The sequence below is a fragment of the Salmo salar genome, chromosome 10 (assembly GCF_965601325.2).
Source record: "Salmo salar chromosome 10, fSalSal1, whole genome shotgun sequence".
NCBI lineage: Eukaryota > Metazoa > Chordata > Actinopteri > Salmoniformes > Salmonidae > Salmo > Salmo salar.
The window spans coordinates 65,785,657-65,857,745 of record NC_138300.1 but is presented as its reverse complement, the minus strand read 5'-3'; the positions used below and the strand labels follow the sequence as shown (position 1 = coordinate 65,857,745).

The 72,089-nt window shown below is 40.8% G+C and overlaps 1 protein-coding gene across 2 annotated transcripts; it reads right to left on the bottom strand.

Moving 5' to 3' along the window:
* Positions 1-48,247: 48,247 nt before the first annotated feature.
* Positions 48,248-71,050, bottom strand: th (tyrosine hydroxylase). 2 transcript variants are annotated; one of them, XM_014123840.3, is made up of 13 exons: positions 70,815-71,050; positions 70,124-70,327; positions 66,816-66,990; positions 66,266-66,354; positions 65,833-65,900; positions 62,294-62,344; positions 60,142-60,287; positions 59,018-59,153; positions 54,231-54,300; positions 53,943-53,999; positions 53,597-53,692; positions 52,605-52,738; positions 48,248-50,563 (listed from the first exon to the last, which is right to left on the bottom strand). In XM_014123840.3, the coding sequence occupies exons 1-13, from the start codon at positions 70,899-70,901 to the stop codon at positions 50,404-50,406; spliced, it is 1,473 nt and encodes a 490-aa protein (XP_013979315.2). In that variant the 5' UTR covers positions 70,902-71,050; the 3' UTR covers positions 48,248-50,403. The 2 variants fall into 2 exon arrangements, with proteins under 2 accessions (XP_013979315.2, XP_013979316.2); XM_014123841.3 differs by lacking the exon at positions 52,605-52,738.
* Between the last annotated feature and the right edge of the window lie 1,039 nt (positions 71,051-72,089).

The following is a 72,089-nucleotide window of genomic DNA, read 5'->3' as shown; positions in this document are numbered from 1 at the left end:
GCAGTCTACAAATGTTTTGTAATTATGTTCCGGCCCCCCGACCATCCGCTCTAGAAAAAAATTAGTCCCACAGCTGAGTCTAGTTGATGTTCCCTGATACATTGGCTGGCATTTCCCCTTTGGGGGGAATGAATTATCTTATTTAGCCTACTAATGCATTATCGGGTTTTACTGTCATCCATAGCTGTCTTTTACATTAAGTGGTCATTTTCTCCGGCTTCTCCCCAGCTAGTGATCTAATAGTGGTGGAATTATCGTTGTTGGTTTATCCTAGATTTATAAGGGCACAAGGCAAGACCCAGATACAGATATGGGAAGCAGATGGTTTGAGTCTTTGATATTTATTAATCAATCCAAAAGGGGTAGGCAAGAGAATGGTGGTGGACAGGCAAAAGGTAAAAACCAGAGTCCAGGAGGTACAGAGTGGCAGGCAGGCTCGAGGTCAGGCAGGTGGGTACGGAGACCAGAAAACAGGTAAGGGTCAAAACCGTGAGGACTAGCTAAGGGAGAATAGAAGTAGGAGTACGGGAAAACACGCTGGTTGACTTGAAAGACATACAAGACGAACTGGCACAGAAAGACAGGAAACACAGGGATAAATACACCAGGGAAAATAAGCGACACCTGGAGGGGGTGGAGACAATCACAAGAACAGGTGAAACAGATCAGGGTGTGACAAGATTGCCCCGTACAGGGTAAATATGCATTCTTATAGTTATCTATGACTTAGTTATGTCATCTTACATTCTCGCCATATTGATAATAAGCATAAGGTTAAGCAATATCTCAGGACTATATTTTAGGATAGCAGTAAGCAAGTTTACCCACGTTATCATTCATGCTTGTACATAGTGCGTATGCAAAGCATCTTATACCCTGATGTGGTTGTCTCTGCTATGCCAAGAGTGTGCAAAGCTGTCATCAAGGCAAAGGGTGGCAACTTTGAAGAATCTTAAAGATGAAATATATTTTGATTTGTAGTTACTACATGATTCCATATGTGTTATTTCATAGTTTTGATGTCTTCACTATTTTTCTACAATGTAGAAAATAGTACAAATAAAGAAAACCCTGGAATGAGTAGGTGTGTCCAAACTTTCTACTCGTACTGTATATTATTTTATACCCCAAAGCATCTTTTTGTAGGCTTTACTGTTCAATAGGAAGTAACTAAACGTGGCAACATTCTAAAATGTTGTCACGCCCTGGCCATAGAGAGGTTTTTGTTCTCTTTTTTGGTTAGGCCAGGGTGTGACTAGGGTGGGCCTTCTATGTTCCGTTTTCTGTGTTTTGTGTATTTCTTTGTTTTGGCCGGGTATGGCTCTCAATCAGGGACAGCTGTCTATCGTTGTTTCTGATTGGGAGCCATACTTAGGCAGCCTGTTTTCCTTTGGGTTTTGTGGGTGGTTACTTTCTGTTTAGTTGATGTTCCTGACAGAACTGTTTGGCTGTCGTTTGTTTTCTTGTTTTGTTTTAAGTGTTCTATTAAAAGTTTATGATGAGCACACAACACGCTGCGCCTTGTCCTATGTCATCATAATACCTAAATGCTTTTTATTTAGTTTATTCTACTGATCTGTGTATTTGTATATGTGTTTGTATGTACAGTATACTGAACAAAAATATGAACACAACATGCAACAATTTCAATGATTTTACTGAGTTACAGCTCATATAAGGAAATCAGTCAATTGAAATTAATTCATTAAGCTCTAATTTATGGATTTCACATGACTGCGAAGGGGCATAGGCCCACCCACTTGGAAGCCAGGCCGACCCACTGGGGAGCCAGGCCCAGCCAATCGAATGTAGTTTTTTCCCCACAAAAGAGTTTTATTACAGACAGAAAATGCTCCTCAGTTTCATCAGCTGTCCGGATGGCTGGTCTCAGATGATCCCGCTGGTGAAGAAGCTGAATGTGGAGGTCCTGGGCTGTCGTGGTTACACGTGGTCTGCGGTTGTGAGGCAGGTTGGATGTACTACCCAATTCTCTAAAATGCTGTTGGAGGCAGCTTATGGTAAAGAAATTAACATTCAATTCTATCGCAACAGCTATGGTGGACATTCCTGCACTTGAGACATCTGTGGCATTTTGTTGTGTGACTAAACTGCACATTTTAGAGTGGCCTTTTATTGTCCCCAGCACAAGGTGCTCCTGTGTAATGATCATGCCTTTTAATCAGCTTCTTGATATGCCACATCTGTCAGGTGGATGGATTATCTTGGCAAAGGAGAAATGCTCACTTACAGGGATGTAAACAAATGTGTGCACAACATTTGAGAGAAATAAGCTTTTTGTGCATTTGGAACATTTTTTGGGGTCTTTTATTTCAGCTCATGAAACATTACATGCTGTGTTTATATTCTTCTACAGTATATATAGTAACAATTGTTGGTTCCATTCATGTTTTTATTACCACTACGTACCGCCCTCACACAGGTGTGGGCAATTGTAATTATCAACTGGGCACCTGCATACAGTGCATTTGGAAAGTATTCAGACCCCCTTGTCTTTTTCCAGCCTTATTCTAAAATAGATCTTTTTTAAATCCTCATCAATCTAATGAGGAGTGTCGCTGCACAGCTGTTTTTAGGTCTGTCCAGAGATGTTTGATCGGGTTCAAGTCTGGGCTCTGGCTGGACCACTCAAGGACATTCAGAGACTTGACCCAAAGCCACACCTGTGTTGTCTTGGCTGTGTGCTTAGGGTCGTTGTCCTGTTGGAAGGTGAACTTTCACCCCAGTCTGAGGTTCTGAGCACTCTGGAGCAGGTTTTCATCAAGGATCTCTCTGTACTTTGCTCCATTCATCTTTCCCTCAAACGTGACTAGTCTCCCAGTCCCTGCCGCTGAAAAACATCCCCACAGCATGCTGCTGCCACCACTATGCTTCACCATAGGGATGGTGCCAGGTTTCCTTCAGACGTGATGCTTGGCATTCAGGCCAACGAGTTCAATCTTGGTTTCATCAGACCAGAGAATCTTGTTTTTCATGGTCTGAGTGTGCCTTTTGGCAAACTGCAAGCGGGCTGTCATTTGCCTTTTATTGAGGAGTGGCTAAGGTCTGGCCACTACCATAAAGGCCTGATTGATGGAGTGCTGCAGAGATGATTGTCTTTCTGGAAGGTTCTCCCATTTCCACAGAGGAACTCTGGAGCTCTGTCAGAGTGACCATCGGGTTCTTGGTCACCTTCCAAACCAAGGCCCTTCTCCCCCGATTGCTCAGTTTGGCCGGGCGGCCAGCTCTAGGAAGAGTCTTGGTGGTTCCAAACTTCTTCCATTTGAGAATGATGGAGGCCACTGTGTTCTTGGGGACCTTCAATGATGCATACTTTTTTTGGTACCCTTCCCCAGATCTGTGCCTCGACACAATCCTGTCTCGGAGCTCTACGGAGAATTACTTCGACCTTATGGATTGATTTTTGCTCTGAAATGCGCTGTTTTTGCTCGGTCATTATTGGGTTTTGTGTGTAGATTGATGAGGGGAAAAAACGATTAAATACATTTTAGAATAAGGCTGTAACGTAACAAAATGTTGAAAAACTCAAAGGGTCTGAATACCTTCCGAATGCGCTGTAGCTACAGGTGGTTGGCTGAGTCATATTTCTTAAGGTTGCTTGTTAGATAAGGATGCATTTTAATGTAGACCCACCAGATGATTACTCATTTAGTTTCAGCGAGAACACCCGGCGGTGTCTCCATGGTGGCTGGGTACATACTGCTTACGGTTGCTAGTTAGATATGTAGAATATTCCCATATAACAGATGACAGCTCATCTTGCTTCAAGCGAGGGTACCCAGCGGTTTGAGAAATATAAGACATACAGCTCATGCTACACATGGTTAATATTCACACATAGTATACAGTCTGGTAGGATGATTTTAGCGGGCCTATTTAATTAAGGGAAAGGGGATACCTCGTCAGTTGCACAACTGAATGCATTCAACTGAGATTTGTCTTCCGCATTTATCCCAACCTCTCTGAATCAGAGAGGGGCAGGGGCTGCCGTAATCAACATCATTGGGACCCGGGGAGCAGGTGTTGTTGGGCGTTACTCAAGGGCAGAACCACAGATTTTTTCACCTTTGCCGCTAAGGGATTTGAACCAGCGACCTTTCGATTACTGGCCCAACAATCTTCATTGACACGTACCAACACACGGTTGTGATCATTCTATAGTGGTCCCTGCAGCATACCCTCAAACCGGTGTGATTAGAATGCTTATTTAGAACGTCCCGTTACGATTGACGAAACAGTCAAGAGTTTGAGCTGACCAACACGGCTTTTTCACAGAAACATTTTGCAAAAACACAGTCCTTACAACATTATTTACATTTACATTTACATTTAAGTCATTTAGCAGACGCTCTTATCCAGAGCGACTTACAAATTGGTGCATTCACCTTATGATATCCAGTGGAACAACCACTTTACAATAGTGCATCTAAATCTTTTAGGGGGGGGGGGGGGTTAGAAGAATTACTTGATCCTATCCTAGGTATTCCTTAGAGGTGGGGTTTCAGGTGTCTCCGGAAGGTGGTGATTGACTCCGCTGTCCTGGCGTCGTGAGGGAGCTTGTTCCACCATTGGGGTGCCAGAGCAGCGAACAGTTTTGACTGGGCTGAGCAGGAACTGTGCTTCCTCAGAGGTAGGGGGGCCAGCAGGCCAGAGGTGGATGAACACAGTGCCCTTGTTTGGGTGCAGGGCCTGATCAGAGCCTGAAGGTATGGAGGTGCCGTTCCCTTCACAGCTCCGTAGGCAATCACCATGGTCTTGTAGCGGATGCGAGCTTCAACTGGAAGCCAGTGGAGAGAGCGGAGGAGCGGGGTGACGTGAGAGAACTTGGGAAGGTTGAACACCAGACGGGCTGCGGCGTTCTGGATGAGTTGTAGGGGTTTAATGGCACAGGCAGGGAGCCCAGCCAACAGCGAGTTGCAGTAATCCAGACGGGAGATGACAAGTGCCTGGATTAGGACCTGCGCCGCTTCCTGTGTGAGGCAGGGTCGTACTCTGCGAATGTTGTAGAGCATGAACCTACAGGATCGGGTCACCGCCTTGATGTTAGTGGAGAACGACAGGGTGTTGTCCAGGATCAAGCCAAGGTTCTTAGCACTCTGGGAGGAGGACACAAGGGAGTTGTCAACCGTGATGGCGAGATCATGGAACGGGCAGTCCTTCCCCGGGAGGAAGAGCAGCTCCGTCTTGCCGAGGTTCAGCTTGAGCTGGTGATCCGTCATCCACACTAAGAAGCTGTAGCATTAGCAATGTCTTTCAGAAGGAGACAACTCAGGAATGCGGAAATTATAGAGGTTTTTGTAAATTCGAACAGTATGAATGTCAGTAATCAGATTCTGACAGTGACAGTGAGAAGCTGCCCCCAACCATTGATAACCCTGAATCTGAGGACCCCTTGCCTACTGACGAAGTCCCAGGGCCCTTTGAAGATGCTGTTGGTGATGGAGGCAGACCCACAGTGGATAAAGTACAGGAGGTTTGTGGTAGCTGGAAGGCCGCCAGTCATTTTATCCCTCCTGGCCCTGCTGTTTGCTTTGATGAGTCCCAGTCTGGAGTGCAAAGCCCCTTCCCATTTCCCTCTGAGGCAGAGTGCTTCAAGCTGTTTCTGACAAAGGAGCTGGTGGGAGACATAGTGGAAGAGACCAATTGCTATGCCTTGGAGCTATAGGAGAAGAAAGAGTCAGGAGTGAGGGGGAAACTCGCTAAATGGGTGACAACCACAATTAGTGAAATGTATACCTTCCTGGTTAGAGTCCTTCTCAGGTGAATAGTGAAGAACTCCCTAAGAGAATACTGGAGCACAGATCCTATGTTTGCAACTCCCTTCTTTGCCACCCTCTTTTCCCAAGACTGCTTCCTAGTTCTGCTTCGATGCCAGCATTTCATCAACAACGCTACTGCCAACCTAAATGGCCCATTTACCTTTTTTTTAAACATTTTTATTACCAGCATAACATCAGCATTTGGTCGGGTCTATGTGCCATACAAAGACCTATGCATTGATGAATCCCTGATGCTATGGAAGTTTAAGCATGGCGTTCCATCAATATATTCTCTCCAAAAAGCACAGGTTTGGGTTCAAGTTATTTTATTTGCGTAAAGACAGGATTTGTCCAGGACATTATAGTTTACACAGGGTCCACCACTGACATCCAACATTATGAGGGGCTTGGGGTGTCCGGGTCTGTGGTGATGACCATGCTGGCTCCTCATCTAGGAAAGAGAAACTTAGTATGTGGACAATTGGTACAAAAGTCCCACACTCTTCCAGCATCTGCTCTCCAATAGCACAGGGACCTGTGGCACAATCAGGTCGAACAGGAAGGGGATGCCGGCATTCAGAAGCAGGAAGATGCAGAGGGGGAGGTTAAGTTCAAGGAGAATGGTCAACAGCTGGCAGTAAAGGGCACGACAAATGAGACATCCATGTCCTCTCCACTGTCCATACAGCAATTCATGTCGGCCACAGGGAAGGTTGACCACCTGACGGAAAAGGGAAACATCAAACCACACTGTGTGCTTGACTATAACGTCAAAATGGGGGCAGTGGATAAGGCAGACATGATAAACAGCTTTGTGGAATGCATTCAGAAAACTACCAAGTGGTATAATAAGATATTTTTCTATCTGATTGACACTGCTGTCCTCAATGGCCACATAGTTCACCGCCAACTAGCTGGTGAGATGATTACTGAACAATATTTTTTTGGTAATTGGACATACAGTTCACATACAAATCACGTAAAGTTGCATTATGCAATTATAGTGACAATATCACACCCACCTACTCCCTGTCACGTAAGTGTGTAGAAACAGACCAAGGCGCAGCGTGGGTATCGTTCCACATCTTTTATTTGAATGTGAAACTTTGCAAGACACAATAAACTATAAACAAAACACAAACCGTGACGGAGGTGCAACATGCACTAACTCAAAAATAATCTCCCACAAACACAAGTGGGAAAAACAACTACTTAAATATGATCCCCAATTAGAGACAACGATGACCAGCTGCCTCTAATTGGGAATCATACAAAAAAAACAACATAGAAAAAAGAAACTAGAACACAACATAGAAAAAAATAACTAGATAAAACCCCCCAGTCAGGCCCTGACCTACTCTACCATAGAAAATAACAGCACTCTATGGTCAGGACGTGACACCCTCATCATCCTCTCCTCTCCCTCATCCTCCCCACTCCCTCATAGGTAAAGTAATTACCTACCAAAAGTAGAGAAAAACTCACGAGAGAGCTGCTGGAGGAGCACCACACCCCTCAGTGTCGATCCACTGGGGGTCGTCCTGCTGCAGACAATTCCCTATGCCTCACTGTACAACATTTTCCCTGTGAAGTCCCTCAAACTTCTTCCAAGGCAGTCACACGCAGAGGCACTGCAAAGTCTGCCTTACTGGAACCAGGAGAAGGAACCAAAGGAGGTTGACAAAGTATATGTGTTTAGCTTGTGACACACTCCTGTGTGTTTCACCATGCTTTGGGGAGTACCAAACGCTCAAGCACCACTGAGCACATCTGCAGAAATTACTGACTGACTGACTTGACAGGTGACCTTCCATGATGTTATGCCTTTAGCTGTTGTTCAATCACTGCATGAATATTGAAATATGGATTATGCATATTCATAAGTTGTCAGTATTTTCTTGCAGTTTTTCTTCCTCGAGTAAAGCAAGTTTTTGTTCAACCACCGCCAATATTTCACTAAAATAGATGACTATTACATATAGGCCTATATGTTTTCTTGCTGTGTTTTCATCCAGTAAAACTGTTCAGGAGTGTACATTCAAACAGTATGTTGCTAGCATACAAAAGCTGGCGTCAATCTTCAGCTCGAAAGATGTGTAACGTCTGCTTCCAACTCACATCCTCAAACACGTAGATCCCCTGAACGCAACTCACTCTCCAGATCCCAATCACCTGAATTCTGATCACCTGTTCACACACCTGTATGTTATTATCACACACTATTTAGTTCAGTTCTTTGCACCCCATCACTGTGAGGTATTGTTTGTTTTGTGACACATCTTTCAGAGCGCTGGTTTTCTCGTGATTTACTCCTCCCGTGTATGATAGTTTTTGCCTGCCTCACTAACGACGCCATTTGTCTATTCCCTGCCTGTACTTTAGCCTATCGGATTTCCTGTTATCTAGCTATTGCCTGATCTCCTGGACTACGTTACTAGCCTTTTCCCTGCCTGTACTGTTGCTTTTTTGGACCCCCTGTGTATGACCTTCTGCCTGTCCCTGGTCCCAGCTACCTGCCTCCTCCTGTGGTCCTTTACAATAAACACCTGCTGCGCCCTGCGCTTGAAACCAGCTCTCTGTCTCCCATCGTGTTCACTACAAGAGGTCCAGTTCCAGTTATGATATTGGCAAATACTGTTTGTGTGTTTGGTTTCTGAAAGTACAGAATAAAGAGGAATTATTAATAATTAGAATACAATCAGGATATAGCAATAAAACAGTATTACAAAGAACATAACACTGCTATAACAATAATAAATTGCATTGACAAAATGAAAGCTCTACAAGGGGACAGGGCAGGGCAAAGCAGAGCTATGCTAAACAGGTCAAATGAAAACACACAGACCATGGTCATAAGGCCAGGGCAGCTTCAAAAGACAACACAAGCTGACACCATTAGCATTATTTTACAGAGCTACATTAACCTCTTACATCTAGACGTTCCGCTAGCGGAACACCTGCTCCAATATCCAATGATAGGCATGGCGCGAATTACAAATTCCTCTAAAATACAAAAACTTCAATTTTTCAAACATATGACTATTTCACAGCATTTTAAAGACAAGACTCTCCTTTATCTAACCACACTGTCCGATTTCAAAAAGGCTTTACAGCGAAAGCAAAACATTAGATTATGTCAGCAGAGTACCCAGCCAGAAATAATCAGACACCCATTTTTCAAGCTAGCATATAATGTCACAAAAAACAAAACCACAGCTAAATGCAGCACTAACCTTTGATGATCTTCATCAGATGACACACCTAGGACATTATGTTATACAATACATGCATGTTTTGTTCAATCAAGTTCATATTTATATCAAAAACCAGCTTTTTACATTAGCATGTGACGTTCAGAACTGGCATACCCCCCGGTGAATTTACTAAATTACTCACGATAAACGTTCACAAAAAACATAACAATTATTTTAAGAATTATAGATACAGAACTCCTTTGTGCAATCGAGGTGTCCGATTTTAAAATAGCTTTTCGGTGAAAGCACATTTTGCAATATTCTCAGTAGATAGCCCAGCCATCACGGCTAGCTATTTAGACACCCAGCAAATTTAGCACTCATCAAAGTCAGATTTACTATAAGAAAAATGTTATTACCTTTGCTGTCTTTGTCAGAATGCACTCCCAGGACTGCTACTTCAATAACAAATGTTGGTTTGGTTCTAAATGATCCATAGTTATATCCAAACAGCGGCGTTTTGTTCGTGCGTTCAAGACACTATCCGAAGTGTAAATAAGGGTCACGAGCATGGCGCATTTCGTGACAAAAGATTTCTAAATATTCCATTACCGTACTTCGAAGCATGTCAACCGCTGTTTAAAATCAATTTTTATGCCATTTTTCTCATAAAAAAGCGATAATATTCTGACCGGGAATCTGCGTTTAGGTAAACAGACAAAAGAAAACAAAGCATGGGGTCGACGCGGGCACGAGCCTGAGTCTCACAGTACTGTAACCAGCCACTATCCAAACACGCTACTTTTTTTCAGCCAGAGTCTGCAAAGCCACGATTCAGCTTTTTGCCGCCTTCTGAGAGCCCATGGGAGCCGTAGGAAGTGTCACGTAACAGCAGAGATCCTCTGTAATGGATAGAGATAATCAAGAAGGGCAAGAAATTGTCCGACCGGGAATCTGCGTTTAGGTAAACAGACGAAAGAAAATAAAGCATGGGGTCGACTCGGGCACGCGCCTAAGCCCATAGTACTCTGATCGGCCACTTGCCAAAAGCGATAATGTGTTTCAGCCAGAGGCTGCCTCGATATCGTTCAGCTTTTTCCCGGGCTCTGAGAGCCTATGGGAGCCGTAGGAAGTGTCATGTTATAGCAAAGATCCTCAGTCTTCAATAAAAAGAGCCAAGATGAAACACAACTTGTCTGACAGGCCACTTCCTGCATGGAATCTTCTCAGGTTTTGGCCTGCCAAATGAGTTCTGTTATACTCACAGACACCATTCAAACAGTTTTAGAAACTTTGGAGTGTTTTCTATCCAAAGCTAATAATTATATGCATATTCTAGTTTCTGGGCAGGAGTAATAATCAGATTAAATCGGGTACGTTTTTTATCCGGCTGTGAAAATACTGCCCCCTAGCCATAACAGGTTAATACAATAATGTAGCTAGCTACATAACCCTTCTGGTGTTATACTCAGTTGTGCTTATGTCCGCGGTTATAAGGAATACACACAAATATATTATGCTCCATACATACAGTGAGCTACAGTAGAAACGACATAACACGACATACAGAAACTATTAGGATAACCTAGTAAGGCACTTACTTTGATAGAAACACACACATGTCCAGAGTTATCATGTAGTAATGAAAACAACAATGAAGGCAGTTGTGACCTCTATCTGACCAGCTGGTCATAATTCTGACCACTATATTATGTACTACATTATGTAGCCTACTGGTCATAGTAAGACCTCATCATAACCTGGTAATGACCACCTGACTACAGCTTGTTACCTACACTCTTAGAAAAAAGGGTTCCAGTTAGAAGCCCTTTTGGTTTCCGTGTAGAGCCCTCTGTGGAAAGGGTCCTACATAGAACCCAAAAGGGATCTACCTGAAACCAAAGGGGTTCTTCAAAGGGTTTTCCTATGGGGACAGCCCGAATAGCCCTTTTAGGTTCTAGATAGCACCTTTTTTCTAAGAGTGTACTGTAAAAAGTATTGCAGAGGATAAAGCTTGATATTGAATATGTTGTTCATTACATTTCTATTGGATTCCATAGTCCCCAATTAAAGTTAATCTGCAACATATTCTTACATTTAAAATAGATCAAGCAATGGTAAAAACAAATGTAAATCACAATCTGCATATAGTAATTGTTTCATAATGCATACAACTACTGGGAGTATATAAAGGCCCAATGTTTTATTTGATTCATGATTAATAAGAGTGTTGTGATGGGGTAGATCCTCATCAACGACCACTGAGCACAGAAGGCGATCTGGAGAGTAGTGGCCCTCCTAAAGAGTCATGTGATGGGTCAGATCTGCAGTGAAGAGAATCATACCATTACAATTTTATCAATTTGAGATTTTAAGCAAACTAGAAAAGGACATTCTTGAAGAAACGTTGTGGACTCAGCTGGCTAAAAGTATTTCCATGGTACTAATTGAAGAATTATGTGGCAGTTATATCTTAGAGTCTTAAAAAAAAAAAACTCATATACACTACATGACCAAAAGTATGTGGACATGCCTTAAAATTTGTGGATTTGGGTATTTCAGCCATACCTGTTGTTGACAGGTGTATAAAATCGAGCACACAGCCATGCAATCTCCATAGACAAACATTGGCAGTGGAATGGGGGCGGCAGGTAGCCTAGTGGTTAGAGCATTGGGTTAGTATCCGAAGTGTTGCCGGATCGAATACCCGAGCTGACAAGGTACAAATCTGTCGTCCTGCCCCTGAACATGGCAGTTAACTTCTATGGGCTATGTGGGACGCCACCGTCCCACCTGCGGGACACACTATTCAACAGCCAGTGAAAAATCAGAGTGCCAAATTCGAAAACAACAAAATGTCATAATTCAAATTTCTCAAACATACGACTATTTTACACCATTTTAAAGATAAACATCTCCTTAATCCAACCACATTGTCCGATTTCAAAAAGGCTTTACAGCGAAAGCATAAAGTTAGATTATGTTAGGACAGTACATAGACAAAAAAATTACACAGCCATTTTCAATGCAAGGACAAGCGTCATCAAAAGCAGAAAACCAGCTAAAATTATGCACTAACCTTTGACAATCTTCATCAGATGACACTCCTAGGACATTATATTAGACAATACATGCATTTTTTGTTCTATCAAGTTCATATTTATATCCAAGAACCCCATTTTACATTGGCGCGTGATGTTCAAAAAATGTATTTCCCCCAAAACTTCCCGTGAATCAGCACAATTTACAAAAATACTCATTATAAACATTGATAAAATATTAAACTGTTATTCAAAGAATTATAGATTAACATCTCCTGAATGCAACCGCGTTGACAGATTTCAAAATAACTTTACTGGGAAAGCACACTTTGCAATAACCTGAGTACTGCGCTCAGAAAAACAACATCAGGCAATTACAGATACCCGCCATTTTAGAGTCATCTAAATGCATAAATAGCATTAGAAATATTCACTTACCTTTAATAAATCTTCATCAGAAGGCACTTCCAGGAATCCCAGGTCCACAATAAATGTTGTTTTGTTCAATAAAGTTCATAATTTATGTCCAAATAACTCCATGTTGTTCGCGCGTTCAGTAAGCTACTCAAAATGTAGGACGCGCAAGGAAAAAGTCACAATGAAAAGTCAAAAAAGTTATATTTACGTTCGTTCAAACATGTCAAACGTTGTATAGCATCAATCTTTAGGGCCATTTTAACCTGTTGGGGCTAGGGGGCAGTATTTGCACGGCCGGATAAAAATGTACCCGATTTAAACTGGTTACTACTCTTGCCCAGAAACGAGAATATGCATATAATTAGTAGATTTGGATAGAAAACTCTAAAGTTTCTAAAACTGTTTGAATGGTGTCTGAGTATAACAGAACTCATATGGCAGGCCAAAACCTGAGAAGATTCCATACTGGAAGTGCCCTGTCTGACAATTTGTTGTCCTTCTGTTGCATCTCTATCGAAAATACAGCATCTGTGCTGTAACGTGACAATTTCTAAGGCTCCCATTGACTCTCTAAAGCCGCCAGAAAGTGGAATGGGGTGTCTGCTGTCTCTGGGCAAAGTACAACAGCTCTGTTTGTGAGTGGTCAGCCTGGGGACAGTGAGACGCGCGTTCACGAGAATTCTCAATTTTTCTCTTTCAGCCTTTGAATGAATACAACGTTGCCTGGTTGGAATATTATCGCTATTTTACGAGAGAAATAGCATAAAAATTGATTTTAAACAGCGTTTGACATGCTTCTAAGTACGATAATGGAATATTTTTACATTTTTTGTCACGAAATGCGCTCGCGCGTCACCCTTCGGATAATAACCTGAACGCACGAACAAAACGGAGCTATTTGAACAACATTTGTTATTGAAGTAGAAGTCCTGGGAGTGCATTCTGACGAAGAACAGCAAAGGTAATCCAATTTTTCTAATGGTAATTCTGAGTTTAGTGAGTTCCAAACTTGGTGGGTGTCAAAATAGCTAGCCGTGATGGCCGAGCTATGTACTCAGAATATTGCAAAATGTGCTTTCGCCCAAGAGCTATTTTAAAATCTGACACCGCGATTGCATAAAGGAGTTCTGTATCTATAATTCTTTAACCTCTCTAGGGAAGGTGGGACGATTCGTCCCACCTACGTAACAGCCAGTGGAATCCTGTGGCGCGTTATTCAAATACCTTTGAAATGCTATTACTTCAATTTTTCAAACATATGACTATTTTACACCATTTTAAAGACAAGACTCTCGTTAATCTAACCACACTGTCCGATTTCAAAAATACTTTACAATGAAAGCAAAACATTAGATTATGTCAGCAGACTACCCAGCCAGAAATAATCAGACACCCATTTTTCAAGCTAGCATATAATGTCACATAAACCCAAACCACAGCTAAATGCAGCACTAACCTTTGATGATCTTCATCAGATGACACACCTAGGACATTATGTTATACAATACATGCATGTTTTGTTCAATCAAGTTCATATTTATATCAAAAAACAGCTTTTTACATTAGCATGTGACGTTCAGAACTAGCATACCCCCTGCAAACTTCCGGTGAATTTACTAAATTACTCACGATAAACGTTCACATATTAAACGGTCACACAATATTCCAATGTCTTGAAAAACGTTTTGGAACACAGGTCCCTTCTCACGTGAAAGCACGCAATGAACGCATGTGATTTTCTGAGTCACCTACTTCCCAGCCTTCTCGTTCGGTCTGTGTTTACCGCAAAAGCCTCAAACAACTTTCTAAAGACTGTTGACATCTAGTGGAAGCCTTAGGAAGTGCAAAATGAACCCTAACTCACTGTGTGTTAGAAAGGCAAGGACTTGAAAAAACTACAGTCACCAGATTTTCATTTCCTGGTTGTATTTTTCTCAGGTTTTTGCCTGCCAAATGACTTCTGTTATACTCACAGACATCATTCAAACAGTTTTGGAAACTTTAGAGTGTTTTCTATCCAAATCTAATAATAATAATCTAATAATAATCTAATAATTTGCAAATATCTGACTCTGGACTCGAGTATTAGGCCGTTTACTCTGGGCACGCTTTTCATCCAAAAGTGAAAATACTGCCCCCTAGCCCAAACAGGTTTTAACCCACTATTCCCCGGTAGGCTGTCATTGTAAATAAGAATTTGTTCTTAACTGACTTGCCTAGTTAAATAAAATAAAAAAATCAGCATTTTGTACACAACTTACTGTCAATGATTATGGATTTAAGGAGGGGTGGTTCTGCTCTCTCCATTCCCTGGGATGTGGTAGAATAGGTCACTGGTAACTGAGTGGGTGGCCAAGCACTGCAGTAGTGGAACTGTAAAGACAGAGGCGAATCATGATTAACCATTACCTAAGGTCTTCACTAAGTTAGACTTAGAAAGTACATTGACTATGTTGCCCCTCAGCAATCTGACAGTCAGGCAGACTGACCAAGAGATATAGAGAGAGCTAGACGGCAAAGCATATGGTATTTCCATTTCTTAGTCAGCAGCCTGGATAACTTCTGTACTCCTTCCCGTTGTTCCCTCCTCCATCCTCCCACCCAATCTAGAAGATTCCTGCAAAAATGGAGAATCAAGAATTGAAAGGCAGTTGAGAGGTATAACATTAGAATGTATGTTGAGGGGGAGCAGGGATAGGCAAAATGTATTGTCAATTACAAATGACACAAAAATACAGTGGCGTTAAGTAAAAATACTTTAAAGTACTACTTAAGTAGTTTTTGGGGCTATCTGTACTTTACTGTTTATATTTTTGACAACTTTTACTTCTCTATTGCTAAGGAAAATAATTTACATTTTACTACATAAATTTTCCCTTACACCCAAAAGTACTACTTACATTTTGAATGCTTAGCAGGACAGGAAAATTCACGTACTTATCAAGCCGTAACGGGCGTCGTAAGGATTAGACTAAGGTGCAGCGGGAACTTGTATACTCATCTTTATTAAATCAAAAGAAGGAAAAACAAACAAATCACGTATACAAAACAACGAAGAACAATAAACAGTCCTGTCATGTACACAGACACAAAACAGGAAACAACTACCCACAAATCCAATTACAAAAACACTCCTATACATAGGACCTTCAATGAGAGGCAACGAGGAACAGCTGCCTCCAATTGAAGGTCAATCCAATGAACTAAACATAGAAATAGATAGACAAGACTGAACATAGAAATACACTAACAGAACATAACTGAAGACCTGATGCTTGGAGCTGGCTTAGGAAGTGCCAGACTAGGGACACGCACCACAGGGCTAGTGCGAGGAGCAGGACGAGCTGGACTGGGCTGACGCACTGGAGGCCTGGTGCGTGGGGCTGGTAGTGGAGACGCCAGACTGGAGACACGCACCCCAAGGCTAGTGTGAGGAGCGGGAACAGGACATCCTGGACTGGGCTGAGGCACTGGAGGCCTGGTGCGTGGTGCTGGCTTAGGAGACGCCAGACTGGAGACACGCACCTCATGGCTAGTGCGGGGAGAGGGAACAGGATACACTGGGCCGTGAATGCGCACTGGCGGTCTCGAGCGCAGGACTGGCACCACCCTTACTGGCTGGGTGCCTGCTTCCCCCCGGCAAATGTGGGATGCTGGCACCGAGCATACCGGCCTGTGGATGCTTGGCCTCGACGCCGTGCGCATCACCCCATAGCACGGGGCCTGACCAGTACCACGCTGCCTCTGGTAAGCATGGGGAGTTGGCTTAGGGCTCAAACCTGGCCCAGCCAAACTACCCGTGTGCCCCCCCAGCCTTCCTCCATGGTCCCTCTCCGGCTAGGATCTCCTCCCAGGTCCACAACTCCCGATAGCTCCTCTCCAGCTCCTTACCCCGCTGCTTGGTCCGTTGGTGGTGGGTAGTTCTGTAACGGGCGTCGTAATGATTAGACCAAGGTGCAGCGGGAACGTGTATAGGCTACCTCTGGCGAGCACATGGAGGGCTGTGCGGCCCCCCAAAGAAATGCCACCCCACACCATGACTGACCCACTGCCAAACCGGTCATGCTGGAGGATGTTGCAGGCAGCAGAACGTTCTCCACGGCGTCTCCAGACTCTGTTGTTTAAGTGTTCCCTATATATATATATATATATATATATATATATATATATATATATATGTATGTGTATGTACTATATATATATATATATATATATATAGTACATACACATACATACATACACATACATATACATATACATATAGTACATACACATACATACATACATGCACATATAAATACATACATACATACATACATACATACATACATACATACATACATACATACATACATACATACATACATACATACATACATACATACATACATACATACATACATATAAATACACCTACAGTGGGGAGAACAAGTATTTGATACACTGCCGATTTTGCAGGTTTTCCTACTTACAAAGCATGTAGAGGTCTGTAATTTTATTAGGAAATGAAAGAAGTTCAAGATGACGGTCAATCACCCTCGGTCTGGGGCTCCATGCAAGATCTCACCTCGTGGGGCATCAATGATCATGAGGAAGGTGAGGGATCAACCCAGAACTACACAGCAGGACCTAGTCAATGACCTGAAGAGAGCTGGGACCACAGTCTCAAAGAAAACCATTAGTAACACACTACGCCGTCATGGATTAAAATCCTGCAGCGCACATAAGGTCCCCCTGCTCAAGCCAGCGCATGTCCAGGCCTGTCTGAAGTTTGCCAATGACCATCTGGATGATCCAGAGGAGGAATGGGAGAAGGTCATGTGGTCTGATGAGACAAAAATAGAGCTTTTTGGTCTCAACTCTACTCGCCATGTTTGGAGGAAGAAGAACCCCAAGAAAACCATCCCAACCGTGAAGCATGGAGGTGGAAACATCATTCTTTGGGGATGCTTTTCTGCAAAGGGGACAGGACGACTGCATCGTATTGAGGGGAGGATGGATGGGGCCATGTATCGCGAGATCTTGGTCAACAACCTCCTTCCCTCAGTAAGAGCATTGAAGATGGGTCATGGCTGGGTCTTCCAGGAGTGGCTCCGTAAGAAGCATCTCAAGGTCCTGGAGTGGCCTAGCCAGTCTCCAGACCTGAACCCAATAGAACATCTTTGGAGGGAGCTGTAAGTCCGTATTGCCCAGCGACAGTCCCGAAACCTGAAGGATCTGGAGAAGGTCTGTATGGAGGAGTGGGCCAAAATCCCTGCTGCAGTGTGTGCAAACCTGGTCAAGAACTACAGGAAACGGATGATCTCTGTAATTGCAAACAAAGGTTTCTGTACCAAATATTAAGATCTGCTTTTCTGATGTATCAAATACTTATGTCATGCAATAAAATGCAATTTAATTTCTTAAAAATCATACAATGTGATTTTCTGGGTTTTTGTTTTAGATTCCGTCTCTCACAGTTGAAGTGTACCTATGATAAAAATTACAGACCTCTACATGCTTTGTAAGTAGGAAACACTGCCGATTTTGCAGGTTATCAAATACTTGTTCTCCCCACTGTATATACATATCTATTTTCCTTTATTACCCTCCACCCCTCTTCCAATTGGAGCAAACCAGTGAACATCAACGCTTAGGCCTGTATGGCAGTATTTTCACAGCCGGATAAAAAATTTACCCGATTTAATCTGATTATTACTCCTGCCCAGAAACTAGAATATGCATATAATTATTAGCTTTGGATAGAAAACACTCCAAAGTTTCTAAAATTGTTTGAATGGTGTCTGTGAGTATAACAGAACTCATTTGGCAGGCCAAAACCTGAGAAGATTCTGTACAGGAAGTACCCTGTCTGACCATTTCTTGGCCTTCTTTGCCATCTCTATCCATTACAAAGGATCTCTGCTGTTACGTGACACTTCCTACGGCTCACATGGTCTCTCAGAAGGCGGCAAAAAGCTGAATCGTGGCTTTGCAGGCTCTGGTCGAAACAAAGTAGCGCGTTTGGGTAGTGGCTGGTTACAGTACTGTGAGACTCAGGCTCGTGCCCGCGTCGACAGAATGCTTTGTTTTCTTTCCTCTGTTTACCTAAATGCAGATTCCCGGTCGGAATATTATCGCTTTTTTACGAGAAAAATTGCATAAAAATTGATTTTAAACAGCGGTTGACATGCTTCGAAGTACGGTAATGGAATATTTAGAAATCTTTTGTCACGAATTGCGCCATGCTCGTAACCCTTATTTACACTTCGGATAGTGTCTAGAACGCACGCACAAAACGCCGCTATTTGGATATAACGATGGATTATTTTGGACCAAACCAACATTTGTTATTGAAGTAGCAGTCCTGGGAGTGCATTCTGACGAAGACAACAAAGGTAATCAAACTTTTGTAATAGTAAATCGGAGTTTGGTCAGGGCTAAACTTGGTCGGTGTCTAAATGGCTAGCCGTGATGGCTGGGCTATCTACTGAGAATATTGCAAAATGTGCTTTCACCGAAAAGCTATTTTAAAATCGGACATATCGAGTGCATAGAGGAGTTCTGTATCTATAATTCTTAAAATAATTGTTATGTTTTTTGTGAACGTTTATCGCGAGTAATTTTGTAAATTCACCGAACTAGCATGCTAGTTCTGAACGTCACATGCTAATGTAAAAAGCTGTTTTTTGATATAAATATGAACTTGATTGAACAAAACATGCATGCATTGTATAACATAATGTCCTAGGTGTGTCATCTGATGATGATCATCAAAGGTTAGTGCTGCATTTAGCTGTGGTTTTGTTTTTTGTGACATTATATGCTAGCTTGAAAAATGGGTGTCTGATTATTTCTGGCTGGGTACTCTGCTGACATAATGTAATGTTTTGCTTTCGCTGTAAAGCCTTTTTGAAATCGGACAGTGTGGTTAGATTAACGAGAGTCTTGTCTTTAAAATGCTGTGAAATAGTCATATGTTTGAAAAATGGAAGTTTTCGGATTATATCCATCATTGGATATTGGAGCAGGTGTTCCGCTAGCGGAACGTCTAGATGTAAGAGGTTTTAAGGACACAGTCTATTTTACAATAGTTCTATTTTGTTTGTTTTTAGTCCTGTTCTTCCTCTACCCTCAACCTCTCCCATCTATTTCTGATGTCCATCCGGTTTGATTTATATTTGCCATATCTTTCAAACTGTGCTCTTTCACCAAAGGTCTTAACCTATATATGTTTCACGGACACAGTATGTTTAACATCACACGTAATTTCCGGACTATAAGCCGCTACTTTTTTCCCACGCTTTGAACCTCGCGGCTTAAACAATGACGAGGCTAATATATGGATTTTTCCCGCTTTCAAAAAACCCCCCCCAAAAAAAACACATTATGTGACGTGCTCAGTTTTTTGGCGGCATGAAGCTTTCATTAAAAAAGTTCATCTAAAAAATTCTGGGACATTGTAAAGTCCATGGAGAATAAGAACACCTCCTCCCAACTGCCCACTGCACTGAGGATAGGAAACTCGGTCACCACCGATAAGCCCACTATAATTGAGAATTTCAATAAGCATTTTTCTACGGCTGGCCATGCTTTCCACCTAACTACCCCTACTGCATTCAACAGCACTGCATCCCCCACAGCTACTCGCCCAAGCCTCCCCCATTTCTCCTTCTCCCAAATCCATTCAGCTGATGTTCTGAAAGAGCTGCAAAATCTGGACCCCTACAAATCAGCTGGGCTTGACAATCTGGACCCTTTCTTTCTAAAATTATCTGCCGAAATTATTGCAACCCCTATTACTAGCCTGTTCAACCTCTCTTTCGTGTCGTCTGAGATTCCCATAGATTGGAAAGCAGCTGCTGTCATCCCCCTCTTCAAAGGAGGTGACACTCTTGACCCTAATTGCTACAGACCTATATCCATCCTACCCTGCCTTTCTAAGGTCTTTGAAAGCCAAGTCAACAAACAGATTACCAACCATTTCGAATCCCACCGCACCCTCTCCGCTATGCAATCTGGTTTCAGAGCTGGTCATGGGTGCACCTCAGCCACGCTCAAGGTCCTAAACGACATCGTAACCGCCATCGATAAGAAACAATACTGTGCTGCCGTATTCATTGACCTGGCCAAAGCTTTTGACTCTGTTAATCACCACATCCTCATCGGCAGACTCAGTAGCCTTGGTTTCTCAAACGATTGCGTCGCCTGGTTCACCAACTACTTCTCTGATAGAGTTCAGTGTGTCAAATCGGAGGGCCTGCTGTCCGGACCTCTGGCAGTCTCTATGGGGGTACCACAGGGTTCAATTCTTGGGCCAACTCTTTTCTCTGTATACATCAATGATGTCACTCTTGCTGCTGGTGAATCTCTTATCCCCCTCTTCGCAGACGACACTATTCTGTATACTTCTGGCCCTTCTTTGGACACTGTGTTAACAACCCTCCAGACGAGCTTCAATGCCATACAACTCTCCTTCCGTGGTCTCCAACTGCTCCTAAATACAAGTAAAACTAAATGCATGCTCTTCAACCGATCGCTGCCTGCACCTGCCCGCCTGTCCAGCATCACTTCTCTGGACGGTTCTGACTTAGAATTTGTGGACAACTACAAATACCTAGGTGTCTGGTTAGACTGTAAACTATCCTTCCAGACTCACATCAATCATCTCCAATCCAAAGTTAAATCTAGAATTGGCTTCCTATTCCACAACAAAGCATCCTTCACTCATGCTGCCAAACATACCCTCGTAAAACTGACCATCCTACCAATCCTCGACTTCGGTGATGTCATTTACAAAATAGCCTCCAATACCCTACTCAACAAGCTGGATGCAGTCTATCACAGTGCCATCCGTTTTGTCACCAAAGCCCCATATACTACCCACCACTGCGACCTGTACGCTCTCGTTGGCTGGCCTTCGCTTCATAATCGTCGCCAAACACATTGGCTCCAGTTCATCTACAAGACCCTGCTAGGTAAAGTCCCCCCTTATCTCCGCTCACTGGTCACCATAGCAGCACCCACCTGTAGCACGCGCTCCAGCAGGTATATCTCTCTGGTCACCCCTAAAGCCAACTCCTCCTTTGGTCGTCTCTCCTTCCAGTTCTCTGCTGCCAATGACTGGAACGAACTACAAAAATCTCTGAAACTGGAAACACATATCTCCCTCACTAGCTTTAAGCACCAGCTATCAGAGCAGCTCCCAGATCACTGCACCTGTACATAGCCCATCTATAATTTAGCCCGAACTACTACCTCTTCCCCTACTGTATTTATTTATTTTATTTATTATTTTGCTCCTTTGCACCATATTATTTGTATTTTAACTTTGAACTTTCTTCAAATTACAAATCTACCATTCCAGTGTTTTACTTGCTATACTTTATTTACTTTGCCACCATGGCCTTTTTTGCCTTTACCTCCCTTATCTCACATCATTTGCTCACATTGTATACAGTCTTATTTTTTGTATTTTTTTCTACTGTATCATTGATCGTATGTTGTTTTACTCCATGTGTAACTCTGTGTTTTTGTATGTTGTCGAACTGCTTTGCTTTATCTTGGCCAGGTCACAATTGTAAATGAGAACTTGTTCTCAACTTGCCTACCTGGTTAAATAAAGGTTAAATAAATAAATAAATAAAAATTAGACCAATGAAATTGCCAAACGGGTTAAGGTCAAACAACGTTTTTGTTTACTGCTTAGATTAAATCGAGCGCGCTCAAACTTCCCATCATTCTGATTACGGTAGTCATTTTGTCACCCTCATCATGGCAAAGACACGGAGAAATGCATATGATGCAGCTTTCAAGCTGAAGGCGATTGATCTGGCTGTTGGAAAAGGAAATAGACCTGCTGCACGGGAGCTTGGTCTGGAGCAATGACTTTCTTGGTAGGCTACTGTTTACTGCTAATTTTTTATTTTTGTTACAAGCCATGTTTTGTTAAAGCCTATTTATTTTTGTTACAAGCCATGTTTCATTAAAGCCTATTTATTTTTGTTACAAGCCGTGTTTCGTTAAAGCCTATTTATTTTTGTTACAAGCCGTGTTTCGTTAAATCCTGTGTAAAGTTCATTTGTTTCAATGTACCGGTAGGCACCTGCGGCTTATAGACATGTGCGGCTTATTTATGTTCAAAATACTATTTTTTTAAATTCAGTGGGTGCGGCTCATATTCAGGTGCGCTCAATAGTCCGGAAATTATGGTAGTTATCTTGTTGTTATTAGTCCCAACCTTCAGCTCCATTCAACCCCTCGCATCTATCTCTTAACACCATCCCTACTGGATTTCTATTTGCCTTATATTTTTCACCTGTGTTGTGATGTTTCACAAAAGTTCTGAACCTTTCTATTCTCATTATTTCTACAGATTGTCAATTGAAAATAATTTTTTTTGCAAAAAGTATTATTGTATTATTGATCGATTTCAGATCACCCTGTAGTGCTATCTGCAGGGTTAGCTCCAAGTAAATATTGCAATTCTTCAGCCATTCCTTGACCTGTGACCAAAAAACAAGCTTCTTCTGGACAGTACCAAAACAAAATGATCTAATGATTCTTCATCTTCGCAGCAAAATCTGCAGGCCTGGTGTCACGTATACTCCCTCTCCGGCCTTTAGGTCATCAGGCTGCTGATTATCCTGCACACCTGTCACCATCGTCTCGCACACCAGCGCCTCATGGCACTAACCTGGACTCCATCACCTCCTTGATTATCTTCCCTATATCTGTCACTCCCCTTGGTTCTTTCCTTAGGTGCTATTGACTCAGTTCTCATGTCGGTGCGTTGGTTGTGTTTCGTGTTCATTGGTTCTTTTATTTATTAAAACACTCACTGCCTGAACTTTCTTTCCGACTCTCAGCGCACTCATTACACCTGGGAAGGTTGGATCCCCCATTTAAATAACATTCTATTGGTTGCAAGAATTTTGTACAATTTAAATTAAAAAATGATACGTTTTGAATCCAGCATCGTTTTGCGTATCAGTTCATAAACCATGTGCCATGGAATTGGTATGTCAAAAATCTCCTCCCAACTGTTTTGCAATCTATATGACACGGCTGTCCATTTTTTTGGTCCTTAAATGAAACTGATACTTTTTTATTTATCACAATTTTCTTTATCCAATTTTGGTCTTTAATGCAGGGCCGACAGTCAAGTTCCTTACTTTCTCCCTCTTCCATTTTTGTGGTAATGCTGCAATTAGTTGGTTGTAATTTTGGTTAGAGCAGAAATTTCCGTATGTTTTCGTTAGTTGCATGTGTGAAAACTCCACCAGTCCTATTTATGATATGATATCAAGATTATATCAATTTTTTATTTATTTTTTAAAAAATTTTAGCATTTGAGTTTAACGACAATATTTTGTATTATTTGTTCTGTCTTTTCTGGTGGATTAAATTGAAATTGCAACCAACTTTCTATGACTTGTTTTAAAAATAGCAATATTTGTGAGAGGATTTCCTTTTCAAATAACTGAAAGTGAGAGGTAATCTGAATAACATAGGGTGAGACATTCTTACTAATTTGCTAGAGAACCAGTTCAGATTTAAGTTTAACTTTTGTTTGACTGACGCCTTAGTGAGAGGTCTAAAGCATTAATATTTAATTTCTGCCCTCTGAATTCATATTCATTATATAAATAGGCCCGTTAAATTTTGTCTGCCTTGCCGTTCCAAATAAAATGGATTTTTTTTTTCTCATATCATTTCAAAAACTGTTCCCTAGGTGTAAGCAAGACCATAAGTAAATAGGTAAACTGGGATATTACTAAAGAGTTAATCAGGGTGATTTTCCACAAATAAAAAGGTATTTACCTTCCCATGGTAGCAAGATCTTATGTATTTTTGCTAACTTTCTATTAAAATGTATTTGAGTGAGATAATTTATTTATTTCTGGATATTTATACTGGGTATGTCCACATCTCCATCATACCATTTTATTGGTAAACTACACGGTAATATAAAAGTTATCTTTTTTAATGATCCAATACATTATATAGTACATATATAATATAATTTGATTGTAATCCAGAGAGGTTAGAAAAATTATCTAGATCCTCAATGAGGCTGTGGAGGGATCCAAGTTGTATATTTAAAAGAAAACATGAATCATCAGCGTACAATGACACCTTTTTTTTAAGCCCTGGATTTCTAATCACTTGATATTATTGTTGGACCTGATTTTAATAGCTAACATTTCAATGGCCATAATAAATAAATATGCCGATAGAGGACAATCTTGTTTTACTCTTCTTGACAGTTTAACACTTTCTGAGAAGTAGCTATTATTTTCTATTTTACACCTAGGGTTACTATACATGATTTTAAGAGATTTTGCCTTTACCTCCCTTATCTCACCTCATTTGCTCACTTTGTATATAGACTTATTTTTCTACTATATTATTGACTGAATGTTTGTTTTACTCCATGTGTAACTCTGGTGTTGTTGTATGTGTCAAACTGCTTTGCTTTATCTTGGCCAGGTCGCAGTTGTAAATGAGAACTTGTTCTCAACTTGCCTACCTGGTTAATTAAAGGTGAAATAAATAAAATAAACCATTTTTTTGAAGATGTGTTATCTTGCTAGTTATCATTTCTTCTAATGCCGTCTTATCCATTTATAAAATACTATAAATGGAAAATTGAATTTTAATTATTTTACAACATTCCCTATCTTGAAAGGTACAGTGTAGTTGTACTTTATTTATCAATTGTTTTATTTTATTGCTTTTCTATATATACTTTTTTACTATTACAATCCCTACCATGTTTTTTTTACATTTTATTTTAGTAGGCAAGTCAGTTAAAACCTCTTACGTACATCTAGACGTTCCGCTAGTGGAACACCACTCCAATATCCAATGATAAGGCGTGGCGCGAAATACAAACTCCTCGAAAATCCGAAAACTTCAATTTTTCAAACATATGACTATTTTACAGCATTTTAAAGACAAGACTCTCCTTTATCTAACCACACTGTCCGATTTCAAAAAGGCTTTACAACGAAAGCAAAACATTAGATTATGTCAGGAGAGTACCCAGCCAGAAATAATCAGACACCCATTTTTCAAGCTAGCATATAATGTCACAAAAAACAAAACCACAGCTAAATGCAGCACTAACCTTTGATGATCTTCATCAGATGACACTCCTAGGACATTATGTTATACAATACATGCATGTTTTGTTCAATCAAGTTCATATTTATATAAAAAAACAGCTTTTTACATTAGCATGTGACGTTCAGAACTAGCATTCCCACCGAACACTTCTGGTGAATTTACTAAATTACTCACGATAAACGTTCACAAAAAACATAACAATTATTTTAAGAATTATAGATACAGAACTCCTTTATGCAATCGCGGTGTCCGATTTTAAAATAGCTTTTCGGTGAAAGCACATTTTGCAAAATTCTGAGTAGATAGCTCGCCATCACAGGCTAGCTATTTTGACACCCACCAAGTATGGTACTCACCAAACTCAGATTTACTATAAGAAAAACTGGATTACCTTTGCTGTTCTTCGTCAGAATGCACTCCCAGGACTTCTACTTCAACAACAAATGTTGGTTTGGTTCCAAATAATCCATAGTTATATCCAAATAGCGGCGTTTTGTTCGTGCGTTCACGACACTATCCGAAGGGTGACGAAGGGTGACGCGCGGACGCATATCGTGACAAAACATTTCAAAATATTCCATTACCGTACTTCGAAGCATATCAAACGCTGTTTAAAATCAATTTTTATGCGATTTGTCTCGTAAAAAAGCGATAATATTCCGATCGGGAGACGTCCTTTCCGTTCAAAGACTCAAAATCGAAAATGGACTCTTCATGTGCATGCGCGCGCCCGTCTCATTGTTCTCAGATCGACCACTTACCAAATGCGCTACTGTTTTTCAGCCATGGCCTGCAAAGTCATCATTCAACGTTCTGGCGCCTTCTGAGAGCCTATGGGAGCCTTAGAAAATGTCACGTTACAGCAGAGATCCTTTGTTTTGGATAGAGATGACAAAGAAGGCCAAGAAATGGTCAGACAGGGTACTTCCTGTACAGAATCTTCTCAGGTTTTGGCCTGCCATTTGAGTTCTGTTATTCTCACAGACACCATTCAAATAGTTTTAGAAACTTTGGAGTGTTTGCTATCCAAAGCTACTAATTATATGCATATTCTAGTTTCTGGGCAGGAGTAATAACCAGATTAAATCGGGTACGTTTTTTATCCGGCCATGAAAATACTGCCCCCTATCCATAACAAGTTAACCTGTTGGGTCTAGGGGGCAGCATTTGCACGTCTGGATAAAAAAAATGTACCCGATTTAATCTGGTTACTAATCCTACCCAGTAACTAGAATATGCATATACTTATTATATATGGATAGAAAACACTCTAAAGTTTCCAAAACTGTTTGAATGGTGTCTGTGAGTATAACAGAACTCATTTGGCAGGCAAAACCCTGAGACATTTTCTGACAGGAAGTGGATACCTGATGTGGTTGTATTGAGTTTAAACCTCTCCCATTGAAAAACACAGGGGTTTAGGAATATTTTGGCACTTCCTATTGCTTCCACTAGATGTCACCAGCCTTTACAAAGTGTTTTGAGTCTTCTGGAGGGAGATCTGACCGAACAAGAGCCATGGAACGGTGATGTCCCATTAGACACCTGGCGCGCTACTTCATGTTGGGTACCCTCGTTCCAATACGTTATAAAAGGCTATGCATTCGTCCACCTTGAATATTATTCATGTTCTGGTTAAAAAAGGCCCTAATGATTTATGCTATACAACGTTTGACATGTTTGAACGAACGGAAATATATTTTTTCCCCTCGTTCATGACGAGAAGTCCGGCTGGCTTACATCATGTGCTAACGAGACGGAGATTTTTGGACATAAATGATGAGCTTTTTTGAACAAAACTACATTCGTTATGGACCAGTGATACCTGGAAGTGACATCTGATGAAGAGAATCAAAGGTAATGGATTATTTACATAGTATTTTCGATTTTAGATCTCCCCAACATGACGTCTAGTCTGTATCGCAACGCGTATTTTTCTGGGCACAGTGCTCAGATTATTGCAAAGTGTGATTTCCCAGTAAGGTTATTTTTAAATCTGGCAAGTTGATTGCGTTCAAAAGATGTAAATCTATAATTCTTTAAATGACAATATAATATTTTACCAATGTTTTCTAATTTTAATTATTTAATTTCTGACGCTGACTTGACTGCCGGTTATTGGAGGGAAACGATTTCCTCAACATCAATGCCATAGTAAAACGCTGTTTTTGTATATAAATATGAACTTGATAGAACTAAAAATGCATGCATTGTCTAACATAATGTCCTAGGAGTGTCATCTGATGGAGATTGTAAAAGGTTAGTGTATCATTTTAGCTGGTTTTATGGTTTTGGTGACCCTGTCTTTGACTTGACAAAACATTACACACAACTCTTGTAAATGTACTGTCCTAACATACTCTAAATTTATGCTTTCGCCGTAAAACCTTTTTGAAATCGTAAAACGTGGTTAGATTAAGGAGATGTTTATCTTTCAAATGGTGTAACATAGTTGTATTTTTGAAAAATTTGAATTTTGACATTTATTTGGATTCAAATTTGCCGCTCTTGAAATGCACCTGCTGTTGATGGAGTGCACCACAGGTGGCACGCTAGCGTCCCACCTAGCCCCAAGAGGTTAAGAACAAATTCTTATTTTCAATCACCTTCTCTTTCTTGGATACCCGTAAGTACTTGATTTTCTCTCATAGATCTAGTCTGTATGTCTAGTAAGGCTTCTCTCAGAAAGACATTCTCACTTCTAAGTTCATTAATGTCCATTTCTATCTTATTGACTATTCCTTTTAGCTGGTTTGTTTCTTTCTCCATTATCCATTATCGCAGCATCACTCATTTCAAGGCTCGCCTTCAACTCCTTTATATCCTTACTGACTAATTCAAGTATGCCCAGTTTGACTTCAACAGATCACTTTCCACACTTACCAGTCCCAGTGGTGAAAAGCATAAATCGTTTGTATCCGTCGTGGAGTCCTGTTTTTTCTTTTGGAGATTGATTCTCCAGGTTTACTCTCCGTCATGTTTGAGTGTTGCTTGATTTCGTAATATTTGTTGATACATTTCTCTAGCCTTATAATTTGTTTTGTGTCATTATCCAGATTGAATGTTGTTATCCATGAGTATATGGAGTGCTAATATTTAGTCTAACTTACTGATATTGAATATTATGTTTTTATCTTGAGGTGATTTGCATCACTGTGTTTTGTACGCCATCTTTAGCATGACACAATGTTGACATGATAACAATTATTTTAATAACTTATTGTGATCATAATCATCATCTACCCCCTCTCTCTTTCTCTCTCTCTCACACACACACACACACACACATAGTTAGCATGACAACATTGACAAGTTATTGTGATCATCTCTCTCTCGCTCACACACGTAAAGAACACATACACACATTTGCTATCAATAACTAAACAGATATGAAAATGTCAAAATGTTAGGTAGTAGGTGGTTACAACCAACAGGTAAAAATTAAATGTTAGCCAGAGAGCTAATGTTAGCTAGCTACCTAGCTAGCAATTTTTTTCCTTGAAAGTCTTCTCCCCAACAAACCGCCGCTTTACTTACAAAGGTAAACAAGAATGCAGGTGAACATGGACTACCACTTAGCAGTCAAATCTTTCCAATGTTCTTTGTGTACATTTCGAGAAACTGTCATCACCAAGCGCGCTGTCCCAACTGCCATATGGAATAGAAACTGGCTACTCTTTATTTGACTGATGTAGCTGGCAAGGTAACTGCCGTTTGACTTAACAGAAAAAAAGTATTTGTTCCCAGTGCTGAACTAATAGTGTAACTGCCATTTAACATTAGCTACAGTAATGTTTCATCTTCTCTCGACTGAAATTCTGTCTGAAAAGAATGAACTAGCTAGCTAGTAGCTAACAAAGCCAGTTCAGCTCTAGCCTCTAGCTATCTGTCATGTAGCAGTATCTAACAGCTGTTGAGTGTATGGAAATGTTTTGTAGCCTTTTTGTTCCATTTCAACAGAAGTCAGTTTACTTGGCTAGTTTTAGTCAGTTGATGTACTATTAGAGCTAGCCAAATGTTGGCTAACATTCGCTAGCTAGCTCACAAACTTTTGTTATTACTTAATTTCACATGGGCAAGAAGAGAGAAATAGTAGCTAGCTCGATATATACAGCATGTTTTATATTTATCTGCAAAATGGCGATTAGTTAGCTAACGTTAGCTAGTTACTGTAGATCAATAAATCAGATTCTGCACGTGCCATAAAAATAGCAATCAGTAGCTAGCTAGTTATCATGAATTTAGTTAGCTAATCATTCAGGACCACACATCTGAGACGGCACAGGAGGTATTTGTTTACTCAAAGAGATAGAAACAACACGGATGAGCACATGTAACAGTATATCCTTCCTTCCCTCTCCTCGCCCCAACCTGGGCTTGAACCAGGGACCCTCTGAGCACATCATACCCCACGAAGCATCGTTACCCATCACGCCACAAAAGCCACGGCCCTTGCCGAGCAAGGAGAACAACTACTTAAGGTCGCAGAGCGAGTGACGTCACCGATTGAAACGCTATTAGCGCGCACCACCGCTAACTAGCTAGCCATTTCATATCGGTTACACACAGATGAACAGAATTTGCATGAATTAATGTACTATCTACAGAACTGCATTAATACATCTCAAAAGAGCTAGAACTAGGTGTTGGAATCAAAAATATTTTACAATTGTTTTGTTTTTGAACAGAACCATTACTAGGCAGACATTGGAAATAGTTTCTGAGTGACAGTGAGGACAAAACACGGTTCCCCCAACTCGCGGGCCGAAGTTGGCCCGTGAGTGGTTTTATTTGGCCCCCCAAAGTTTTCTGAGCAAGAACTTTTATTTATTTATTTTTTAACATAAAAGACTTGAAAAAAAACAGGAAATCAGGTCCAAGTGATTTTTATTTAAGAAATCTGTTCAAATATTCCCATGCATAATAGAGACACGTGATCGTATACAAATGTACAGTGCATTCAGAAAGTATTCAGACCCCTTGACTTTTTCAACATTTTGTGTTACAGCCTTATTCTAAAATTGATTAAATAAATTTAAAAACTCTTCAATCTACGCACAATACCCCATCATGACAAAGCAGAAAAAGGTTTTTAGTCATTTTTGCAACAAAAAAAAAATAAATACAAAAAAAAATATATATATATATATCTTATTGTGAGGCCATGTACTAAACAACCAAAGATTTCAAAGCTAAAGGCTGGTTTATACTACGGGTGTGCTAGTAAATTCATCTGGAGTGGCAGAGTGTGCTCAGAGTGCGCTCTGCGTGTTCTTAAACTCAGAGCAATGTCAGATTGTCTGTTCATAAATTCAGAGCGTTGCGCACACTGGACGCTCTGGCTAAGGAGGGTTGATCAGAGCATTCTTACCTAACAACAGCGGTCAAGCACCCAAGCTAACTGGCTAACGTACTGTAGCTACTTCCAGAAACAAATGAGAGAACACCCCACTCTGACCATTTTACTCTCCTTAGCAGAGCTGGTTAGGCTGTTTTCATGTTATCCAGAGCGTTGGTGACTGCAACTGTGCTGTAGGAAACAATTTAATTACGCTTTTTGCCAACGTTTACTGACACCGGCCATATTCAACAGGTGTTGAGCGTTCATAAATCCGTCAGTCATTCTGTGCTCTGGAACACTCAGACATGAGTGCTCTGAAATTGGAGTAGATAGCCAGAGCGAATTTACCAACTACGTTTATCGACAGTTGTCGCAGTGACATCATGAACATTCTATTGAAATGATTACTTGCATAGTGGAGTCTTTTGTTTAGACATGTAGCTAGCTAGCTTAACAATGAACCATAATTCCAACTCACAACGTTACTACCCTGAATGAATCTGCAGGAAGCTAACCAACCAGGTTAGCTAACATTGGCTATAACTAGCAATGCAAATTACTCTGGGATACGAATAATTTAACTGTCAGAGCATACATGTAACATTAGCTAGCGAGTTAGCTAGCTAATAGTACACTTTAACTTGAAATGAAAACAATTTTCTGACAAAATTAGAAATGTGTAATCTGAAAATGTAGCTAGCTAGACTATCTCACCTGTATACATGGATGAATGCTTCTTCCACTCTGTCACGGATGCCATGGTTTCCCTTAGTTTGAAGATGTAATCCGGAGACAGGTGTTTTATACAACAGTGTATTCTCTTTTCGACTACCTCTGCATATTTGCAATCAAATGCCAGAATTTTCTACATCTCCTTAGCTATCATACTCTTATTCCACTGATTTTAAAACTCGGCCCTCCAGAATCTACTACGTGATTATTTTTTTTTAAACAGTGTTTGAAAGAATTACCTACAGATACTGACCAGCTCATATTATAGATGGAAGCGCACTACATGTCAGACCAATCCGAACTCATCTATCAGCATGTCCAGCCCACTCATTATCTGGGAAGGTTGCTGGATTTTTCTGTGGCTAAACCAACTAGGCTCGTAATATAACAATTTTATTCGAATTTACAGATGGCATACAAGTTTGTTATTAAGTCACATGAAAGTTCACATGTTCCAGAAGGCATTTCTGGCAAAAAACACATTTTGATTCAGTCTCATTTCTTTCAGTAAAACTCATTTTGACACAGGAACTATGACTGCCCTGAGCTCAGATTTTGCTCTTGTCTAGCCATACCTAGTTCACTGATTAATCTGGTATTGTGATACCATATTGGAGTGATCCAATATAGTGCTACATAATGAAGAATAAGTATGTAACCACGGTTATGTGAGCTATTGGATCACTCGAATCCTCTTGTCGGTGATCTATGGCGGCTCGAAAAGGACACGAGGTGGGCGTAGTGCGGCGGCAGCTATTTAAGGGGGTCAGCGGCAGCAAAAGCCCGGTACACGGGACTAATCTGAAATTCTTACTCAGAATGTACCATGCCTATCTGAAGGATACCATTTTGGAGTGATCCAATATAATTCTACTTTACGTTGCTATAAATGTGATCATACTTGAGTATTTCTATTCACAAATATGAGTGAAATGCTCGCACTGTGGAGCCCTGACCAAGTTGTGGGTGTTAATTTAGTGCCCTGTATTATTATTATTATTATTATTATTATTATTATTATTGTTATTAGTCATTACAGTTGTCATTGTCGGAGTGGACATGTGTTTTGCAGAACTCACAACGAATGCTACACTAGTGAGAATCACATTTTGTTTATTTCATTCCATTTATGAGTTTAATCAATGTATTCATCATCTTTTGTTTGAAACGCTCCTGTCAATGTTGAGTAAGGATGCATACCGGATTATGCATATAGAAGACTAGTCTACATGGCCTGCGTGCAAATGTAGGCATAGGATCTGATAGTATTTCTGATTGTCTTAACTCACCACCACTAATAAACTGTGGAGCTTCTCAAAGTAATGTTTTCTTCACCTCAAACAGCAAGCAAACAAAGTCTGTTTTTAGAATCAATTGAGGTGATTCCTCAAAAGTATTTGAACAATATTTCCAGCTCTTTCCCTTTTGATAACCACTCGGCCTGAAACATTTTAATGTAACACTCTGATCCAGTGGATGTAACACACTTTAATGTAACACACTTTAATGTAACACGCTGATCCATACCTGATTACTTCTTAGCCCTTGCACAAATAGACCACAGCTTTGTCTGTCCCGAGCTCACTGGCATAGGAAACTCTGAGGGCACAGAATATTTAAAGTATTTATAGTCAAGTTTCTGGTAGTGATGCCTCTAGCACTGCGATGCAGTGTCTTTAGAATGCTGCGCCACTCGTGAGGCCCCACTGACTTCAGGAGCATAACTGAAGGCCAGCAGCAGCGGGAGGAGGGTCAGGAACAGGTTTTCTTCTTCTGGTTAAGCTATCTTGATCTCTGGCTCCAACAAGTCATTTGTGTGTCTTAATTATTTAATCAAACAGCCTGATTAAAGCATCAGACAAGTTCAGTACATATAGCCTAGTTTATTAAAACACATAAGTTGTGTCTAAATATGGAAAAATACACGTGAAAAAATGTTGACTAATCGATAGGTTGAAAGAAAAGAGTACTCTTGGGAGGACCCCCAGACCCACCGCCAGGTTCTGTCCCCCCCACTTCTAAAACCAAAGTTGAGCCCCTGAATTGTATACAGTTGAAGTCGGAAGTTTACATACACCATAGCCAAATACATTTCAACTCAGTTTTTCACAATTCCTGACCTTTAATCCAAGTAAAAATTCCCTGTCTTAGGTCAGTTAGGATCACCACTTTATTTTAAGAATGTGAAATGTCAGAATAGTAGAGAAAATTATTTATTTCAGCTTTTATTTCTTTCATCACATTCCCAGTGGGTCAGAAGTTTACATACACTCAATTAGTATTTGGTAGCATTGCCTTTAAATTGTTTAACTTGGGTCAAACGTCATTTTGGGTAACCTTCCACAAGCTTCCCACAATAAGTTGGGTGAATTTTGGCCCATTCCTCCTGACAGACCTGGTGTAACTGAGTCAGGGTTGTAGGCCTTGCTCGCACACACTTTTTCAGTTCTGCCCACACATTTTCTATAGGATTGAGGTCAGGGCTTTGTGATGGCCACTCCATCCAATACCTTGACTTTGTTGTCCTTAACCCATTTTGCCACGACTTTGGAAGTATGCTTGGGGTCATTGTCCATTTGGAAGACCCATTTGCAAACAAGCTTTAACTTCCTGACTGATGTCTTGAGATGTTTCTTCAATATATCCACATAATTTTCCTCCCTCATGATGCCATCTATTTTGTGAAGTACACCAGTCCCTCCTACAGCAAAGCACCCCCACAACATGATGCTACCACCCCCGTGCTCCACGGTTGGGATGGTGTTCTTCGGCTTGCAAGCCTCCCCCTTTTTCCTCCAAACATAACGATGGTCATTATGGCCAAACAGCTCTATTTTTGTTTCATCAGACCAGAGGACATTTCTCCAAAAAGTACAATCTTTGTCCCCATGTGCTGTTGCAAACCATAGTCTGGCTTTTCTATGGCGGTTTTGGAGCAGTGTCTTCTTCCTTGCTGAGCGGCCTTTCAGGTTATATCGATATAGGACTCGTTTTACTGTGGATATAGATACTTTTGTACCTGTTTCATCTAGCATCTTCACAAGGTCCTTTGCTGTTGTTCTGGGATATATTTGCACTTTACACACCAAAATACGTTCATCTCTAGGAGACAGAACACGTGTCCTTCTTGAGCGGTATGAAGGCTGCGTGGTCCCATGATGTTTATACTTGTGTACTTACTATTGTTTGTACAGATGAACGTGGTACCTTCAGGCATTTGGAAATTGCTCCCAAGGATGAACCAGACTTGTGGAGCTCTACAATTTTTTTTCTGAGATCTTGGCTGATTTCTTTGGATTTTTCCATGATGTCAAGCAAAGAGGCACTGAGTTTAAAGGTAGGCCTTGAAATACATCCACAGGTACACCTCCAATTGACTCAAATGATGTCAATTAGCCTATCAGAACTTATAAATCTGGAATTTTCCAAGCTGTTTAAATGCACAGTCAACTTAGTGTATGTAAACTTCTGACCCACTGGAATTGTGATACAATGAATTATAAGTGAAATAATCTGTCTGTAAACAATTGTTGGAAGAATTACTTGTGTCATGCACAACGTAGATGTCCTAACCGACATGCGGAAACTTTAGTTTGTTAACAAGAAATTTGTGGAGTGGTTGAAAAATGAGTTTTAATGACTCCAACCAAAGTGTATGTAAACTTCCGACTTCAACTGTATCTTAACATGAATGGACTAATTGTAAGTTGGTCTGGATATGAGCGTCTTCTAAATGACCAATAAAAGTACTTTAAAATGGAGATAGCCCACAATGTCACGGCCCTTGCCATCCCAGAAGACAGCCATTACAAGGATATAAGGTACCCTATTTTCCTGTATGTATGGTGAGAATTAACAGTAAAGGAGAGGGGGAGGGAGAAGCAGAGGAGCAGCAGATACAGTATGGAAAGTTTTTTTGCGTAAAATAACACATGATCCGAATGTAAGGTTTAGTGCATGGGAAAAGGTGTGCTGGGGCACAGGTCTTGCAGCCACTCTGTAAAGATAAGGACATAACATCCACAAGTTGCAAGAATGCCTCAGAGATAACAAGACAGTGAGTGCAATAAGTGTGAGGAAACAACCCCATGTACATTACATTTACATTTACGTCATTTAGCAGACGCTCTTATCCAGAGCGACTTACAAATTGGTACATTCACCTTATGATATCCAGTGGAACAACCACATTACAATAGTGCATCTAAATCCTTTAGGGGGGGGGGGGGGTTAGAAGGATTACTTTATGCTATCCTAGGTATTCCTTGAAGAGGTGGGGTTTCAGGTGTCTCCGGAAGGTGGTGATTGACTCCGCTGTCCTGGCGTCATGAGGGAGCTTGTTCCACCATTGGGGTGCCAGAGCAGCGAACAGTTTTGACTGGGCTGAGCGGGAACTGTGCTTCCTCAGAGGTAGGGAGGCGAGCAGGCCAGAGGTGGATGAACGCAGTGCCCTTGTTCGGGTGTAGGGCCTGATCAGAGCCTGAAGGTACGGAGGTGCCGTTCCCCTCACAGCTCCGTAGGCAAGCACCATGGTCTTGTAGCGGATGTGAGCTTCAACTGGAAGCCGGTGGAGAGAGCGGAGGAGCGGGGTGACGTGAGAGACGGGCTGCGGCGTTCTGGATGAGTTGTAGGGGTTTAATGCCACAGGCAGGGAGCCCTGCCAACAGCGAGTTGCAGTAATCCAGACGGGAGATGACAAGTGCCTGGATTAGGACCTGCGCCGCTTCCTGTGTGAGGCAGGGTCGTACTCTGCGAATGTTGTAGAGCATGAACCTACAGGATCGGGTCACCGCCTTGATGTTAGTGGAGAACGACAGGGTGTTGTCCAGGGGCACGCCAAGGTTCTTAGCACTCTGGGAGGAGGACACAATGGAGTTGTCAACCGTGATGGCGAGATCATGGAACGGGCAGTCCTTCCCCGGGAGGAAGAGCAGCTCCATCTTGCTGAGGTTCAGCTTGAGGTGGTGATCCGTCATCCACACTGATATGTCTGCCAGACATGCAGAGATGCGATTCGCCACCTGGTTATCAGAAGGGGGAAAGGAGAAGATGAATTGTGTGTCGTCTGCATAGCAATGATAGGAGAGACCATGTGAGGATATGACAGAGCCAAGTGACTTGGTGTATAGCGAGAATAGGAGAGGGCCTAGAACAGAGCCCTGGGGGACACCAGTGGTGAGAGCACGTGGTGCGGAGACAGATTCTCGCCACGCCACCTGGTAGGAGCGACCTGTCAGGTAGGACGCAATCCAAGCGTGGGCCGCGCCGGAGATGCCCAACTCGGAGAGGGTGGAGAGGAGGATCTGATGGTTCACAGTATCAAAGGCAGCAGATAGGTCTAGAAGGATGAGAGCAGAGGAGAGAGAGTTAGCTTTAGCAGTGCGGAGAGCCTCCGTGACACAGAGAAGAGCAGTCTCAGTTGAATGACCAGTCTTGAAGCCTGACTGATTTGGATCAAGAAGGTCATTCTGAGAGAGATAGCAGGAGAGCTGGCCAAGGACGGCACGTTCAAGAGTTTTGGAGAGAAAAGAAAGAAGGGATACTGGTCTGTAGTTGTTGACATCGGAGGGATCGAGTGTGGGTTTTTTCAGAAGGGGTGCAACTCTCGCTCTCTTGAAGACGGAAGGGACGTAGCCAGCGGTCAAGGATGAGTTGATGAGCGAGGTGAGGTAAGGGAGAAGGTCTCCGGAAATGGTCTGGAGAAGAGAGGAGGGGGATAGGGTCAAGCGGGCAGGTTGTTGGGCGGCCGGCCGTCACAAGACGCGAGATTTCATCTGGAGAGAGAGGGGAGAAAGAGGTCAAAGCACAGGGTAGGGCAGTGTGAACAGGACCAGCGGTGTCGATTGACTTAGCAAACGAGGATCGGATGTCGTCGACCTTCTTTTCAAAATGGTTGACGAAGTCATCCGCAGAGAGGGAGGAGGGGGGGGAGGGGGAGGAGGATTCAGGAGGGAAGAGAAGGTGGCAAAGAGCTTCCTAGGGTTAGAGGCAGATGCTTGGAATTTAGAGTGGTAGAAAGTGGCTTTAGCAGCAGAAAAAGAAGAGGAAAATGTAGAGAGGAGGGAGTGAAAAGATGCCAGGTCCGCAGGGAGGCGAGTTTTCCTCCATTTCTGCTCGGCTGCCCGGAGCCTTGTTCTGTGAGCTCGCAATGAGTCGTCGAGCCACGGAGCAGGAGGGGAGGACCGAGCCGGCCTGGAGGATAGGGGACATAGAGAGTCAAAGGATGCAGAAAGGTAGGAGAGGAGGGTTGAGGAGGCAGAATCAGGAGATAGGTTGGAGAAGGTTTGAGCAGAGGGAAGAGATGATAGGATGGAAGAGGAGAGCGTAGCGGGAGAGAGAGAGCGAAGGTTGGGACGGCGCAATACCATCCGAGTAGGGGCAGAGTGAGAAGTGTTGGATGAGAGCGAGAGGGAAAAGGATACAAGGCAGTGGTCGGAGACTTGGAGGGGAGTTGCAATGAGATTAGTGGAAGAGCAGCATCTAGTAAAGATGAGGTCAAGCGTATTACCTGCCTTGTGAGTAGGGGGGGGAAGGTGAGAGGGTGAGGTCAAAAGAGGAGAGGAGTGGGAAGAAGGAGGCAGAGAGGAATGAGTCAAAGGTAGACGTGGGGAGGTTAAAGTCACCCAGAACTGTGAGAGGTGAGCCATCCTCAGGAAAGGAACTTATCAAGGCGTCAAGCTCATTGATGAACTCTCCAAGGGAACCTGGAGGGCGATAAATGATAAGGATGTTAACCTCTATGGGCTAGGTGGGACGCTTGCACCTACTCAACAGCCAGTGTAATCCCGTGGCGCATTATTCAAATACCTCAAAAATGCAAAAACTTCAATTTTTCAAACATATGACTATTTTAAACCATTTTAAAGACAAGACTCTCGTTAATCTAACCACACTGTCCGATTTCAAAAAGGCTTTACAACGAAAACAAAACATTAGATTATGTCAGCAGAGTACCCAGCCAGAAATAATCAGACACCCATTTTTCAAGCTAGCATATAATGTCACATAAACCCAAACCACAGCTAAATGTAGCACTAACCTTTGATGATCTTCATCAGATGACAACCCTAGGACATTATGTTATACAATACATGCATGTTTTGTTCAATCAAGTTCATATTTATATCAAAAACCAGCTTTTTACATTAGCATGTGACTAGCATGTGACTAGCATTCCCACCGAACACTGCCGGTGAATTTACTAAATTACTCACGATAAACGTTCACAAAAAGCATAACAATTATTTTAAGAATTATAGATACAGAACTCCTCTATGCACTCGATATGTCCGATTTTAAAATAGCTTTTTGGTGAAAGCACATTTTGCAATATTCTCAGTAGACAGCCCGGCATCACAGGGCCAGCTATTTAGACACCCAGCAAGTTTAGCACTCACCAAAGTCAGATTTACTATAAGAAAAATGTTATTACCTTTGATATCTTCGTCAGAATGCACTCCCAGGACTTGTACTTCAATAAGAAATGTTGGTTTGGTCCCAAATAATCCATTGTTATATCCAAATAGCGGTGTTTTGTTCGTGCGTTCAAGACACTATCCGAAAGGGTAAATAAGGGTGACGAGCATGGCGCAATTCGTGACAAAAAAATTCTAAATATTCCATTACCGTACTTCGAAGCATGTCAACCGCTGTTTAAAATCAATTTTTATGCAATTTTTCTCATAAAAAAGCGATAATATTCCGACCGGGAATCTGCGTTTAGGTAAACAGACGAAAGAAAATAAAGCATGGGGTCGACTCGGGCACGCGCCTAAGCCCATAGTACTCTGATCGGCCACTTGCCAAAAGCGATAATGTGTTTCAGCCAGAGGCTGCCTCGATATCGTTCAGCTTTTTCCCGGGCTCTGAGAGCCTATGGGAGCCGTAGGAAGTGTCATGTTATAGCAAAGATCCTCAGTCTTCAATAAAAAGAGCCAAGATGAAACACAACTTGTCTGACAGGCCACTTCCTGCATGGAATCTTCTCAGGTTTTGGCCTGCCATATGAGTTCTGTTATACTCACAGACACCATTCAAACAGTTTTAGAAACTTTAGAGTGTTTTCTATCCAAAGCCAATAATTATATGCATATTCTAGTTACTGGGCAGGAGTAGTAACCAGATTAAATCGGGTACGTTTTTTATCCGGCCGTGTCAATACTGCCCCCTAGCCCTAACAGGGTTAAGCTTGAAACGGCTGGTAACTGTGACAGCATGGAATTCAAAGGAGGCGATAGACAGATGGGTCAGGGGAGAAAGAGAGAATGTCCACTTGGGAGAGATGAGGATCCCAGTGCCACCACCCCGCTGACCAGAAGCTCTCGGGGTGTGCGAGAACACGTGGGCAGACGAGGAGAGAGCAGTAGGAGTAGCAGTGTTATCTGTAGTAATCCATGTTTCCGTCAGCACCAAGAAGTCGAGGGACTGGAGGGTAGCATAGGCTGAGATGAACTCTGCCTTGTTGGCCGCAGACCGGCAGTTCCAGAGGCTGCCAGAGACCTGGAACTCCACATGGGTCGTGCGCGCTGGGACCACCAGGTTAGAGTGGCAGAGGCCACGCGGTGTTAAGCGTTTGTATGGCCTGTGCAGAGGGGAGAGAACAGGGATAGACAGACACATAGTTGATAGGCTACAGAAGAGGCTACGCTAATGCAAAGGAGATTGGAATGACAAGTGGACTACACGTCTCGAATGTTCAGAAAGTTAGCTTACGTTGCAAAAATCTTTTGACTAAAATGATAAAAATTATATAGTACTGCTGGCTGGTGAAGTAAGCTAGCTAGCAGTGACTGCGTTGTTGACTTTGTTTGAAAGTGTAGCTGGCTAGGTAACCTCGATAGTTTCAGTGCTACACCTTATCATGATACAAAGTCAGCTATGTAGCTAGCTAACATAACACTAATCAAGACGTTCCTTTGTAATGTATTTAGTTTCTACAATGCTGCTCGTCAGTAATAGTTGGCTAGGTTTGGAAATGGCGTCGCGGGGGACGAAAATAGCTGGCCAGCTAACCTCGATAATTACTCTAAACTACACAATTATCAAACTATGACAAACTATGACAAAGACAACTTATTGACTAAAATGACTAAAGTGATACAGTACTGCTGGCTGGTAAAGTAGGCTAGCTGGCAGTGGCCGCGTTGTTGACTTTGTTTGAAAGTGTAGCTGGCCAGGTAACCTCGATAGCTTCAGTGCTACACCTTACAAGGCAACTATGTAGCTAGCTAACACAAGCTAACCTGGCTAGCTAACCTCGATAATTACTCTAAACTACACAATTATCTTAGATACAGAGACAGCAAAGACAACTATGTAGCTAGCTAACACTACACTAATCAAATCGTTCCGTTGTAATGTATTAGTTTCTACAGTGCTGCTAGTTGTTAGAAGTTGGCTAGTTCGCTAGCAGTTGTTGATTAAGTAGGAGAACGGTGGCGCGGCGGACGAAGATAGCTGGCAAGCTAACCTCGATAATTACTCTAAACTACACAATTATCTTTGATACAAAGACAGCTAACTAGCTAGCTAAAAAATTGCTCAGATCAAACAAATCAAACCGTTGTAATGTAGTGAGATGTAATATTACCTGCGGAGCGGAATGCAGCACGACCACTCGCACCAAACCCGGAAGCAAAAAAGGTAGAAATGTAGATAACCATTTACTTTACAGCCTTGTCTTTAGCAGGCAGTTACTTTGAAATTACTTGTTGAAATGGTAATTATCTAATAACTGCATATTAATTCCAAGTTAGAACATTGACATAGCGTACGCTTTGTACCATTTGGTACCAGGTAGTTAGCAATGGCGTTGAATTATTTGAAGTAAGTGCAAGAATGTATCTATTGCTACCACATAGTGTCTTAGTAAATACCACCAAGCTGTAAAATGAAGCGTGACCAGGCCTTCTGCTGTCATTGGCCCACGGCAAGGCAACCTGCAGGAGGTCAGGGTGACCAGGCCTTTTGCTGTAGTTTAAGGTGCTGTGTTCAGGTCACAGCCTCTCCTGGAGGTGTGGATTCAAATCCCACTTTTGACATTACTTTAGCGGCTTGTCATCTCAACGGAGTTTCCATGGCAAACTTGCTCCTAGCTCCACCGAAGAGGGGAAATCGCCTCAGCACAGCCAGCTGCAAGAGAGTTAGTTGTGTCCAAGGGGTTAAGACAATGGACTAGAACTCTATTGGGATCTACTTGTGCAGGTTTGAATCCTGCTGACTACAGCTCTATGTTTTATCAGCCCGTTTGGAAGCTGTCTTTCCCGTAGTCGTCGAACTCCAAACAAAATGCTTCACTCCTAACAAAAGGTAGACAGCCTCCTTGTCAGGGAATCTACTCATACCGGCTGTATTTCTGCATTTTGAAAGTTGTATATCTTGAAAACTTCATTACCTGACATGCAAAACATTTTCTGACTATATCATCAATGGACTAATGAAACAAATACCAAAAGATAGATTTTTCTTCAATATCAAATCATTTCTGAGTAACAATTAAGTGCTGTACTGTGATTGTTTTCAATTAAAATGATCAAAAAGAAACCAAAATAGCACTTTGTCAAGAAATAATTTTGCTAGTACTGTCTGGGAGTGGTCTGAGTGGAGAGGGTAAACTGAAAATGTGCTGTTATTGACAGAGAGGTTTGGAACTCTCTTATAAGTCTATTAACTAATGTGTCACCATGGAAGGCCAAAACTCTATCCCACCAAAACAGGATGAAATGTCAGGTGGTCTTTTCAATCGTCATACACTAAAAGGGTATTATCATCATTTTCTCAATTACATAGGATTATTCCAACCTCATAGTGTGTAAATATATATAAAACACAGGTAATCATGTTTTTGACTGCACTGGGCCTTTAATTGTGTCTAAAGTTGTTTGGCATGCGATTATACTACATATACACTGAGTGTACAAAACATTAGAAACACCTGCTCGTTCCATGACATAGACTGACCAGGTGAATCCAGGTGAAAGCTATGATCCCTTATTGATGTCACTTGTTAAATCCACTTCAATCAGTGTAGATGAAGGAGAGGAGACAGGTTAAAGAGGGATTTTTAAGCCTTGAGACAATTGAGACATGGATTGTGTATGTGTGCCATTCAGAGGCTGAATGGGCAAGACAAAGGATTTAAGTGCCTTTGAAAGGGTTACGGTAGGTATTAGGTTCCAGGCGCATCGGTTTGAGTGTGCCACGAACTGCAACGCTGCTGGGTTTTTCACGCTCAATAAGTTTCCTGTGTGTATCAATAACGGTCCACCACCCAAAGGACATCCAGACAACTTAACACAATTGTGGGAAGCATTGGAGTCAACATGGGCCAGCATTCCTGTGGAATGCTTTCGACAACTTGTAGAGTCAATGCCCCGACGAAAAAGGGGGAGGAGGGTTGCAACTCAATATTAAAGCAAATTTCCTGCAATTCTACACATATTGCCATGGGACAGAGAGAAACATCTGCAGTTTTATGATAACTTTAGCAGTATATGCAAACATTTGGTGACCCAGAAAGAAAAGAAAAGTGATAGCAAACAATTGATTGACAGAATAAGTTTTCCTCTTGCCACTACACTGCATCTGACTAGGTAAACAACTTCATTTGCAGTTAATGTGGACTGAAGCACTGGGACTCGGACTCCAGCCATAGGGACTCGTGACACAACTTGTGACTCGACCATTGACTACTTGGACTCGGACTGAAGCACAGGGGACTTAGTCTCAGATATCCCCTACCTTGGAGCTACGTAAGCCTATAAGCAACGGCACAATGTCTGGGGGAGAATGTCAGCTTTTCTCTGACATTTTGAAAGAGGACGAAAAAATGTTACGTGGAGGTCTCTCAACTTTCCCAACAAATCATGAGTTTGGGTAGGCGGGGCTGAAAATGCAGGCAGGAATTGTGCTCCAAACTTACGCTTGAACGTACAGATGTCTTACAATTTCGCATTCAAAGATGGCGGAAGAAAGCCGTCTGGCTCATGGACTACAGCCCACTGGGCATTCTACATCAATTCAATGTCTATTCCACGTTGGTTTAACATAATTTCATTGAGATGACGTGGAAACAACGTCGATTCAACCAGTTTGTGCCCAGTGGGAGGGGACTTCGGACTCTGACTCAAGGTTTAATGACTTGACTCTATCACTGTATAGTATCAGCAATTCTCATTAGGATGAGACAGACTGGTCTCATTGATTTATTAACAGATATTACTGAAACTGAGAATGTTTTGTTTTCTACAATTATATTTATTATATTAAATATAAGGCAACATATAAACAGGGCGAGAAACATTAACAACAACAAAAAACAAGGAATAAATAAAGCAAGAAGGTCAAAACTAATTGTGTTGCAGTTGTTGTGTTTTTTCTGGTGAATAAACATGACTATCGTAAGAACAGTGTAATTACACCTTTGGGCACAGGATGGTGCAAAGCATGCATACTCCTGAACAAGAATACACCACAATATATACACAAACAGACACGTACAAACCACACATACAAATATAGCCTATAATAGCAGCCAGATATCCTAAAGTGATGACTGGGGACAGATCCAAGATCAGATTCTGGGTGTACGTGATAGCCTAGGATCAGTTGGTTAGTGTCTCAACACAAGTTCCATACATTTTGGCTATTGACCTTTCTAATATGCAAATGTAATTGATATTAATACCCAAACTTTACACAATACAATATTCGGTTCAAACAAAAGAAATCAAACGTTTTTTTTCACAGCTGTTGAAGCTTATAAGATTATTAGCTTTTCTTGAAAGGACATGTTGAAATGTGGGTTGTAACCAAAGAGCATGAATGCAGGAATGATTTTATTGATCATTGTCGTCCCACTTTAAATGACATTCAGCATATAAAGGCTTCATAAAGCCTTCATAACGCCTTCATAAGCACTACATAAATGTGTTAGAAAGCATCTCTAACCATATGTCATGCTTTATAAAGGGTTCATAAATGTGGCATAACTGTATGACAATCACCAATGTCAAACATAATATAAACATGTGCTTTATAAAGGGTAATATGTTGTGCTGAAGGATGGCATACACTCTAAAGTGATGTCATGTTAGTCACATTACACCTAATCTTTTTCCTAGACACTTCCGCCCAAATGCGCAGAAGGTCTGGTGGACCAACGCATTAAACCTGGCCTTCATTAGTTGGGTTACATTTCAAATCAAATTTTTAAGAAGAGAAATTGTGGAAATGGACAAGGTTTTGCCATAATTATGACTTTGTGGCTGTGATGACCAGGGGAAATGCTTTTGCTGACAGAGGACATAGCCTGATGACAAATACTTTACTCAGTAAGGTCACTCCCATAGAATTATATGGTCACTCCCACTAAGGCTAACTTTGAATGGTTGATATCCCAGGCTTATATGTGTTGTGTGCGCAATAGCCTTATCCAAATCAACTTACAGTCATGCGTGAATACATTTTTATGTGTGGGTGATCCTGGCAATTGAACCCACTATCCTCGTGTTGCAATGCTCTACCAAGATGCATGACAAGGTTATAAATGCTTTGTGAAGCCTCAGTGTAATATGATTTATAAGCCTTAATTGAGCAGTGCTTATGACACCCTTTATAAAGCACAGGTTTATGTCATATTTGACGTAGTGGTTGATGTCATATTTGACATTGGTGGTTATGTCACACAGTTATGTCACATTTATGAACCCTTTATAGAGCTTGAGACACTGTACACTTATAGATGATTTGTGACACATTTTTTATAGTGTTTATGAAGCCTTTATAAGCTGCGCATCACTTAAAGCATGACCAGAAGTGGTCCCAAAACGTCAACAACATTTTCCCAAAGAGTTTCAACAATAGAATGGTGTCAAAACATATGCATGAAGTTTCCTATTTCAGAACAAGAGCATTTATCGTTATCTGCAAGCTTCAGTTTAAATCTGCTCTCAGGAGTAAAATAGGTACTGTGTGCAAATTTTAAATGGATCAGCTAATGGACCAACACATGTGCCATTCCTGTTCCAGCCCAAAGTTCTCTAGTTCTCTTTCCCACATCTTTGTGAGAGGGAGGGTGTGGACATTATGTAAGTTAAGTTATTATAAGGACACAAGCACAGATATTCTGGTGGAGGAAATCGACTTTCCAAGAGGGTGGGAGACTGGATAGGCATCTCATGTTACACCATATGCTTTCAGAGCTGTACATAGTTTAATGAGCCGGGATAGAATATAGGGTTTTCACACATATTTGTTGCTCTAGTTTGAATCAGAGTTTGATTATTTGTTACATTGTATTCATTTCATTTGGTCCATTTGGTTTCACATTGCCAAATGTCTAACAAACAAAAATGACCAAACAAAACCACATGTTCATGCAAGTTACTTGTTTTTTGGACACAAATGGTCATGTTAAATCCATCTATTATCATCATGGAGCAGCACTCGTGTGTCCCGATCTTCATATTACTTTTGCTTGGGTCAACATACGGGAGGAAACGGCGCAATAGCCGCTCTCATAACTGCAATGATAGGGGAGACTGGGTGTCTCATCATCATCATGGGTTGGTTGTCACAGTTCTTAGCCTATTACTCTAGGATGCTGTGTAGAGTAATAATTTTAAGATTAAAATGTGTGACCTATGAAACCTGGTCCATTCATATCAACATCTAAAAACATGGAGGAAAGTGGGATCTGTGTGTTTGAAAATGTGTGAAAATAAAAATACATGCATTGGTACACTATATATACAAAGGTAAGTGGACACCTGTTCAAATTAGTGGATTCGGCTATTTCAGCCACACCGGTTGCTGAAAGGTGTAAAAATCGAGCACACAGCCATGCAATCTCCACAGACAAACATGGCCTTACCGAAGAGCTCAGTGACTTTCAACGTGGCACCGTCATAGGATGCCCCCTTTCCAACATGTCAATTAGTCAAATTGCTGCCCCGGTCAACTGTAAGTGCTGTTATTGTGAAGTGGAAACGTCTAGGCGCAACAACGGTTCAGCCACAAAGTGGTAGGCCACACAAGCTCACAGAATTGGACCGCCGAGTGCTGAAGTGTGTAGCGAGTAAAAATCGTCTGTCTACAGTTGCAACACTCACTACCGAGTTCCAAACTGCTTCTGGAAGCAAGTCCGGAAAAACAAAAACTGTTAACCGGGAGCTTCATGAAATGGGCTTCCATGGCCGAGTAGTCGCACACAAGCCTAAGATCACCATACACATTGCCAAGCGTCGGCTGGAGTGATGTAAAGTTTGCCGCCATTGGACTCGGAGCAGTTGAAACACATTCTATGGAGTGATGAATCATGGTTCACCATCTGCCAGTCCGATGGACAAATCTGGGTTTGCCGGATGCCAGGAGTACACTACCTGCCCCAATCCATAGTGCCAACTGTAAAGTTTGGTGGAGGAGGAAAAATGGTTTGGGGCTGTTTTTCATGGTTTGAGCTAGGCCCCTTAGTTCCAGTGAAGGGAAATCTTAACGCTACAGCACACAATAACATTCTAGACTATTCTGTGCTTCCAACTTTGTGGCAACAGTGTGGGGAAGACCCTTTCCTGTTTCAGTCGCTTGACTGGCCTGCACAGAGCCCTGACCTCAACCCCATTGAACACCTTTGGGATGAATTGGAACGCCGACTGCGAGCCAGGCCTAATCGCCCAAAATCAATGCCCGACCTCACTAGTGCTCTTGTGGCTGAACGGAAGCAAGCCTGCGCAGCAATGTTCCAACATCTAATGGAAAGCCTTCCCAGAAGAGTGGAGGCTGTTATAGCAACAAAGGGGGGACCAACTCCATATTAATGCCCATGATTTTGGAATGAGACGTTCGACGAGCAGGAGTCCACATACCTTTGGCCAAGTAGTGCATTTGCATTATTTGAATGATAGGAGTAGGCTATCCATGAACAATTTATTTGTTGAAAGAAGACAGGAGAGCTGTATTTCAAACCTATTTCTGAGTTGCTATAGGACAAATCATATGGAAATGAATATCAAATTTTGCCTTTATGCTCAATTGGGGGTAATTATATAAAATAGTATACTTACAAAGTTGAAACTGTTGAATTCTGTTAAGAATATTGTTATATACTCTGTTTTAATAGTTTATTCACCGTTAGTCAGCAGCTCTACACTAAATCACTTTCTCTGGGTGTGCCAGCTCATGCTTTTTATAACAATATTGTTCAATCAAAATCAATAGCCTGACTATTTCTGGTTGAAAAGTCTTATAAGATATCCTACTGGTAATGAGAAATACAAGTGAGTAAAAATTATTACATACAGCCCCGATCTCCCTTAATCTGCATCGGCAGCACACATAAATGAGCTGCGACTCACCAAATGTTTCAGAGAAAACAAGTTATGATATTGCATTCATTTGATCAAATGCTCGCAGTCAAACAACCAATAATACTGTCCGCATCTTGTTCTTTTCCTGTGTTTTGTTGGTGTATATGATGTTTATTTATTTAATAAAATGCCATCGTAATAGCCAGATTAAATTTGAGAGGAATAGTCTAAGCGATAGTCAATATACTAGAAAATGTACTGTATGTGTGTTTTTGTTTTGAGGAATCACTTTTTCTTTGAGATTATTGAGTCAGGAATGGACACCAAGAGGTAATGCTAATGTCTGATTATTTCTTTTTTTATATTGATATTTTTACAGAGAATGTGCTATCACAACTTCCTCAGTGGACAAGCATAAATATATTTATATAACATCAGATACAGTCCTTTATTTTTATTCTGCTATTACATCGCAACAAGCACAATGCTTACAATTCACAGAAAATTGTTATACACACAATAATATATTTTTTATTCCAAACAGGGTGATTTGTTTTTAATGATTTAAATATTTTCCCTGGTTCAATATTACAGTAATTTACATAAACATCTTTCATTTTTATCATTATACCATGTCCAGTTTCCCTACTTTTATTACATTCATAATTTTACTGCTTAGATTTTGTAATTATCCTAGCGTTTTACATATTTTGTTGAATTCAATCCAAACTATTAAAGTGAGGTGAAACTTTGCATTGAGACTTGTTTGAAAGCATAACACATGTGAGTAGCAAACCACAACCTTGCCTTAATCCTACATTAACCCTGCATTTTAGCCCTATTCCTTGTGCACAAATTTTCGCATTTTGTCGACAATGCGCCATTTAAAAATAATTTCAGATTGAAGTGACATACTCACCCCTCTGTATTTATTTGGACAGTGAAGCTTAAACTATTAATTTGTCTCTATAATCCAGCATTTTGGATTTGAGATCAATTGTTTCATTTGATGGAACAGTACAGAATGTAACATTTTATTTGAGGGTTTTTTCAAGCACTTTATGTATCAAGTCCCAACATTTGAAGGTATCAAGTATTTGGACAAATTTACTTGTAGTCTATTATAGTAGTCAAAAGCTTAGTAATTGTTCCCATAGTCCTAGCACGCAATGCCTACACTGTACATCAAACTTGTGACTCTTTAAAGTTGTTGGATACATTTGCAGTTTGTTTTGGTTGTGTTTTGGATTATGCTGTGCCCAAAAGGAACTGCATGGTGAATAATGTAGGTTGTGTTTAAAACAGGTAGCCCAGCGCTGATCTTTTTTCCACTAATTGGTCTTTTGACCAAATGAAAATCAGATTTTCTCTCATCGGATCTTTTTCAGACCTGATCAGATTCGTCAAACGCAGCCGAATTGTTCATTTTGGAATCACTTTTATTGTAAATAAGAATAGAATATGTTTATGAACACAACAATAATGTGGATGCTACCATTATGGATAATCGTGAATGACTACTGAATAATGATGAGTGAGAAAGTTAGAGGCACAAAGACCATACCCCCAAAACATGCTAACTTCTCAACATGACCAATAACGGGAGTTTTTTGGTAGCGGGATATGATATTTATGCCTCTGTAACGTTCTCCCTCATCATTATTCAGGATTCATTCATGATTATCAGCAATCATGGTAGCATCTACATTAATTTAGAATTGTTCAGAAAAATAATATATTGTTATTTACAATAAAAGTGACTCCAAAATGACACAATATATTATTCACCATTCAGTTCCTTTTGGGCACAACGTAATCCGAAACACAACCAAAACAAACTGCAAATGCATCCAACAAGTTTGTGGAGTCACATGCTAGGAACATTGCATGTTAGGAAAATGGGACCAAATACTAAATGTTTGACTATTTTAATACACTATAAGTGAATTTGTCCACATACTTATGACACCTTCAAATGGGCCGACTAGATACATATAGTGCTTTCATTTCTAAACGGTAAAACAAATATGAATGAACATACCCTCAAATAAAAGGTGACATTCTGTGCTGTTGCCTCATAAAACATTTGATCTCAAATCCAAAATGCTCAAGTATAGAGCCAAATTAAAAGTTTTAGCTTCACTGTCCAAATAAATACGGAGGGGAGGGTGTACAACATTTGAGATGAATGCAGTCTCCACCAATGGAGGAAAATTACCTTTAAAAGCCTCATCGTCTACAAAGCGCGATCAGATTGAATCCTGACTTTAGTAAACATGGGTACCAATGGATAATGCCCACCCACCTGCACAACATATCTTAGAGACATCACCAGATCAAATAAACCAAACAAGTCCAGTGAGAGGTTTCAAGGTCGCCACTTAGCAAACACATAAAGCAACTCATAAAGCACAAGAGAACAATGGTCATGTCACACATCAAATTGGCACAGAGTGGGACCAGCAGCAGTAGCGGTGTTGTTGTACATCATGCGAGCACGTTGAGGGCATCTGTGAGCATCTTCAGCTCGTCCTTAACAGACTCCAGGCCTCCTCGGATCTTCAGGGGATTGTCCAGGACCTCTATGCTGTAGGTGTAGGGATCAAACCGCACAGAAAACGGCCTCTTAATTCCAGCCACATACGATCTGTCAGGAAAAACACAAGGCAAATATAAAATGTATAGAAAGTCTAATATCTACTGATTGGTCAATGTCTGTCTGTCTGTCTGTCTGTCTGTCTGTCTGTCTGTCTGTCTGTCTGTCTGTCTGTCTGTCTGTCTGTCTGTCTGTCTGTCTGTCTGTCTGTCTGTCTGTCTGTCTGTCTGTCTGTCTGTCTGTCTGTCTGTCTGTCTGTCTGTCTGTCTGTCTGGCCTGCCTAAAGTTCAGTGACAACATTCTCATTCTTATTGTATCAGGCAATATGGATATAAAGGGTTCAACTTTTCTTCAGTAGAGGCCAACTACAAGAAACATTAATTCAATATGCATTGAATCACAGAAAACTGATTTGCATTGCACTGCAACTACATATTAACCATCTACAGTCTAAGCCTCTAGAGGGCGATATCGACCAACCAAACATATGGAATTGTTGTAAGTTAGTAATAACATGGACCATTAAGCTGATTTAGAATTTTAGGACCCTTGAAGGTATAAAAAAATATATATATGTAAAAATATTTTTTATAAAATATTACATCTGGCCTTACTACTATTAGACCATAGAAACCCACTGACTAACACACAAATACATGGCAAATAAGAGAAGCAAAAAATATACACTACCGTTCAAAAGTTTGGGGTCACTTAGAAATGTCCTTGTTTTTAAAAGAAAAGTAAAAAATGTGTCCATTAAATTAACATCAAATTGATCTAAATACAGTGTAGACATTGTTAATGTTGTAAATGACAGATTTTTTATGGAATATCTACATTGGCGTACAGAGGCCCATTATCAGCAACCATCACTCCTGTGTTCCAATGACACGTTGTGTTAGCTAATCCAAGTTTATCGTTTTAAAAGGCTAATTGATCATTAGAAAACCCTTTTGCAATTAAGTTAGATCAGCTGAAAACTGTTCTGCTGATTAAAGACTAGTTGAGTATCTGGAGCATCAGCATTTGTAGGTTCAATTACAGGCACAAAATGGCTGGAAACAAAGACCTTTCTTCTGAAACTCATCAGTATATTCTTGTTCTGAGAAATGAAGGCTATTCCATGCGAGAAATTGCCAATAAACTGAAGATCTTGTACAACACTGTGTACTACTCCCTTCACAGAACAGCACAAACTGGCTCTAACCAGAATAGAAAGAGGAGTGGGAGGCCCTGGTGCACCCCTGCGCAAGAGGACAAGTACATTAGAGTGTCTAGTTTGAGAAACAGATGCCTCACAAGTCCTCAACTGGCAGCTTCATTAAATAGTACCTGCAAAACACCAGTCTCAACATCAACAGTGAAGAGGCGACTCCGGGATGCTGACCTTCTAGAAGCTAGCAGGTAGATCAGGTTTAAAAGCAAAAACTGATGTAAGTTGGTAAAATAATAAAACTAGTGTGAGACTGGATTATACGGCTTATACGTGTGCACTTGTGTGTGTATGCATTCGTGTGTCAATGGCCGTGTCTGAAATCTGTTTTACCTACTACTTACTAAAACGACATGCTCTGTACTTCAGTGGAGGCTGGTGGGAGGAGCTATAGTAGGGCAGCTCATTGTAATGGCTGGAATGGAATTAATGGAAGGTATCAAACACATCAAACATATGGAAAACACATGTTTGACTCCATTCCATTCATTTAATTCCAGCCATTACAATGAGCCTGTCCTCCTATAGCTCCTCCCACCAGCCTCCACTGGTGTACTTATAGTACTACATATTATTTGGGATGTACTGTTTAATAAAAATGTATTCAGCAAACAACAAATATCAACATTCCACTCATCCATACTGAGAAGGCATCATCTAATGCGCAATCGCGCTTGTTAATTTTTCATTCAGCTTTGAATGGACGATTCTCTTCCTCAATAGTGTGCAGTGAATTCTACTTCATGAAAAGCGAGTATGATTATGACATCCTGGTATACTACGTTTTCTAAATGTATACTTTTGCATACCAAAAAAGCCTACTATTTAGCCTACAAGTATGGGTATTCTGACACGGCCTATGTGTGTCTGGTCCGTTACCTGAGTTTCTCTTTGGCATCTGTGAAGCTCTCAGAGACAAAGTATACAGACTGGTAATTCTGGTCTTGGTAGGGCTGAATGGCAGCAGCCTCTGGGTCAAACTCCCTCCTCTCTGGCTCATCTGACAGAGCATGCTGGGCAAGACAGGGGGAGAGTGAGAGATAGGGAGGGGACGGGGACGGGTGGTTAATGTCTGGACGTCTGGATATTACTGTAATTCAACATTTAATTGAAAATTAGGTTAGGGGAGGTTTATTCTGTCCTATTATGTTGTCTATACGGTGGCTTATATCTAAGATGAACCTCTTAAGGATCTGACCTTTTTTTTTGTGCCTAAAATGACATACCCAAATCTAACTGCTAACTGCTCAGGACCTGAAGCAAGGATATGCATATTCTTGATACCATTTGAAAGGAAACGCTTTGAAGTTTGTGGAAATGTGAAATTAATGTAGGAGAATATAACACATTAGATCTGGTAAAAGATGTGTGCGTTTTTTTCATCATCTTTGAAAAGCAAAGAAAGGCCACAATGTATTATTCCAGTTTAGGTACAATTTAGATTTAGGCCACCCGTTGGCAGCAGTGTATGTGCAAAGTTTTAGACTGATCCAATGAACCATTGCATTTCTGATCAAAATGTAGTATCAAGTCTGCCCAAATGTGCCTAATTGATTTATTGACACATTTTCAAGTTCATAACTGTGCACTCTCCTCAAACAATAGCATGGTGTTCTTTCACTGTAATAGCTACTGTAAATTGGACAGTGCAGTTAGATTAACAAGAATTTAAGCTTTCTGCCCATATCAGATATGTCTATGTCCTGGGAAATTTTCTTGTTCCTTACAATGTCATGCTAATCACATTAGCGCACATTAGCTCAACCGTCCCGTGGGGGGGGGTCACCGATCCCGTAGAGGTTTTAAGATATGGTATGATTTTAGAATGGAGAGAGAAAGAGAATACTCCATGTCTAAAACCATGTACTCACCACTAGCTCGCCATATGAGGAGAGGAGTCCTGCCCCGTAGGCTTTCACAATGCCACCCTGTTTACACAGACCAAACTCCACCGTGAACCAGTAGAGCTGAGACACACACACACACACACACACACACACACACACACACACACACACACACACACACACACACACACACACACACACACACACACACACACACACACACACACACACACACACACACACACAGGAGACATGCTTTCTAAATGAGTTATGTTTCCACAGCTTTACACTTCATATGTTTTGCATGTGTGGTAGGAAGCAAATAAGGAATCAGGAATAATCCAAGCCATGTTGCAACAACAAAACTTACCGTTGACAGTTTCTCAATATCTTCTTCTGAAGCCCCCAGTGAAGCAAGACCGATGTTCTACAAGACACATGTGATCTCTGTTAGTAAAGCATGACAGAGTATCATCTTTGGTTCATGGTATACAAAGCAGACAAGAGGCTGATGGGTGCAGACGGGTGCAGACCAGAGGCCCAACTCTCTTTCATTTTAGAACTGCTCCTTTTATAAATGTTATTGGGTTAAAAATGTCCATCTTCAGAATCAATAAATCAGAATCAATAAAGCCAATAAAGCCACAGAATTTGTCACCTGAGAAAACTGGGCGAACACCCGGTCAGCCAGAATGGGGACGTGGCCCAGGAGTTCGTGCACACAGTCCCTATGGCAACATCACAAAAATAATGAGATGATTAAATGCTAAATGCACACAGTCACACAGGAGATGGAGACAGAGAGTGAGAGTAAGATGCCCAGTACATATTTCCTACAATTATCATACAGAAAGTGCATGATGCTGTCTCTATCTAAGGAGGTGCAGATAAGGAAGAGAGAGGTATGGAAACAGAGAAATGAAGATAAATAAATTATACAGGACAGAGAGCTGTTTGGACTGCAGACCTGAGTTGAAATACTATTTGAAATCTTTCAAAATACCCTGCAAGAGATGCAAAATAAGTCATGTCAAACTTTGTAGAATTGCAGAAACCCCCAACTGACAAGAGGTTTCAACTCGCTGTTCACATTTGAGGTTTGGTCCAACAGAAGGTCTAACCGAATTATTCATAATGTGTTTCGGTGTCCATATTAACACATTGAGATATTATTTTACTGTAATAGAGGACTAGTTTTCTAACAATCCCCTTTCTATGTCTCAAGTCCTCAAATTGCACGCAGAGCAGACACTCCTAAAACAGCATTATCAATGAACATTGATTCTGGAAAATGTATGCTCAGTACTACATACCACTAGCAGGATTTTATCCAAAGACTGTTATACTAGCTGTCTAGTCTGTGTTTTATAAATGTGCAATAAGCATAAAACACAATTATATAAGGAATTGGCAACACATTCTCATTCTGAGAAATAAGGTAGGCCACTCGATTTCAACATGAACAAAGTGGACAGGCTGTCATGCTGTGTTCAAACAGTTGGAGACGGACAGAAGGGTGTGTTCATACCAATTCAACTGTTCTACCTTGTTAGCTAGCAAATAGATCTAAGTTGGATAAACTTGAAATATAAAGATTAGTTGGCTGCTCACTAGCACGTGGGCTTGTGCTTGAGAGATTGTTGATGAGACCTGGGTTAACTTTCTATAATGCCTACAAGAAGTTAGTCATTATTAGTGAATTTGCATTATAAATGGTTTTGGTATTGTTTTTACAAAATGGTATTGTCATAGACAGACTTGAAAGTCAGATCAGTTTTCTGCCCTACCTAACTCTAACCCTACATAAGGGACGCATGTGGCAGCTCCCTTACGATTGATGAGGATTTTCATAGGGCAAATGGATGGTCCCTTACTAGACGTCCACGGGTGCTATTAAAATAGGCAGACGACCTCAGGTCGCACCCCAAGGCCTGGTCTCCGGGAAGTAAAAAAATAAAGCCCTGAAACAAGTTGGCGGCGAGGCCACAACGCTCTTTGAGTTAATGCACATTTTGTGGGAATAAAGGTCGAAAATGGTAATACAGAGCTAATTTGACCACTTCACGTCAAAGTACATAAACCCACACTGTAAGGAAAAATAGAACAGCCATTTATCTATTGTAGTTTACGAGAAATCGTACAATGTCCATTTCATGATACTAAAACAAATGTTTTTTTGTTTTTTTAAGTTATAGATCCAGTTGAGGTGTGTTAAGGCGAATCCGTTAAGGCGGGTTTCGAAGCTCTACGTGATTTCTGTGATTTTCTGTACTCACACACACACACAGCCAACATGGAGTGACACAGTGTGGGGCTTACAGACACACAGAGCCTGCAATAGTTACCGGCGTTCGAACCATCAAAGAACCGTCAGACCTAGAGCTCTGAAACGTTATAAACCTGTTCTAGAGCTTAAGTCGGTAGTGCACGGTGAGTTATGTGGCTTTAGAAGGTTCCCCGGCTGAGAAACAGCCTAGTCCATTTGCAATATCTACAATTAATTTTTAACGTCGCGAAAATGACAACGTTTAGAAAAGTCCCAGAATCACAATACTAGGTGCATTGAAACCGCCTCGGCCCATAGAAACGGACCCTACAAGTTTCTGTCCGAAAGGTCTTTCAGGGACCCCGTAGCAACGCCCGAAAAAAGTGAATTTTCAGCACTAATTAAGGTCGCTGCTCGGGCTCCGAATGACCTATCGAGCCAAAACTCGGGATTCGGGGTCGCCTCAGCTAGGCCTACACATAATGTCAGAACTGGAACCACAGCTAGAACGTAACTATGTGTTTAAATTTTTTTTATGGTTTTAACAGAAGGCGCTGTGAATTTTGGGCCGGCTCTGAAATATGTGATAGTTGGCTTCTAAACGAGTTGGAAAAAGGGGGTTTGGTGTTAGTATGTCTCAGTTTGGTGTCAGTATGATATCTTATTGACTGATGGATGGCTGACTTGATGGCTGACTTATTGTCCATTTCCAATAAGTTTAAACAGTGATGAACCATCACCAAATGGACAGGCTGAAATCAACACTGAAAGGGTTGGCAAATGGCATCACCGTAGTCTCTGGGATGTGCCGAGTTCAACGAGGTGAGACCACTTGACCGTAGCTCGCTTGGTCTGACCGCAGCGACTGTGCAAAAAGTAGGCCCAGGATGAAGCCTGACAATTTGTGATTTCAACATGCTTTTGACATATTGTGGCCTCTGGGTCACACAGAGACACACCGTTTTCGATGGGGTCGTTGGGGGAAGGTTGGGGTGGATAAGCCACAGAGTTATTCTAACTGCGCTCGCAGGTTCATGTAGTTTGACACGTCTGAGTTTCTGCCTAAGGATAACATGGGTTTACAGGTTATGCTCTAACTTTTTGCTACATTAAATACATGCTTAATCATTTGGACAAGTATCCTGCCTCTATTGTATTGTGTTTTGGAGAAAAAGGCGGTCATGTTAGCAGTAACTGCATAAGGTTACTATGAAACCAAGGTAAATAAAAGCAATTGTTCTCAGTTCCACGCTATGAACAGTTACTGCCTTTTTGCCTAGTAGGGCAGTATTGCAAAAAAGCAGGCTCAATTATTTTGATGAAATAATGACATTATTATTGGGTCTTATGGTTGTGGAAGGCTTATATTTAGCCTAGGACTAATTTCACAAGCCCTGAATTCATTAGATTATTGCTGACTGTTTGTATTTGACCTTTAATTGTACAGCAAAGCTTATTTAAAGAAACCCCCCCAAAAAATTGAGATGCACAAATTATTAGGTAAAGCACCCCATTCACGAAAATGGTTTGCTCTTACAGAGAGTCACGTGGCCGTGGCTTGCTATATAAAGCAGGAGAGACAGTGTCACGGTTGTTGTCGGTGAAGGAGGACCAATACGCAGCAGGTACGTGTATGCTCATCTTGAGAATTTATTAACTTCAAAAAATGAACGTACAAAATCACAAAACAAAAAGAACGAACGAACAACTACAAACAGTCTGGCTAGCATAGGCTCAACACAGAACAATCACCCACAAATAACACATACAAACACACCCTAATATATGGGACTCTCAATCAAAGGCAGATAGACAACACCTGCCTTCAACTGAGAGTCCCAACCCCAATCAACCAAACATAGAAACACACACACTAGACTAACCATAGAATTAACTAAACATAAACCAAAACCCGGAAATACTAAATCAAACACCCTTTACACAAACACACCACCCCGAACCACATAAAACAAATACCCTCTGCCACGCCCTGACCAAACTACAAAACAATTAACTTTATATACTGGCCAGGACGTGACAGACAGGCATCGAGGTATTCAGAGACTGTTCGATTGAACGTTAGAATGGGCAAAACGAGTGACCTAAGCAACATTGAGTGTGGTATGATCGTCAGTGCCAGGCACTCCGGTTCCAGTATCTCAGAAACGGCCGGCCACCTGGGCTTTTCACGCACGACAGTGTCTAGGGTTTACTGACAATGGTGCGACAAACAGAAAACATTCAGTCAGTGGCAGTCCTTTGGGCAAAAACAGCTCGTTGATGAGAGGTCAAAGGAGAATTGCAAGGGGGTATGCTCCAAAACGTTGTGTGGGTTCAAGTCCCCTACGCGACTCGAATCTCCTGCTGGTCCTCGAGTCAAATAATGCATATGTGATGTTTGTAGATCATTTTAATAATGTATGGAAAAATTGTACAGTTAAATGTACACGTCTGTGCAATATATGTAATAAACATGATTATTAACAGTGTGTCTACAGGGCTGAAGAAAGATGCCTCATTAAATGTATTATTATTATTCATTATCAAGGTGTTGCACTTCCCTTTGCAACACAATGACACAAATGTAATTGTACATAAAAAAAATGAGAATAATCTAATTTGGGATTCAAACCCTTGCCGCAAACTGCGAAAATGATCAGGAGCTTGGCTCACTACACTGTGAGCTATTTAAACACATGGGATTTAGTAACTTTGATTAGCAGAACTTCTGTTAGGAACGCTTTCATGAAAAACTGGTCGATCAGGTACAACTACAGCACGTCAACGTTTTTAATTGGCTGATGTGGAATTTGTTACATTATAGTTAGTTGCATGTCATTTGCGGCATACATGATCTTGAGCAAAGTCATTATAGCCTGTCATTTCACTTCCCCTGTGAGAACAATGAGCACAGGATGATTTGGCTTTGCTGTACCACAGCCGAAGCCTGACAGCAGACTACCTACCAAAGGTTGCACTGTATCCAATACAATGTAGAAAAATGCAGATCAGCTATCTTTTAACCCGGGTATGGAGAACTAGGATGTTGTGCAATGTTAAGATAGAAATATAGCATGTAGAATTAGGAATCACATCAGCTCTATTCATGACATCTCTATCTGCAACTTTCTACAATGTTTGCATACTGAATATGGCCATGGTGAAACAATAGTACTCACGGTTCAGGGGAGTGCATGGGAGAAGAGGCATGGCGTATATACTGGGTACACTGGAACACGCGGAAGGCCAGACTGGCTAAAAAGTCTCTGGCAGAGAGGAGACCTGCCACGGGACGCAGCTGGAACCCTGTACGCTCTGTGTGTGCGAGTGAGTGAGTGAGAGCGAGACAGAGAAAGAAAAAATAGAAAAAGCAGGGAGACAGTGACAATGACAATTGGTACTAATGACTACGCATCTACCAAGAGGTGGAACTTAGGTAGTGTATATTCAGCCGACAGAAAATGTATGACTGCGGTACGTAACCTTTGTCTCTAAACCCAACCTTAACCCTAACCTTTACCATTTTCGACCCATACGCAGGTTGAATATCTGCTTCTTTGCATGTACATGTATCTAATGTTCAATCAGGAGTGGGCTGTATTGAACATGCTATAGGCCAGTGGTAGACACTAATATTTCGGAGGGAGCTACTTTATTGGGGGGGGGTCATGAATTGAATTTGATTCATACAAGATATCAAATGAATTCATACATGATATTTAAGATACTATTAACATGGACCATCAAGCTTTCATTCAAGTTGCAGTATTAGAAACAAATGTGTAAAAATCATTGTATGAATCTTTTGAATCTGGCCTTATTGCCATTATCTCAAAAATAAAAAGTTGATGATGATTATCAAGCAATCTTTGTGTATGATCGTTTGTGAAGAATCAATGCATTTCCCACAGTCATTCTGTACAGATTCTCCTCTGTCTCTGCTACTGAGACCTGCACAGCTTGTGTGATAGATAGAAACAGAAGACACAAACACATTCCTGAGAATCTTAGCTTTCAGGAATGGGGTCAAAAACTAGAGCCAAATGTGTAGGAATAGTTTGTTTTCAAGATGCGCTAAAAGCACTAGAAACCGCTGTTACTGTTCCGTTTGTCCCAGACGATAAAAGCAAGTGTTACTAACGTAACCATGATTCTATGAACTAAGCGGCGCATTGAGGAAAATATTTTTCACAGCACATTCATTCAGATTATTGCTGGAGTTGCCAATGAAATTGCAGAGAGACGCACGCGTCTTGTGAGATGCTCCATGACAATGGCTGCTATAGGCGGCATGTATGAGTACCTCTGAGGAAGCGTGACACGTCCTCCAACTGGGGGATGTTTTCAGGGCTGTATCCACAATGTCTCTCCAGCAGGCGGAAGGCGTCCAGGTGCTCACTGCAGGCATGGGTGGTGTACAGGTCCCTCAGGGTGGAGTACACCTCTCTCCTATTTAACACACACACGTGGGAGAACACACAGACATGCATGCACGTACGCACACACACATGGATACACACACACCAGAAGATGAACACACGATGGAAACAAATATAATGTTGTAGATAAAATTGCAGATGAAAATGTAGAAATCTTAAAACACAACTGTGAGTCGTTATGGGAAAAGGATTGATTTCTAGGACTTTTCAAGACAACTGTTATAGAAGTCCAAATATATCCATTAAAAAAGAGAAGACTTCTGTATAACCCATTTCTAGAATGGTGAGCTGAATGTGTGGCCTCTCTTTGATTGAGTTATGGCAGCATATTGTCCTCTAGGTCAACTATAAATCTCTCCAAAACAAAACTGTTTACTCTCTTATAATCGGGTTATCCATGAGCAAGTCTACGTCCCAAATGGCACCCTTTTCCCTATATAGTGCACTGATTTTGAACTGGGCCCATAGGACTCTGGTCAAAAGTAGTGCACCATATGAGAATAGGTTGTAATTAGGGATGCAGAACAAGTCGTGTACCAGATGGTTGACAGTCACTTCGGAGAAGTTCGGTCAAGGGACCTGAACGCTTTTTTGAAAATGTTTTTATATTGTTCAAACCCAATATTTCCGTTTGGTGGAGTGAGTCAAACAATGAACTGACATTTTAGACTGACATGATATCTGGGCAATTGACTTTAATCTGTGACATTTGCACATAAACGATCAAAAGCTTTTACTCTAGATTGCTTGATAGCACCCTCCATCCTGTGGCAAATCAGGAAAATAACCATTAAATAACCTTTACCACTCTGAGTCAAAATCACAAAATCATAAATAGTATGAAATAAACACGTCTTTGTGCAAATGGACATGTAAACAGAGGGCTGAAGCGTAACAGAAAGCATACAATAAACAACCCTTGCACGATAAGTATTGAGATGTGAAGAGTCATTGTAGTTCCAAAAGCTACTGCCTAAGCTTCAGTTCAATGCTCTAACACTATCTTAATTAGGACTAGACCCCTTTTTTCTCAATTTCCACCTGACTAACGTGCCCAAAATAAACTGCCTGTTGCTCAGGTCCTGAAGCCAGGATATGCATATAATTGGTACCATTGGAAAGAAAACACTTTAAAGTTTATAGAAATGTTAAAATAATGTAGGAGACTATAACACAATAGATATGGTAGGAGAAAATCCAAAGAAAAACCAACCAGAATTGTCTTTTTTTGAGAGCCCATGCTCTTACAATGGAAAGTATAGGGGCATACTGAATTCTAGCTCCCAGGATGCAATTCCTATGGCTTCCACAGGGTGTCAGTAGTCTGTGTTTAAGGTTTCAGGCCTGTAACTTGCAAAACAAATAAGAAATATCAGTTTTAGTACAGGGACACTGTCTTGTAAATTCGTGTTTGGGCGCACGATGAAGACAAGACGCACCTTCTAAAATTGGTTTCCTATTAAACATACTTCTTTCCGTAAGAAATATTATAGTTTGATTACATTTTAGAGTATCTGAGGAGTAAATAGAAATGTATTTTGACTTGATGAAACAAAGTTTAGCGGTAGATTTTCAGATTCCTTTCTCTGCACATTGAATGAGTGGATTATTCAAATCAATGGTGCCAACTAAACTGACTTTTTGGGATATAAAGAAGGATTTAAACTAACAAAACGACAGTACATGTTATAGCTGGGACCCTTTGGATGACAAATCAGAGGAACATTTTAAAAAGTAAGTGAATATTTAATCGCTATTTGTGAATTTATGAAACCTGTGCCGGTGGAAAAATATTTTGATGTGGGGCACCGTCCTCAAACAATCGCATGGCATGCTTTCGCTGTAATAGCTACTGTAAATCGAACAGTGCAGTTAGATTAACAAGCATTTAAGCTTTCAACCGATGTAAGACACTTGTATGTACCTAAATGTTTAATATCCACACGTCTATCACTGATTAAGGTTTGAATACTTATCACTGATTTTACCAAAGAATATCATGCTAGTGCCACTCACCATGTACCGATCTCCTCCTCTGTGTATTCTACTCTGGGGATAGGCTCCCCTCTGACAAAGAGAAGAATGAAATTAGCAGATATACACCATTGTAGCTTAATATTCCTAGATAAACCTTGTATCCACTTTCTTTATGATTTTTACATGACATTTTAAGTAGTCATTCGTCTCCATGTACTGTGAAAGTTTCATGACTCTTTGTATTTGTATTACTACATGGCAGACCTAGAATAACTATAGTTTTAACTATTCTTTGCGGAAAGTAACTATTTTTCCGGGGAAATAAACATTTACTTTTGAGGTGACCACTACTTGAATACAGATCCGAAAAAATACTACTTTTTAAAACAATTTCAAGAAAAATCTCAGAAAGTAATTACTTTAAAAAAATTATGGCAGTGCTGTATCTGGAACTGCATGTTAAGATAGAAATATAATGAATAGAGCACACCAAATCTAATAAACTATTCCAATCTAAAGGACAGTCATATTTGATATACACAATACATTTCTATCTGAACATTTTGTAAATGTCCATTCTCCTGAATGTCCATTGCCATAAAGTCTAACCATTTATATATACAGTACCAGTCAAAAGTTTGGACACACCTACTGATTCAAGGGTTTTTAGTGAAGACATCAAAACTATGAAATAACACATATGGAATCATGTAGTAACCAAAAAAGTGTTAAAAAATAAATAAAAATGTATCTTTGAAATTCTTAATTCAAAATGCACTCGCACATCTGAGCTATCTTTTTTGCAGGTGCATGGTAACAGTTGAATAAAATGAGAAAAAAGAAGAATCCCGCACACTGCTCTTGATAGTGTCACTACTCTTTAATAAGCTTTTACGTATCGGTCTCACGGCCGTCTTCAGAGCTTTTTTTGCACTCTTGGCATTCTCTCAACCAGCTTCATGAGGTAGTCACCTGGAATGCATTTCAATTAACAGGTGTGCCTTGTTAAAAGTTCATTTGTGGAATTTCTTTCCTTCGTAATGTGTTGTAGCCAGTCAGTTGTGTTGTGACAAGGTATGAATGGTATACAAAAGATAGCCCTTTTTGGTAAAATACCAAGTCCATATTATGGCAAGAACAGCTCAAATAAGCAAAGAGAAAATGACAATCCATCATTACTTTAAGACATGGACAGTCAATGCCTATGTGCCAACATTTCTTCAAGTGCAGTCGCAAAAACCATCAAGTGCTATGATGAAACTGGCTCTCATGAGGACCGCCACAGGAAAGGAAAACCAGAACAACAGATTTTGACCTTGTCAGCTCGGGAATTTGATCTTGCAACCTTTCGGTTACTAGTCCAACCCTCTAACCACAAGGCTACCTGCCACCCTAGTATTGGTATTGTTTCCTTTTGACAATTAATAGGCATATTTTGTTACTGTTAGCGTTCTCATTAATACTTAACAAACTGTTCTGGCACCTGTGTAATAAAACTGTAATAACTTTGAGCAACATTTTATTAACATGTTACATAACACTTTGGTAATTGCATTTTAATTGCATAGCAATGAGCAATACAGTACTCTACAGGAATAGTAACTGCTCCTTATTCCACATGTTATAACTCCATTATTATGCAATTATAAAGCAATTTCCACAATCTTATGGAGGGGTTGGAACCTAAATTATTTTCCAATCGTTTCGTTCTGAACAGAACCCCTCAAAAAAATGGTTCGGTTCCACTGTTACTATACACACAATACCCCATAATGACAAAGCAAAAACAGGTTTAAAAAAATGTTTGCTAATTTTTTTAAAATAAAAATTGAAATAACTTATTTACATACGTTTTCAGACCTTTTGCTATGAGACTCGAAATTGAGCTCAGGTGCATCCTGTTTTCATTGATCATCGTTGAGATGTTTCTACAACATGATTGGAGGCCACCTGTGGTAAATTCAATTGATTGGACATGATTTGGAAAGGCACATACCTACCTACATAAGGTCCCACAGTTGACAGTGCATGTCAGAGCAAAAACCAGGCCATTAGATCAAAGGAATTGTCCGTAGAGCTCCGAGATAGGATTGTGTCGAGGCACAGATCTGGGAAGGGTACCAAAAAATTACTGCAGCATTGAAGGTCCCCAAGAACACAGTGGCCTCCATCATTCTTAAATGGAATAAGTTTGGAACCACCAAGACTCTTCCTAGAGCTGACCGCCCGGCCAAGCTGAGCAATCGGGGGAGATGGGCCTTTGTCAGGGAGGTGAACAAGAACCCGATGGTCACTCTGGCAGAGCTCCAGAGTTCCTCTGTGGAGATGAGAGAATGTTCCAGAAGGACAACCATCTCTGCAGCTCTCCACCAATCAGGCCTTTATGGTAGAGTAGCCAGATGGAAGCCACTCCTCGGTAAAAGGCACATGACAGCCCGCTTGGAGTTTTCCAAAAGGCATCTAAAGACTCTCAGACCATGAGAAAGGGTTCGAGTCAGGGTTAGGCTTCTCTGATCTGATGAAACCAAGATTGAACTCTTTGGCCTGAATGCCAAGCGTCACGTCTGGAAGAAACCTGGCACCATCCCTACGGTGAAGCATGGTGGTGGCAGCATCATGCTGTGGGGGTGTTTTTCAGCGGAAGGGACTGGGAAACTAGTCAGGATCGAGGGAAAGATGAACGGAGCAAAGTACAGAAAGATCCTTGATGAAAACCTGCTCCAGAGAGCTGAGGACCTCAGACTGGGGCGAAGGTTCACCTTCCAACAGGACAACGACACTAAGCACAGAGCCAAAAAGACAATGCAGGAGTGGCTTCGAGACAAGTCTCTGAATGTCCTTGAGTGGTCCAGCCAGAGCCCAGACTTGAACCCGATCAAACATCTCTGGAGAGACCTGAAAATAGCTCTGCAGCAACGCTCCCCATCCAACCTGACAGAGCTTGAGAGGATCTGCAGAGAAGAATGGGAGAAACTCCCCATATACAGGTGTGCGAAGCTTGTAACATCATACCCAAGAAGACTCGAGGCTGTAATCGCTGCCAAAGGTGCTTCAACAAAGTACTGACTAAAGGGTCTGAATACTTATGTAAATGTGATATTTATATTTTTAATAAATTAGCAAACATTTCTAAAAACCTGTTTTTCCTTTGTCATTGTGGGGTATTGTGTGTAGATTGAAGGAAAACAATTAATACATTTTAGAATAAGGATGTAACCTAAAAAAATATGGAAGAAGTCAAGGGGTCTGAATACTTTTCGAATGCACTGCATATTCAAGTACCTTAAAATATTATTTGTTTTTCTGAGAGGTATTCCAAATACTATTTGTTTTTCTGAGACCTGTATTTGAATATCAAAGAAAATAGTTGCCTTTTTGTTAAAATTATATAAACTATATTCGACTACCTCCAGTTTGTACTGTATTTTCAAATAAACTACAAAATACAACTACAGTATTTTCTGCCCAGGTCAATATATATATATATATTCGTGAAATTAGAAATCTAATTTCTTAAGGCTTATGTTTAAAATGAATAAATGTTGTAATGAGTTACGGTATAATTATTTCTGGCTTACTGTTTATATCTGAAGGCAATGTCTCCAATCATCTTCCTCCTCTGCCTATAGACGGGATCTGTGAATCCCTGTACAAAACCGTCACACAAAACATGAGTAGAGACCCAATATCTATAGTTTCACATTTTATCTAGTGTAATTATACTGTCATTAGAAATATGGCAGCGTTTAGGCAATGTAATAAGATTATTATCTGATGTAGGCTCAACGACTGTCAAAACTTGTGAGTTGTGGCCAAAACGTTATTTCACATTTAATAATAATAATGTAATAACAATGTAATAAAGGTGTAATAGCATTGTAACAATGATATTCTCTCTCTCTCTCTCTCTCTCTCTCTCTCACTCTCTCTCTCACTCTCTCTCTCACTCTCTCTCTCACTCTCTCTCTCTACATAAGCAGCCTGAGTGATTGTTTCCATTCATTCACTCACTGGGTGTTCTTGGTCTAAATCTGGATCAAATTTTGTGATAAGGTGGTGACATCTGTCCAGCTCTGAGATTTTCTTTGGGAACCAGTGAACTGAAAAAAGACCGTAAAGACATTTTATTTTTTACAAACATGCTCCCATTTTCATGTATATCTTTAATTCTTGTCGCCGCAAAACACGTAATGCACACAAATGTTTGGACAAAGCCTGCCATCTATCGTAGATTAATAGCTTTGGTCAACTCAATAGCAGCTACAGTATGACTAAATACAATGCAAAGGTGGACTATATCTAAGGAGGTGACCAGCCAGTCAAGTCTTGAGAGTCAACAGAATCATTCAACTATACTTTTTGAGATTTTGTGAGTGTAAAGATGGTTCAGCTAGGTTACATTTGGGTCATACATTGGCTATACAATATTAGATGGTCTTACACTTGACAGCTGCTTTTGTTTAAGCCTCGAGTTCCACAGCATTATGTGTTCTCACCTGTGCTCGTGAGACTAGTACAGTTTTAGTAAAGTGCATTATGCAGAAATATTGAAGGTTCTCACATTTGACTTCTTTGGTGGTTTTGACGTCCTCTGCTATCCTCTTGATGGAGCTGATGAGGGTGCTGACATCAGACAGGTGCACCTCGCAGCGGACAAAGTACTCCAGCCCCTCCAGGCTGTCCCGGGGCTTCCTGCACGGCCGTGTTTCCAGGTGGTGGATCTTAGCTTCAAATGTCTATCAGGCACAACATATATATCTCTTAGGCTCTTCTCAATTGCTCAAACATCTTTCCTTTCCTCGTCTACTCCCCTTCATCTGCACAATGGTAGAAAAAGTACCCAACTGTCATACTTGAGTAAAAGTAAAGATTTCTTAATTAATAGAAAATTACTCAAGTAAAATTCACCCAGGAAAATACTACTTAAGTAAAAGTCTAAAACTACTTTGGTTTTAAATATACTTAAGTATTAAAAATAAATGTAATTTCTAAAATATACTTAAGTATCAACAGAAAAATTATAAATAATTTTTAATTCCTTATGTCAAGCAAACCAGATGGCACCATTTTCATTTATTTATTTTTTACTGATAGCCAGAGGCACACTCCCACACTCGACCATTTATTTAAAAAAAAAACATGTGTTTAGTGAGTCCGCCAGATCAGAGGAAGTAGGGATGACCAGGGATCTTGTCTTGATAAGTGTGTGAATTGGACCCTTTTCCTGTCCCGCTAAACATTCAAAATGTAACAAGTACTTTTGGGTGTCAGGGGAAAATGTATGAAGTATGTAAGTGAAGTAAAAGTTGTAAAAAATAAATAGTAAAGTACAGATACACCCCAAAAAACTACCTAACTCGTACTTTAAAGTATTTTTACTAAAGTTCACACCACCACTGCATCTGCACTAGAAAATACTTGAAATGTCTGTCAGGCACAACATACTTCTCTTAGGCTCTTTCTCATTTGCTAAAAATGTTTCCTCGTCTCCACCCCTTCATCGGCACTACCTAGAAAAGACTTGAGAACATTATTTTATGGTGGAATTGTCACGCCCTGACCTGAGAGAGCCTTTTTATGTCTCTATTTAGGTTTGGTCAGGGTGTGATTTGGGTGGGCATTCTATGTCTGTATTTCTATGTTGGGGATTGCTTTGTTTTGGCCGGGTATGGCTCCCAATCAGGAACAGCTGTACATCATTGTTGCTGATTGGGAGTCATACTTAGGCAGCATGTTTTTCCTTTGGGTTTTGTGGGTAGATGATTTCTGTTTCGTGTGTTAGGATACCTGACAGGACTGTTTGGCTGTCGTCTGTTTTTCTTTGTGAAGTGCCTTTTTCATCTAAAATAAAAGATGAACAAATTCCACGCTGCACCTTGGTGTACTACTTCAGACAGCCTTTACAGGAATCTCATCATTAGACTGGTTTTCATCTGGTTTGTTCTTGCAGTGAAGGAAAGGAAGTGAGGAGATGTTCCTACAATTGAGAACAAACCTTTATGATAGAATAAGAAGGGTTGGAGTGAAGGAGAGCGGAAGGGAGGGATGGGTGCTAGGTCTAGCCAAAGGTCTGAGGTCTGAACACATTTCTCCCGTAAACTGCATGGGCAGAACAACCTTTTACTGCAGTGGGCTAAATCAGGGTCACACAGAGTGTTTTGTGGTAGTTGTAAACAAATCAACTTTGAAACAAAAGTATACACCTCACACACATGGTTATGGGCTAAAAGAAAGAAGACACCTGTACCATGTCAGATATAGAGTTGAAATGTATGACATTTTGATTTTGCCTCCCAATATTACACTTTATATACATCACAGAAGACTGAAATATAACAAAACCGTTTGACATAGAAACACTGGATTTTCGTAATTAAAAAAAGTTTATTAATTAGGAAAAATATGAATAAAGTTCCACCCATGAGGGGCTTCTGGTCATTCGACTGCAGAAATGAGCTATCATGTCAGTGCAGGATTTCTTCACAAACGCAGGGCAACTAACGCCTCTATCAGACCTATCAGACCCACAGTGTAGATGCATCAATACTGCAGATTATTATTCAATTTTTTTCATTTTTATTATGTAATCCAACATTTGTCGATATGTGTGCAGCGTTCAATTGGAAATGAATGTACTTCTTGTGCACCAAAACGCAACGACACTGACGGTCTGATCAAGGCAGAAAGGGAGATTACGTGCTCTTACGTGTTTTAACAAACTTGCTTGCAACACTTGATCTCATGCTGTTCTGTGATACCAGAAAGCTTCCTCTAGGTTCTCTACATCCACACCCAATGAAATAGCGACCTATCAGGAACATCAAAAATCGCAAGCCTGGTAATATAGGATTATATTTCCTACAAAGATTTCATCTTAAATGTCAACATCATTTATGTCATTTTAAATAACTTGACGAGACTACAATTGAATTAAAACAAGATTATACTTTAACGCAATCATGACCCACTGGGCATTGACATCAGTTCAACATCTAGTTTTGTTTTACATTTGGTTTAGTTGTCAACTAACGTGAATTCAGCGTGAAATCAACGAAAAATGTTACCCTGTCATTGGATTTACGTTAAAAGTTGGGTGAAAAAATGACGAAATTCCTTGACATTGAAGACTTTTGGCAAATCAAATCAGTTTTCCACGTTGATTCAATATCATCACTGATTTTTGGGGGGGTTGAACTGACGTTGAAATTAACTAGTTTTTGCCAGGTGGGGATTGGAATGATTAGATTAGCCTACACATTTTAAGATTTGGACAGTTCAGGGATATTTTATTTTCCCTTGATAAGAAATGTACTATACTTTAAAACAAGTTTTTGTTGATAGCATAGGCTACACCACGAAAATAATATCGTCATTGAATCGTTCCCATTTAGGAAATCTATTTAGGCATAATCCTTAACACCTTTGTTCAAGGCTCCAACAATCTGCTCTGCATAATTTGCCAGAACATTCGAATTTACCTAGTTGCTTCTCCTGAACCATAATGACATATTAGACACAGTGACGTTGCCTTGTCGCCTGGAAAAATCAACAAGAAGAGCTGAGAGCAAGCACTAATAGGCTTAGGCTACAACATTTTCTCACACTTTACAACTCCGAATTAATTGCCTTATTGAATATCTCCTATTTTCTCGTATATTCATACAAAATATAAGTTGTGCAAAATATGTATTCCACTCTCCATTTGAACAAAAATAAGTTTTGGTTTGTGTTATTTGGTAGACTATTGGGTTAAATTCGATGTTTATTTTCAAAGTTAAACGTTTCACTTTAAATCCTTTTTTTGAATTATCCCAAATCCTATTTAGGCTCTTTAATACAGAAAAGGCATAGCTCATCGTTTGTACTTACCTCGAACACCTTAAGAGAGCGTGACAGTGCTGGTGTCTTGGAATTTCTCAGCGTGAAGAAGAGATTGAGCAGCGCTTTTCCATCCTCTTCCTCAAACACGATCTGTTCAGTCGCTTCAGCCGCCTCTGCCGCGGCTGCCGCTGCCTCTCGTTCTTTCCGCGCATCCTCGATCAAACTTTGTCGTCTCCCAAAGAATCTTGGAGACTGCGCCAAAAAAGAGCAACATATTGCATTTAAAACTTTAAAAGCTTTACTGTTATGTCTGTGAACATATTTAAACTCGAACATATTTATCTCGACCACCGACAGCGCACAAGACACAGCCCATAGTAATTGAAAACTGGAGAGCCTTGCTTACCTCGATGGAAGCATTTTACATCTCCAAAAACGCATAAGAACACCAATGCAGGCTAAGTAAACCTGACGCATAGCTTACTCTTAGTGATTTAAAAGCCGAGCTGCTAAACCACAATAAGTTATTTTCCTATAAAAAGTTACCATTTACCCAACCGCTCCTGCATAATAGTGCCCTCTCCAATGAGCCAGGCTCTCTGCGCGCATTGAGGCAACATAAAAAAAAGTCTAAAAAAGATTAGCAAGTGACACTTATAACAATAGTTGTGACCATTTCAACTCAAAAGTTGAGTATGATAGGGCTAAATGGAATGGTAATAAGAACGTTACTCCTTACCGTAACAGAATCAGACCTCTCGAGCTCAGACGCTGCCCTGCGCATACTCTTCGTTGAGGAAGAAGAGCTGCTTGAAATCGGCATCATCAGATTCTGGAGTGTGTAAGATAGTGTCTTTGTAAGCGTGTGTAATGTGAGTGTCTGTGTATCTGAGCGTCTTTTATTGATGCTCCCTGCACTGCGTTGACTTTGCTTGGTGCGCCTGGTGTCTTTTTTCTCCACGCGGAAGAACTTGCCTGTCTTATTTATTGGGGAGGGGGGAGGATTTGTTTGTCCTTCCTGACGTCAAACATCCCGTTCTCTTTATCAAACAACACAGCATCCGACACATGCTCCCATATTTGCCTTAATTATTATGTAACAGAGCAAGTGGAATTTTAAAAGCCATTTTCGTGTGGTTTCGTTTTGGTATCCTAATGTAGCAAGAAAATGTATATTGATTTCCAATCATAGCTGCGGGAAGTAGGGGTGTAGAAGGTTCTGCAGCACCTCCTGATAAATTGAAATAATGTGTACAACATTATATGACAACTCCTGTCTGAACACTGATGAACATGGGCAGCACATGCACCAAATATAGAACAGTTTCTTGCATTGCTGCCATAGAAATATAATCCATAGCACCCAGCTAGCACATAATGTTCTGAGAACCATATGTTTCTTAGAGCTTGGTGAGAGCATGTTTGCCCAATGGTTATTTTGCATATAACCTTCCCATAAAGTCTCCTACAGGTTTCTTCATGGTTCTATTTAAAGTAATATTCTCAAATTATTCAGAGACCGTAAAGAAACAACCTTCTTCTGTGGGAATTCTAATTCTTCAGCATAATGTTTTCTGCAGGTTTCCTCATGGTTCAATTTAAAGTCCTGTTTTCAGAACATTAAGAACACTTTCCATCAACCCCCCAGAAATCCTTAGTAATGTTCAAAGAAGGTTCTAATAATATTGTTTAAAAACATATACATTTAGTTTTCAGCATCAACAAAAGTCTCTCTGTCCTCTATCTTGTTACGGGTTTTCAAGTGTTTTGGCCGCATCCACTAATTGGCCACACCTGAATCAGTTCCTCTGTAGAGATGGGTGAACCTTCCAGAAGGACAACCATCTCTGCAGCCCTCCACCAATCAGGCCTTTATGGTAGAGTGGCCAGATGGCAGCCACTCCTCAGTAAAAGGCACATGACAGCCTGCTTGGAGTTTGCCAAAAGGCACCTAAAGGACTCTCAGACCATGAGATTCTCTGGTCTAATGAAACCAATATTGAATTATATTTTT

What these genes read in the sequence shown, in the direction of transcription:
- th (XM_014123840.3), bottom strand. Translation starts at nt 70,901, where the DNA reads ATGATGCCGATTTCAAGCAGCTCTTCTTCCTCAACGAAGAGTATGCGC. An exon ending in ATTTAGACCAAGAACACCCA is followed by an intron (nt 65,901 to 66,265) that starts GTGAGTGAATGA and finishes GGTTTTGTACAG; the next exon opens with GGATTCACAGATCCCGTCTA. An exon ending in GATGCCAAAGAGAAACTCAG is followed by an intron (nt 50,564 to 52,604) that starts GTAACGGACCAG and finishes TTTTCCTGACAG; the next exon opens with ATCGTATGTGGCTGGAATTA.